At 33.8% G+C, this 60,252-nt stretch overlaps 4 protein-coding genes and 1 pseudogene across 4 annotated transcripts; 1 reads left to right on the top strand and 4 right to left on the bottom strand.

Moving 5' to 3' along the window:
* Positions 1 to 16,309: 16,309 nt before the first annotated feature.
* On the bottom strand, positions 16,310 to 17,816 carry LOC109175992 (annotated as a pseudogene).
* A 6,159-nt stretch (positions 17,817 to 23,975) lies between these two features.
* On the bottom strand, positions 23,976 to 28,435 carry LOC109175370 (probable ascorbate-specific transmembrane electron transporter 1). The gene is made up of 4 exons (XM_019324634.1): positions 28,142 to 28,435; positions 27,975 to 28,023; positions 25,509 to 25,720; positions 23,976 to 24,239 (listed from the first exon to the last, which is right to left on the bottom strand). The coding sequence occupies exons 1-4, from the start codon at positions 28,271 to 28,273 to the stop codon at positions 23,976 to 23,978; spliced, it is 657 nt and encodes a 218-aa protein (XP_019180179.1). The 5' UTR covers positions 28,274 to 28,435.
* Positions 28,436 to 30,387: 1,952 nt separating this feature from the next.
* On the bottom strand, positions 30,388 to 38,299 carry LOC109175991 (protein transport protein Sec23A-like). Its single transcript, XM_019325393.1, has 12 exons — positions 37,302 to 38,299; positions 37,026 to 37,199; positions 35,739 to 35,900; positions 34,915 to 35,057; positions 33,302 to 33,377; positions 33,024 to 33,196; positions 32,829 to 32,910; positions 32,400 to 32,477; positions 32,074 to 32,235; positions 31,646 to 31,909; positions 31,227 to 31,331; positions 30,388 to 31,020 (listed from the first exon to the last, which is right to left on the bottom strand). The coding sequence occupies exons 1-12, from the start codon at positions 38,052 to 38,054 to the stop codon at positions 30,871 to 30,873; spliced, it is 2,322 nt and encodes a 773-aa protein (XP_019180938.1). The 5' UTR covers positions 38,055 to 38,299; the 3' UTR covers positions 30,388 to 30,870.
* A 9,447-nt stretch (positions 38,300 to 47,746) lies between these two features.
* On the top strand, positions 47,747 to 53,925 carry LOC109176044 (70 kDa peptidyl-prolyl isomerase-like). Its single transcript, XM_019325457.1, has 13 exons — positions 47,747 to 48,122; positions 48,550 to 48,636; positions 50,793 to 51,053; positions 51,151 to 51,225; positions 51,305 to 51,385; positions 51,459 to 51,653; positions 51,739 to 51,825; positions 51,932 to 52,107; positions 52,231 to 52,356; positions 52,495 to 52,769; positions 53,099 to 53,213; positions 53,303 to 53,336; positions 53,654 to 53,925. The coding sequence occupies exons 1-13, from the start codon at positions 47,930 to 47,932 to the stop codon at positions 53,800 to 53,802; spliced, it is 1,854 nt and encodes a 617-aa protein (XP_019181002.1). The 5' UTR covers positions 47,747 to 47,929; the 3' UTR covers positions 53,803 to 53,925.
* A 1,982-nt stretch (positions 53,926 to 55,907) lies between these two features.
* Positions 55,908 to 60,217, bottom strand: LOC109176045 (FGGY carbohydrate kinase domain-containing protein-like; the record flags this gene model as incomplete). The annotated part of the gene is made up of 7 exons (XM_019325458.1): positions 55,908 to 56,300; positions 56,902 to 57,029; positions 57,506 to 57,578; positions 58,821 to 58,977; positions 59,054 to 59,174; positions 59,322 to 59,441; positions 60,082 to 60,217. Coding segments are annotated over 7 exons (858 nt in total), but the record flags the coding sequence as incomplete, so codon positions are not given.
* Positions 60,218 to 60,252: the final 35 nt, after the last annotated feature.

Raw genomic sequence — 60,252 nt, 5'->3', positions numbered from 1 at the left:
GAATGGGATGAATGGGAGATGTTTCTGGTTTTATAACTAATTGCTTGAATGCGTGTGAATTCCCGGAGGGGTTGAATGATACAAATATTGTGCTGATTCCAAAGAAAAGTGTGCCTCAAACAGTGGCTGATATGAGGCCAATTGCATTGAGCAATGTTATTTATAGAGTTATGGCCAAAATGATTGCAAATAGAATGAAACCGCTAATGGGGGACTTGATCTCGGAATCCCAGAGTGCTTTCATTCCAGGAAGGCTAATTACGGATAATATTATGGTAGCAGCGGAGGTGGGACACTTTTTAAATAGAAAACAATGCGGACAGGCTGGATGGGGTCCCTGAAATTGGATATGTCAAAAGCATATGATAGAATGGAGTGGCCATTCCTGGAAAGGATGCTGGGTGTTATGGGATTTGATCAACGATGGATAAAACTCATCATGCTGTGTGTAACGACTGTGAAGCACACGATCATGGTGAATGGCATTGCTGGAGGACAGGTGATACCCACATGGGGACTCAGGTAGGGAGATCCTTTATCGCCCTATTTGTTTATCATATGTGCGGAGGGGCTCTCTATGTTATTACAGAAGGCACAAAGAGAAGGGGCTATACATGGTTGTAGAGTGGCTAGAGGAGCACCCTCAGTATCACATCTGTTTTTTGCGGATAGTCTCTTGTTCTTCAAAGCAAATATTCAGGAAGCCAGTGTAATCAAACAGTGCCTGATTCGTTATGAGAAGTTGTCAGGACAGATGGTGAATTTTAACAAATCAAGTATTTGTTTTAGCAGGAATACTCAGGAGGTGATAAGGGGGGAAGTAGCGGTGTGCCTCGAGGTGGAGCAGGCACCGAATTTTGGGAAGTATCTTGGGCTACCATCGTTTGTAGGGAGAAATAAAAGGGATTTCTTTTCATATATGGAGGACAAGATTAGGCAGAGGATTGGTTCATGGAACAAAAAATTACTATCTTAGGCTGGTAAGGAAATACTTTTGAAAAGTGTAGCACAATCTATGCCTACATTCACCATGAGTGTTTTTTTGTTCCCCGAATATGTTTGTATGTCAATTGGGAGAATTATGAATAGATATTGGTGGGGGAGTGGCACAGAAAGGGGTATACACTGGAAAGTATGGGATAGATTATGTGTCCCCAAGAAATATGGAGGTTTGGGTTTTAAAGACATAAGGGCTTTTAATTTGGCCATGCTAGGGAAGCAGGCATGGCGATTGCTAACAAATCCCACTACTTTGGCTGCAAGAATTTATAAGGCTCGTTATTACCCTACTACTTCGTTTGTTGATGCAAAAGTGGGGAGCTGCCCAAGTTATTGTTGGAGGAGTATAATGGCAGCACATGGAATTGTATGCGCAGCCGTGCGTAGGAGGATTGGTAATGGCAGAACAACTTTAATATGGGGCCATCCCTGGCTACCAGATAACCCTAGTCCACTGGTCCAAACTGATATGCCTGAGGAGTTAAGAAATGCACATGTTTCTGGCCTAATTGATCAACACACCAAAACCTGGGATCCCCATATTTTAATAGATTTATTTGACCCGGAGGATGTGACACGTATTTCTATGATCCCAGTAAGCCCGGACTATGAGGACACATGGTTCTGGTTTAAGGAACCAACAGGAATCTACACCGTAAAGAATGCTTATAAGCAGATTATGGGTGATTATGAGCATAACCCAGGAACTTTTGATAAATGGGTTAAATTATGGAAGATGAAAGTACCCCCAAATGGAAGACTTTTTTGTGGCGAGCATGATGTGATATTCTCCCTACCAAAAATAATTTAATTATGAAAAGAGTTGAAGTAGAGCCTGCGTGTCCAATGTGTGGATTGTTTGATGAAAATGTTATGCATGCCTTAATTATGTGTGATTTTTCGAGAATGGTGTGGGGTATGTCGGGGTTACCTGCGATTAATGTTGTGACAGATTCTTTGGTGGTATGGCTTATGGGAATTTTTGATGCTTTAACAGACGAACAGTGTGGCCTAGCTATCTCCATTCTCTACAACATATGGAATACCCGGAACACCGTTGTTTGGGACCAATCCCTGCCACGCCCTGCGCAAGTTGCCCGGCGTGCGGCAGCTGCCGAACGGCTTTACCGCCAGGTTCACCACCGGCCTGGAACGCTGGAATCCGTACCAGCACCTGCGGCGATCGGAGATGGACGACCAAAATGTTACATAGATGCGGGATACAGACGCGACACCGAAGAAGCTACGTATGCGGCAGTTTTGTTCTCTCAACACGGTACGTTTGTGGCCGCAACAAGTGGAAGGTTATCCGGGGCCTTCTCACCAATGATGGCGGAGGCGTTGGCATGCAAAGAGGCCCTATCATGGCTCAAGGAACGGGATGTTCAGACAGTAGACCTGCTCACGGATTGTTCAGAGTTGCGGAGTGCACTATACTCAAGTTCTACGCTCATGCTATCCTATGTTGGGATAATTGTGGATCAGTGTAGGACAACTATATCTTTATTTAATTATTGTTCGTTAAATTATGTCTCTCGGACTTTAAATTTACATGCTCATACTCTAGCATCACTAGCTTTTGATCAGGAACAACCTATGTACTGGAATTCTATCCCTCCTGACACTATCATTCAATTCATTTAATACTATATCGCAGATATATTTTTCAAAAAAAAAAAGTCAAGATTTTTAATCAAATAATAATAGAAACGAATTATAATAATTATTTTTTTTTATAAAAAAAAGAGACAAATAATGAGTTAATACCCAAAATCGTCATCGAATATAGTGGTTTTTCTCAATTTCGTCCTAAACGACTTTGGTGACCTAATATCGTCCCAAACTTTTGTGTTTCGCTCAATTTAGTCCCAGACTTTTGTGTTTTTGTTCAATTTAGTCCTTCATTTGTTATTCTGTCCATTTGGTGTTAAATAAATAGACAATTTAGTAATTTTAATATTGGCATCTCTTTACTCATAGACATGTGAACTGCGAAATCTTTTTTTTTTTTTTTTACGAATTACTCCCAAAATTACTCATAAAACTGCGAATATAAAATTTGATTTGCAGGTCCGGGAGTAATTCGTACAAGAAAGAGGAATTTCGCACTTCACAAGTTGAAAGTAAAGAGAGATCAATATTGACATTACTGAATTGTCCCTTTATTTAACACCAATTTGATGGAATAACAAATGGAGGACTAAATTGAGCGAAACACAAAAGTCTGGAACGATATTAGGTCACCAAAGTCGTTTAGGACGAAATTGAGAAAAACCACTATAGTCGAGGACGATTTTGGGTATTAACTCGACAAATAATGTATGCTTGAGTATTTGCATCTCATATCTCTAGTAGGTAGCCACGAGGTACGAGAACAGTTAGGCCAACAGAAATACCAAACAGAAGTAACAAAAGTCCTATGAAATTGACAATCAATCCTTCTTGCTCCCTTTTGAGGTCCAGTGATATGAATTTCTCCAGCAAGCTAGCCTGTCACTGCACTTAGTATTCCCATGGAGAAGATAATGAGCTCAAACAGAGCATGCCACTAGTACAGAATTTGGAATTGACGCCACTTTCCACGACACCTACACAATAAAAGTGTTGTAGAAAAGAAATTGTAAAACTTTCCGCGTCACCAATCAGATAAAGTGCCTCAAAAATAATATTATTAAAATAATAATAAGGGAATCCGAGACACCAACCGAAAAGGGATGTCGCGGATATTAAATTATTAAAATAATAATATAGGTATCTGCGGGTGTCACGGATATTTTATTATTAAAATAATAAAAATGGAATCCGCGGCACTCTTCAAAGACGGTGCCGCGGTTTTTTTTTTTTTTTTTTTTTTTAATTTTATTTTTATCGACGACCCAAATCTGAAAATCCCAACACAGCTCCTCCGTCCGTCTGAAAATCGACGAACACAGCTCCGTCCGTCCTCTGTTCGCTCACGCCACGCCCTCCGTCCACAGCTACCGCCTCCGTTCATCGCGACTCCACCGTCCGCCGCCAGCCACCTCTCGTCGTCTCCTCGTTGCCAACCGCGCGCCTCCTCGCCGCCAACAGCCACTGCAACGCCGTCCGTCAGCCACACCACCGACGCAGCCACCATTGCCGGCGACTGAAGGTAATTTTGATTTAAAGTTAAAATAGCTTTCTGCACCTTTGGTAGTTCACTACTCTCCACCCCGTGATATCCAGCGAGGATGTTCTTAGCCTGATGCAGTTGGGAGAGGTGAACCGTGCTGTTGGCTGTACTGTCATGAACACCCGAAGCAGTCGCTCTCACAGGTTATTTTCTCACTGCAATTTAGCTAGCGAAGTAACTGAGTAGTACTAAAAGACCTGACATGTTTGACGAAATTCTCGCCTGTTTCTGTTTCTGCTTTCCATATCCAACTGCCTCCTCGAAGTCCCTTAGATTCTGCTCTCAAAAGTCAAGTTCCTCCTCGCAGCCCGACCAGTTCAGCTTCTAATATCCTTTTCGCTCCTCCTCGCAGTCCAACAACTACTGCATTGAAGAGCAGAGCAACCCAACTTCCCAAAACACCTGAACCAACAGTGGCGTCTAGAAATGATGCCTCCCGGGGGATCTTAAGCGAGCGCACTGTTTCTTCATCACTTCAAACGCCTGCCCTGACAGTCAGAAAGGCTTCTCAAATCAGAAAATCTCTCCGGACAACCATAGGAAATCTCATCAATGCATATCTTCAGTTTCTTAACAAACATAAGAGACAGAATAAATTAAAGAGAAGAATATAGAATGAAATGACGCAAATACCGGCATCTAACGGAAATGTAGAAGGAGGACCAAAATTGTCCTCGTCACAATAAGAGTGTCCACAAATTGTCTAATTTTTTTTTGATGCGGGACTAAAATTATCCGTGTCACTATAAGTCTAGGACCAAAAATGTCTTTTATTCAATAAAAACGAATCATTTGGTTTATCATTGTGACCACCATCATCTAAACAAACATCAACACCCTCTTATCATTTTCATCATCACAATGATATTTATCATTGTTCTGCACACTATCATTTAAATTTTTTCAGTCTCACAATCACCCTGATTTTCTTTATGAAGATTAACATGTAGCAAATTTTCATTGGCATCATCCTTTTGCTCATCTATTTGATATTCTTTTGTAATGAATTTTTCAAGAGCTCCCTTTTGAGATTGAGTTAGTTGGTCAATTCATCTTTTCTTTTTACAATTCACAACCCAGGTGAATATTGTCTAAAAAACATAATTACAAAATCCTAAGAAAAAAATTATTTAGAATCTATATCAATAAATAATTTATCAAGAAACAAACTCTTGAATATATTAATCAATATTTAAAATTATTCAGTCAATAACAAATGTCAATAAATAATAATCGTGAAATAAATCAAATAATATGTACAATTAAGTCAATAAGTTTTAATTAATAATTACCAGATGTCTGATGAAGAACTTGAGGAAAAGACTCGATGAGGGTAATGAACTATTGATCATGACCTATTGACCTAGAGATTAGGGAATAGGAAAAGACATTAAGGAAATAGAGATTAAGGAATACGAAAAAGGATTAAAGAAAATAGACATTAGAGATTGAATTACCAAAATATCAAAGTAATAGAAGATTATGTTGATGCTTTGTTTTTGTGTGAATATGCGGTTACTGCAATACTACTATAGCTTCATAATCTCAATAATATATGTATATAAATTTTTTATAATTGGCTCCCATATTTTGGGGGACACACACACACACACACACACACACACACACACATATATATATATATATATATATATATATATATATATATATATATATATATATATATATACTAGTTTTTTACGCGCTTTGCGCGAATGGGATAATACCCAAAAATATTTTTAAATAAATATTTCAAAGTATATCAATGCAATATTATATAGGAGATGTTCATGCATAGGTAAATAAGTGTTGAATTTGTTTATTTAAATCGGTAATTTAAAGTGTATAAATGCAAGATAATATATGAGAGATTGATTATAATTGTCACTAAAATAAATGTTTGCAACTTTGTAATAACGCTAGTTTAAATACTTAATCTAAAAGCGATAGTCTAAATAAAATAATAAATACTATTTTTTATTTAAATTTCTCTAATTCTTCTTAATTCTCTTTTAGGTAGCATTATCAATTTATCATTATCTTCATCTTTAAATCTCCAGGCCAGTTGTCTCACCCAAAAGAGATGCCTACAATTCAGCAAGGGGATTAGTCACTGTGTTCGACGGTGGAAACCCTGGGTATACCCAACCAAAAAAAAAAAATCATTATCTTCATCTTCAGTACATGTCATCTTTTTTGTTTTGTTTCTTTCTTTTATTTTTATTTTATTGGTAGTGTGTCATGTGCAATTGGGTTACTGGTGGTAGCATAGACAATCGTTATGTTGGGGAACCGTGTCCACATTGCAAGGTGGACACGGTTCTATGTTCATAATTACTGAACTATATATTCATAATTATAAAGTTATATATTCATAATTTTTGAACTTCATATTCGTAATTTTTGAACTCTATATTCATAATTATAGAACTCTATGTTCATAATTATAGAACTATATGTTCATAATTTTTGAAATATATATATATGTGTGTGTGTGTGTGTGTGTGTGTGTGTGTGTGTGTGTGTGTGTGTGTGTGTGTGTGTGTGTGTGTGTGTGTGTGTGTAGAAGGATACATCGTGCAATGAGATTATAGTAGTGTAGGAAGCTTTAGATTTGTCTTGCTATGTATATGACTGTGATCTTAGTTGTACTATGAACTCTTTATATTATTACAAGCACCTATTGATATTTGGTAATGATAGTTTTTCCCCTACATGTTTCATGTGTTGTGAGATGTGTATCGTAGGTTATCATATGAAAGAATTGAAAAAAATATTAATATTTATTATATTTGTATAAAATACTTGGTAAATAAATAAATATATATATATATATATAACATATTTTATATTATAACTTTGATATTTAATTACAAGATAATGTACACAGAAGACAATGGTCGATGTAGTGAATATAATAAATTAATAAAATTGAAGATAATTAATCTTTGAATTTTAGAAAATAAAAATAATATAACTAATGAAATTATATCTCTTTTTAAATTTTTTATAATGAATAATTTTTTAAAATAAAGGCATTATAGACATCTAATTCTAAATTAATATGTATTATTTTTTGTTGTAGCTACTAATTTATTTAATTTAATAAGAGTAATAAAGTGGCGTACATACTTTTCATCAACACTAATGAAATCATTGATTTTTTTTTTAATTTCCATTCGTTGTTGAGACAAATTATTTTGAGAGTCTGTCAATGACAATTGCTACAATTGCTGTCAATTGATAATAAATAATTCAAAATATATGGTCACAATAGATATTGTTATAATGATATAGTAAAAATTAAATTAACTTACAAATTTCTTTAGAAGTTTTCATACATGGATAATATTCTGATATGTAAACTTATTCAATTGGGGCCAGTGGGATGTCAATATTGTCAATTCTTTGAAAAATGGCCGTGTTATTTTAGAGTCCAAGTGTAATTGTATTTATGATCAACAACTTTGTAGTTAGGTCGCGCATGTCTGACAATGATGTAAGAATAATTTTGTCTGATAAAAAAATAATAGTATAATATTTGTAAAGTAATGTACAATTGTACCATTATAAAAATACATACAAAAAATATTAATACCATAATCACCTAAATCATTCCAATAATGCAAAAACCTAATTGAAATATTAAGTTTTGTTCAAAATAATCAAAAGAAGATTAATTAAACGAAAAAAAAAAAAAAAAAACTTAACCTAAATTTATTTTTTGTTTAAAAAAATACAAGAAAATCAAATGATTTTTAAAGTTCCTGATTTATAATCTTTGATGCTCAATTTTGAATGCTATGTATTTAGTCAGGTTAATTATTTGACCAAAGTTTATGTTAAATTATATATATATATATATATATATATATATATATATATATATATATATATATATATATATATATATATATATATATATATATATATATATATGTTTTAACATATCCGTAGTATATGTTTAACAATTATGCCAACTCTAATTGGGATTAGGTTCGAACCTAAGACCTTTTTTTATACAAATTAATGAGTAAGTTAAAGAATAATAAATAGTTAACGGAATATTCCGTTACTAAAGTTTATACTAACGGAATTTAAGATTATTTAAGGGAAGAAAATAATATAATAGAGAGTAAATAAGAAAAATCATTAAATAATACTAAAATCAAAATAATATGAACCATTCATTTTAAGAAACAGTTATACCGACATTTTTGTCTTCCAATTAAGGGCCTAACATTATTAGCTCTTATTAGATTTGTAGAAGATATGTATGTATATATACAAATTATATATTATGGGGCCCCAAAAATTGGGGGCCCTGTGAAATGGCCCTGTGCAACACTTATAACATGCGCATATTACAGGGTGTTTGGTTGGGATGAGGAAATTAGGGGAAAAAAAAAGAATTATAATTCGGTGAAAAAAAATAATGATGAAATAAAGTAGGAATTTGAATTACATTGTTTGATAGGGAGGAATTGAAATTATTAGAAATTTGAAGGGAAGAAGTGACATAAAGACTAAAATGTCATTTTAGAATAATAATAATAATAATAATAATAATAATAATAATAATAATAATAATAACTAAGGGTAAAAAGGTCATTTTCATACCTTTTTTCTTTCCATATGTTGAATTGGAATTCAGAGGGGAAGAAACATGAATTCCAATTCAACAAATGTAGGGAATTGCAATTCCGTAAAATTGTAATTCCTTACAACCAAACACAGTAATTTGGGGCTCAAAGAATTATGTTGTAATTGCATTTCAATTACACCTAACCAAACACCCCATTAAAGAATACTAAAAATTTGAGAGTTTTTTTTTCCCAAAATGGTCATTCGACTATTGCTCATTCTTAATTTTGTATTTTGACTTTCAATTACACCAAATGTGGTCCCTTGATTTTCAAAAACTCAACCAATTTAGTCATCTTTAGGTATTCCATTTACTTAGCATTAAAATGAAGGACATTTTATTCCATTCACCTATTTTAATTTGTGCCTAATACACTCAGTAATAGTCGATGGACTATTTTGTGAACAAACTATTTTATTTATTTCATTTTTTTTAAATTTCATTTTTGGCTTTAGACTCTATCAAATTAGAATTCGGTAGATATTTTTTTTTCTCACAAAAAAAAAATATGGACAATTTTGAAAAAAAAAACTTTTTTTTTATTTTATTTTTGTTTATTTTCAATTTTGTTTTTAGACTCTATCAAATTAGAATTTTTATAGATTTTTTTTTTTTTGCTCACAAATATATATAGTTAAAACTCCACAGTCCAACCCCAAAATTTTCACCTTTTCCTCTATGGCTCTATCTATCAAGTTTTACAATACATTTCGTAACTTTCATAAATACTCATATACTTTTTATTTTTATCTTTTATGTTCATATATATCTTTTAAAAAAATCATACTAAAAGTTTAATAGACAATCAATCACTATAATATCACAATAAATATTATTTTTATCATTAAAAATAACTTTTTTTTTACATACCTTGGTAAAAAAGTATTGTTTTCAAATTTAAGTTTATTAATATTCATATATAAAATACAAACAAACTTCAAAATGACAAGAACTTGTAATTATGGTAAAGGAGGAGGCTTTAGGTTTAGGATTATCTGTTTTTTGCTAATTATTTTAGCATTTGGTTTGTTTTACTTGTACGTTAACACATTTGAGATTGGTAGCCATAGTTGTAGACTCCCTTTAGCATGATGTATTACTTGGTAGCTAGGGATTTGAAAGTGGTAGCTATAGTTTGTACTAACTTTGGAATGAAACAAATGACCATGCGGGTTAAATTAAACCAACTTTTTAAAAATATTTTCCAAACAGTTTGCCATTGATCGAGAAGTGAAGTGCACTTCACGGTTTCGAGAAGTGCCAGAAGTACCTTTCTAACCGAGAAGTGTGCCCCTCAGTGGTATGACCGAGAAGTAAACTTACCTTCCGATCACAGAGAAAGTTTACTTTTTGACTCAACCAAGAAGTTTACTGGAAAAACTTACATTCTGGTCCAACATTTTTCCTACATTTTGCACACTTTAATTTGGGTGTCTAAACTTGAAAACAATAATAATGTTATTTGCAACAATAAAAATAATATTTATTGCGATACGTAGTGATTGATTATCTATTGAGTTTTTAGTATGATATATATATATATATATATATATATATATATATATATATATATATATATATATATATATATATATATATATATATATATAAAGATAAAAATAAAAAGTATATGAGCATTTATGAAAGTTATGTAGCGTATTGTAAATTTGATAGGATAGAGGAAAAGTTTGTATGTTTAGACAAAGGAAAAAATCTGTGGAGAAAGTTGAAAATTTTGGGGTTGGAGTGTGAGTTTTAACTATTTATATTTGTGTGAAAAAAATCTACAGAAATTCTAATTAATTTGATAGAGTCTAACAATAAAAATGGAAATAAACAAAAATAAAGTAAATAAAAGATTTTTTTTTTTCAAAATGGTCCCTATTTTTGGTGAGAAAAAAATTTTAAAAATTTATAATTTGATAGAGTCTAACAACAAAAATAAAATAAATAAAAAGTTTTTTTTTTCAAAATGGTCCCTATTTTTTGTGAGAAAAAAATCCATAGAAATTATAATTTGATAGAGTCTAAAAACAAAAATGAAAATAAATAAATAAAATAAATAAAATAATTTTTTAAAGTTTAGGGACTTAATTGACTTTTCAGGTAAAGTTTAGAGGGTTATTTGACCATTTTCTCTTTATTAAATAGAGTTTATTTTATCATTTCATTATATATCGGCTATGTTTGGCAAACCTAGCTGGAAAGGTAGCTGAAAGCTGAAAAGCTATTGACAGGATAATAGGGCTGGCACCCGACCCGGATCACAAATGGGCATTGACTCAGCATCACATGGGAACCCAACGGGCAGAATTCCAACGGTTAGGAATTCCAACAGGTGTCACCTTTATTGTCTTTGAAGCCACCATTGATGCCACCTTTGATGAGAGAGAGTTAAAGCCTCAACGCCTCATTCATGACTCTTCATATTCTTGCCGTTAGCTCAGCTCCCCAATGATGACTCTTCATGTTGTTACCGTTAGGACCTAGCATAAATAGAACTTCCCTCAGCTGAGCAGGGGACACATTGTACTTTCTATACTGAGACAAAAGCAATACAACTATCGTATTCTCTTATAGCATTGTTATATTATTATTTACCGGTAACGTTATTACCGTCATTGGTGCTTTCGTTGAGAGCCTGAGTCCAATACTCAAGCAGGCTACAACACTACTCTTTTTCTCTTTCAACAGCAAGCCTGAAAGAATGGCGTCCCGCAGCTCCCACGGTTCTCGCAACGTGAACAATGGCAATGCCTCAGGTGACCTCCGGGACCAACTCACCAACAATCGCGGAGGGGACCTCCAAGAACAGCTCAACAACGGGAGGCCCGGGGACCTTCGAGACCAACTCAACAATGGAGGGGTAAACCAAGCCGTGAACGGGAGGCCCGGGGACCTTCGAGACCAACTCAACAATGGGGGGGTGAACCAAGCCGTGAACCTCCAGGCGACCGCCGATATCATTCAGCAAGCAGTGACGGCGGCGCTAAATCAGGTGGCGGTGGGACTGCAAGGCCAAGTGCCCACGCCGCGGCCCCAGCAAATAGGGGTAGAGGCCCAAAGAAGTGGACCGGCCAGACGACAACCAGGCCCTTCGCAATCTGCGCCAGAACGATTGGAACAGAGGGCGCCCGTGCGGCAAAGATTAGGATCACGGGCCGAGGGGTTCTCTACCAGAGTCCCTCGCCAACACGAGAACAGACAAGCCGAGAGATCACCCACAAAGGAGGTGGGCGAGTCTTGGGAGCCGACCCCACGCCGACACGTTGATGACTCGGCCCTACGTCGACACTTGGAGGAGCGACGCGTCGATGAGCCGGCTCTGCGTCAGCACTCGGCGGAGAAGCGACGCGCTGATGAGCGGGTCCCACACCGACACTTGGATGGACGGAACGTCGAGGAACCCGCTCCGCGTCGACACTCAGATAGACAGCACGTCGATGAACTAGCTCCACGCCGACACATGGAGGAGCGGCAGCCGGCCCCGCGTCGGCACCCTGACGAGTCGGCCCTGGTCGAGAGGCTGCAGAGAAGAATCGAGGAGTTAGCAAGAAGGGTGGAGGCACGGGAGCAGTCGCCGGAACCTGAGGTACGGATGGCAGCACCATTCTCCCCTAGCATCATGGACGTACCTTTGCCGAGGGACTTTAGGTTGCCCGCCATCAAGGAGTACACGGGGGCCACTGACCCACGTGTCCACATGACGAGGTACAAGGCTGCTATGGTAATGATCGGGGCAGGGGACGCCATCATGTGCCGAGCGTTCTTGTCCACACTGGATGGAGCGGCCCAAGACTGGTTCAACACCATCCCAGATGGGTCGATCCAAAACTTTGGGGAGTTATCCAAGAGCTTCCTAACATACTTCTCCGGTAGCATACATCGCAAGAAACCCTTCTCTCACCTCTGTGTAGTGAAGCAAGATAGAGGCGAGAGCCTCAAAGACTTCCTGATCAAATGGAAAAAGGAAGTCAATAATGTCTACGACTTCGACTCCAAGGCGGCGATCCCGATATTTATCCATGCCTTAAGATCAGGGTATTTCCACAAGCAGCTGAACGCTCACCACCCCCGCTCTTACGAAGATCTGATGAGGACGGCTAGCCGCTATGCCGAAGCAGAGGACGTCGACAGGAAGAAGAAGGATGAAGAGGATGGTAGGAAAGATGGGAAGCCTGGGAAAGCTGGTCCGCCCAGCCAGGCACCACTCTCGAACCACCCGACCGCAGGGAAAGGCCGAGACCACGAACGGCCTCGCCTGGTCCCCTTGCGTAATTTGACTCCTCTTACCCATCCCGTCAGTGTCATTCTAAAGCAAGCTGAGGAGATGGGAATGGTAGAATTCCCCGAGGAGTGCATGAAGGTCTCCCCAAAGGCAGACCAAACAAAGTACTGCAGGTTTCATAGGCATGCCGGACACGATATGGATGAGTGTCACGTTTTGAAGAGACAAATAGAAGACCTCATCAAGCAGGGCTACTTCCGACATTTCGTCAAGCGATCCAAGCAGCAGCAACAGCCGCAACACAATCCACCAAAAAATGTCTGGAGGAATGAGGATGGCACCGAGCCATCCACCTCAAACGCCAAAAAAAAAGACCACGACCAAATATCTGAGCAGAGTGATAGCGAGAAAGAAACCGAGGTGGCGCCCAGACGACAAAAGAAGCACACCATACACTTTATCTATGGTGGACCTGCAGGGGGCGACATGCCCGCGGAAAGAAAGAAGTGGAGCCGGCGGCTATACGTGGGAGAAGTGGCGAGTCTTCCCAGAGAAAAGAAACAGAGACAGGAGGCCATCACCTTCTCTGATGATGACCTCCCAGAGGGCCCGTTACCCCATCGTGACGCCCTGGTAATTGAGATGGACGTCAATGATGTCATTATCCGCCGCATCTTAGTCGACACGGGAAGCTCAGTCAATGTGATGTATTACGATGCCTTCACCAAGTTAGGGATACTTAGGAACCGGCTCAAAGAAGTACGTACCCCACTCTCTGGATTTACTGGTGATTCAGTGGAGACGGAGGGGTCAGTGGTCTTACCAGTGGAGATAGGCACGAGCCCTAACATTCGCAAACTTGACTTGGAATTCATCGTGGTAAGACTCACTGGCGCGCACAACATCATATTGGGGAGACTGGCACTGGAGAACCTCAAGGCCATTGTGTCGGTGGAACACTTGTGTATGAAGTTCCCCACTCCGAGCGGGATAGGGGTCGTCAGAGGAGACCAGCGAGCGGCCCGCAGTTGTTACGTTAAAGCATGCAAAAAGATTGGCAGAAATGATCTATAAGTCCACACCATCTGTAAGGATAATCGATCGGGTATGGAGCTAGGAACATTTGATTAAGTATTTTCCTTAATATTCTAGTAGTCGTTTGGAACTGGTGTTTGGAAATCGCGGTCCGCCCGCTTTGCATTCTGAAATCTTTTGGAATAATATCTCGTGCTTGTGGTCCGCCCATGTTGTTTCAAAAAAAAAAAAAAAAAAAAAAAAAAAATTGGCTGAGGGCGCGCCTCGGCCCCGAAAAAAAAAAAAAAAAAAAAAAAAAAAAAAAAAAAAAAAAACGATCGGACGAGGCTACGCCTCGGCCGCGATCAGCCGAAGCGCACGCCTTGGCCACAATCGGTCGAGGCCACGCCTCGGCCACGATCGGTCGAGGCAACGCCTCAGCCATGGTCAGCCGAGGCGCACGCCTCGGCCACTGTCGGTCGAGGCGACGCCTCGGCCACGATCGGTCGAGGCGACGCCTTAGCCACGGTCGGTCGAGACGACGCCTCGGCCACGATTGGTCGAGGCGACGCCTCGGCCACGATCAGTCGAGGGGTTGGCCGAGGCGCCCGCTTGGCCAACGCCGAAGTCCATCTCGAAAAAAAAAAAAAAAAAAAAAAAAACGATCGGACGAGGCTACGCCTCGGCCGCGATCAGCCGAAGCGCACGCCTTGGCCACAATCGGTCGAGGCCACGCCTCGGCCACGATCGGTCGAGGCCACGCCTCAGCCACGATCGGTCGAGGCCACGCCTCAGCCATGGTCAGCCGAGGCGCACGCCTCGGCAACGGTCGGTCGAGGCGACGCCTCGGCCACGATCGGTCGAGGCGACGCCTCGGCCACGATCGGTCGAGGCGACGCCTCGGCCACGGTCGGTCGAGGCGACGCCTCGGCCACGGTCAGCCGAGGCGCACGCCTCGGCCACGATTGGTCTAGGCGACGCCTCGGCCACGATCAGTCGAGGGGTTGGCCGAGGCGCCCGCCTCGGCCAACGCCGAAGTCCGTCTCGGCAAAAAAAAAAAAAAAAAAAAAAAAAAAAAAAAAAAAAACATGATCGGTCGAGGCTACGCCTCGCCCCGATCAGCCGAAGCGCACGCCTCGGCCACGATTGGTCGAGGCGACGCCTCGGCCACGATAAGTCGAGGCGACGCCTCAGCCACGCTCGGTTGAGGCGACGCCTCGGCCAGAGGCACGCACCTCGGCCAGCCTAAGCCGTAGCCCGTCTCGGCGAGCATAAAAAAAAAAAAAAAATCATGTGTGATTTTGAAAATAAAATCACATACTCGGGATCAATCGGGATTCCGCACGATATCAAGCAAATTCGGCTTTACTCCCAAGTCAACTCAATCACATCCGTTGCCTCAGGAGTAGGGGGGACTGGTGACAGGATAATAGGGCTGGCACCCGACCCAGATCACAAATGGGCATTGACTCAGCATCACATGGGAACCCAACGGGCATAATTCCAACTGTTAGGAATTCCAACAGGTGTCACCTTTATTGTCTTTGAAGCCACCATTGATGCCACCTTTGATGAGAGAGAGTTAAAGCCTCAACGCCTCATTCATGACTCTTCATATTCTTGCCGTTAGCTCAGCTCCCCAATGATGACTCTTCATGTTGTTACCGTTAGGACCTAGCATAAATAGAACTTCCCTCAGCTGAGCAGGGGACACATTGTACTTTCTATACTGAGACAAAAGCAATACAACTATCGTATTCTCTTATAGCATTGTTATATTATTATTTACCGATAACGTTATTACCGTCAGCTATAAACTAGAAGCTGAAAATTAAAGAGTTGTTAAGCTAGCTGTTATGGTTAAAAGTGTTTGGTAAAATTAACTTTTTAATAAGTTGATAAATGTAAAAATACTAAAAAAGACATCTTTATAAAAAATAATAGTCGAATACTTGAATAGAAATATAAAATTTTAAAGAGAAGAAAAACAAAACCATTTCCATTTTGATGATCCAAACAAAACATTGTAAAATGTGGACAAAACTTTAGTGCTTTATGTGGATCAGTTTCATATCTGTAATAATATATATCAAAAAGGTCGACAAAACTATTTTTACTAAAAATGACAACACTATTCCTAACTAGGACAATTACGGTGAAAATTGCGGATAAAGGAAAAGAGAAAAGAATTTTAATTGAAATAAATAATAGATGTCATTTATTTTAAACTACAAGTTTATTTTGAAACTTAAAATAAGATGCTCCTAAATAAATTCAGTCAAATAGAACCACTACATTCTAAACATAAGATATTATTCTCACACAAGACCAAGAAGCACCTCCCCCACATATGCCTTGAGATTGACATTACATGAGCCATCTTCCCTCATTGCTTCCTTAGCCAAAGCCTTGAATTTTGTAGCATTATTTCTCAACCCTTGTGCTGTCTCCCCTTCTCCCATTATGCATTCTATACACCTCTTCAATTCATTAGCCTCAACGATGCCTTCCACATTGACATTCACTCTAATCCCACTCTTCCAAACATCTTGTATGAGTTTAGAGTTACACCCTTGATCGGTCCAAAGCGGGCACCCCACAATAGGAACCCCATATGTCAGAGCCTCTAGAGTTGAATTCCATCCACAATGACTCACGAAACACCCCACGCTGAAATGTTGTAAAACCTAACTTGTGAGCACCAACGCACTATTTTCCCTTGTTTTTCCACCTCCTCCTTGCAACTCAACTTCTCCTCCGGCTTTTCGCCATTCCCTCCCTCCCTCATTACCCACAAATATGGTCGTCCCGTTTGAACTAGTCCTCGTGCAATCTCTTCCATCATTTGATTTGGTACATCGGAGTAGCTACCAAACGCTACATAAATCACACTACCTTTAGCCTGGGAATCCAACCACTCGACATAACCATCACACTTTTCTCTCTTGTCACAAGGATCTACCCCGTCCAAGTAGGCCGCAGGAGGAGCCAATAAGGGGCCAATTCCTATCAATCCAACCTTCTCTATAACCCTCAAAGCATCAAACTCCAACGCATCAAAAGTGTTCACAAGAACCTTGGGGCGCTCTTCTTTCTTAATCAGCTCAACATGGTCTTTCATGATTTGTGCTATCATAAAACCCGTGGTGTTAGAACCTTCTTCGGCAAGCAAAAAGGAAGGGAACTCCCTTGCGCTGAGCGGCATCAACCCTGCAAGCTCAACCCCTCCATTATCATTCTTCCCAGTGCAACTTCTGAAACTTTCCTCGTACCCAGTGAAATAGTAGTAAAAAATGTCGAAAATGGTAGCGGCTTGAACCCAAAGAAGTGTGCTGGGAACTTGAAGAATGGCCGCCACTTCGCCGACCCACGGCATAACCGTGGTGTAGATAACTCGAGAGAATAGGGAACCTTCTTCCCGTTTAGCCGTGATGAGGTCTGCCACGGCTTTGGAGCCTCTAGCCTTTAAGGAAGCATAGAAGTGGGGATACTCATCTTCCATGGAGCCCTTAAACCCAGCATCGTATCCGTCGGAAAAGGAAGCGAAGTCTACCCCCTCTATGGACGGCGGTTCCGGCATGCGATTGATAGCGGAGACACTTGTCATGAAGGTGATCTTAACGCCCAATTTCACAAGGCGCTTTGCGAATTGTAGACAAGGATTAATTTGGCCTTGTGCCGGATACATCACTAAAAGGACATGGCAATCCTTCATTTTGTTCGCCATTTTTGTGGGCTTTTCTCTCTTTTCTTGTATTAGAGAAATTGTGCTGCAAGTGTATGTGAGTCTAATGCCCCGAGGATAGCAAATTATATAATGGACCATATGGTGTTATGTGGATCATAACAAAAAGTACATTTTTAATATATTAAATGTATATTATTTTTGTACTGTATGTATATTATACAATCATTATTTTTGTACTGTATGTCTGTATGTACATTATACAATATAATGTACACTCAGTACAAAAATAATGTGCATCCCCTGAATATAATGTACATTATTTTTGTATTGAATGTACATTATTTTTGTACTGGATGTACATTATTTTACAATATACAAAATATGGTCTACACAACTTGTGTGGACCATGGTCCACACAATAATAATTGCCACCATATTGTACATAAAAATAATATTGTGCGGACAAATCAAGTTCATTGGATGAGCTCAGCTCAACGGCAACAAACCTATGAAAATGGAAAAACGTGATGATATTTTTGTAATTTCTTGCACCAAGTATATTTCTGTATTGCGTTAAGTGCTAGTCCATGGTGCACTGATTAGTGGCCTGTGGTGCACAACAAAGTACTTGTCTATTGTACACATGAAAATATTTGACGATGGATGCATTTGAGCTCAAAGCACCATGCATCAAGCATATCTTAATGCAACAGCCATTACTAGAAATTACTGAAATGCACCACATTTTTTCCCTTTTTCATTAACTTTCGGTTGTTGATTTGAACCCATCTAAACAATGAGAAGACTCAGAACAAATCCCCGCTTTACATCTATAAAAATTTGATGATTCTAATAACATTTTTTAAAAATATAGTAACATTTTCGTTATTATCATAAACTTCACTATGCAAACTTGAACACTTAAATATGTAATCTTTAATTCCAATTTTTCTATATGTAAGGTTGAGATTGGTTCTTAGTTTTCTTCTAAAGACTTGTTCTCATATGATCCAATATATATATATATATATATATATATATATATATATATATATATATATATATATATATATTGATGGATGGCATATATTGATTATTATATTCCTTAATAAGTGTTAGTGATTATTATTCTTTAATAAGTATTATAATTTTCTAATTGACTGATTATTATTATTTCTTAATAAGTATTACTGATTATTATTTATTTTCTATTGAGTGATTATTATTATCTAAAAATATAATAAGTTCCAATCCAAGTTATACCCTTGATTTTTGTCCCTTTTTTTCTGTTAAATTTTTTTGTACCTTATGCTATAAAAGTTGTACTACATAATTTTTTGGACAAAAATATCCCTGCCGTTATAACTTCTGTTATCTTTCCACACTATTATTACTATGTACATGCATACACAATAATTTTTTCTTACATCCTTCAATGGTAAGTTTTAATTCATTTAGGTTTTAATTAAAATGCTACCATAGTTATATATAGTAATATAGTAATTTATCATTCTATAATTTTTACCTCAAAAATATTAATATGAATTATACAATTATATATATATATATATATATATATATATATATATATATATATATATATATATATATATATATATATACACACACACACACACACACACACATACACACACACACACTTATTTTTTTTAAAAAATAATATAACTAAGATTTTAATATTTAATTTTAATATTGGGCATATATTTTTTGCGCATCGCGCATATAAAATACTAGTTCCTTAATAAGTATTAATATTCAAAAAAAAAAAAAAGTATTGGTATTCCCTAAATGACTAATGATTATTATTCCAATTATTACTCCTTTTCTACTGAATGATTATTATTATTTCTTAATTAACTAATTATTATTAATTCTTTAATAAGTATTGCTGATTATTATACAAAAGAAAACGAAAATCAATTAATAAGTATTACTTATTTTTTTATATTGAATGATTATTATTATTCCTTAATAAGTATTATTATTCCCTAATTGACTTACTATTATTATTTCTTAATATGTATTACTGATTATTATTCTTTTTCTATTGAATGATTATTATTATTCCTTAATACGTATTATTATATATTTCCTAATTGAATGATTATTATTATTCCTTAATATGTATTACTGATTATTATTTCTTTTCTACTGAATGATTATTATTATTCATTAATATGTATTATTATTTTCTAATTGACTGATGATTATTATTCCTTAATAAGTATTACTGATTATGTTGTTTATTGAATGATTATTATTATTCTTTAATGAGTATTATTATTCCCTAATTGACTAACTATTATTATTCCTTAATAAGTAGTACTGATTATTATACAAAAGGAAACGAAAATTACTTAAAAAGCATTACTTATTATTATTATTTATTTTCTATTCTTTGGGCGGAAGTGTTTGAGCGGAATTGCAATAAATTAAAGGAGAATTTTATTTTTAATAATAGTATAGATTATACAACGGATAGGAAAACAGAAAATAATATATTTTATTAGAAAGAGTTATTTTTTAAGAATTGGACGGAAAGTTAAAGTTCATGATTTTGTTTTTTATATATAGTATAGATTAGAATAGAATTGTATTACACTATTTTATAATATTAGAATATGAATTTTAACCTAGAATTATAGTACAAATAGGAAAGTAGAAAACAATATATTTTTATCTAAAAAGAGATGTTTTAGGAATTGGGCGGGAAGTTAAAGATCAGGATTTTGTTTTTATATATAGTATAGATTAGAATAAGAATTATATCACCCTATTTTATAATATTAAAATATGAATTTTAACCTAGAATTATAGTATGAATAGGAAAGTATAAAACAATATATTTTTATCAGAAAGAGAGATTTTTTAGGAATTGGGCGGGAGTTAAAGTTCAGGATTTTGTTTTTATATATAGTATATATAGTATAGAAGTATAGATGTAACAACGCAAATTATGCAGTGGACTCGTGTCCACAATGCATTGTGGACACGAGTCCAAAACGACGTTGTTTTCAGGGAAAACGCGTCATTTCAGTTTAAAAAAAAAAAATTGCTTTTGTCTCGCTGTTAACGGCGTTATTCGTTTGTGCCATTATGAATGTACAGTTATGGGATTATGAATGTACAGTTATGGAATTATGAATGTAAGTTATAAAATTATGAACACAGAGCTCTGACATTATGAACATATAGTGATAAAATTATGAACATAGAGCTCTAAAATTGTGAACATCGAGCTTTGAAAATTATGATTTTACAGTTATTGAATTATGAATGTACAGTTACGGAATTATGAATGTACAGTTATGCAATTATGAATGTACAATTATGCAATTATGGATGTACAGTTATGAAATTATGAACACAGAGCTCTGACATTATGAACTTACAATATGAACATATAGTGATAAAATTATGAACATAGAGCTCTAAAATTGTGAACATAGAGCTCTAAAATTGTGAACATAGAGCTTCGAAAATTATGAAGTTACAGTTATTGAATTATGAATGTACAGTTACGGAATTATGAATGTACAGTTATGGAAGTATGAATGTACAGTTATGGAATTATGAACATAGAGCTCTGACATTATGAACTTACAATTATGAACATATAGTAATAAAATTATGAACATATACTCATATAACGAAGCGGTATGAAATTACAAAAAAAATAATAATAATAATAATAAATAAAATAAAGAAAGAAAGAAGATAATAGTGTCTAACGGCACTGTTACCCGTGTCCAGCATGCATGCTGGACACAGGTCCATAGCATAACGATTGATGTAACAAAGACTCACAATATGAGACAGTATAGGATTCTTATTCCGTGTAGGGCTCTAGGCCCAAAATATGGATAAATAGACCCATAGATGAGAAGGGTAGCAATTTTCACTATTCACAAGCAATATTCATCAATACAAAATACATATATTCTCTCCATATATTTTTCTCTATATTATTTTTCCTATATTCTTGTTATTTTAGCCGTAGTTTTGGTCTGCCGTTGGCTGCCCAAAAGTCACACACACACACACACATAATAAGAACAAATCCTTATGAGAAAATTGAGAACTTATCTCAGCATTCCATTTGGAAAAACCGAATGGATCAGCTCAATTTTTTTAAAAAAAACTACGATGGTATTTTCATAATTATCATCAACTTTATTGTGCAACTTTTAACACAGTGACCCGACAGAGCATTTGGGAGGATGTAAATCAGCTCAATTTTTTTAAAAAAAACTACGATGGTATTTTCATAATTATCATCATTTTTTTTAAAAAAACTACGATGGTATTTTCATAATTATCATCAACTTTTAACACAGTGAAATCACAGAGGCTAGACTTGATCCCTGGTCATTCTTCCAAAGTTTCACTTCTGTGACCAATTGAGCTGCCCATACAAGTACGCAATTTTTTTCCTAAATGCGTATTTAGTTGTTACAAAGTAAACTTTTAGTTGTTACAAAATGCACGAGTTTGCACGAAACTCCTCGTGTTGTTTGGAGCAGTAGTTGCGTGAAACTCGTGTTGGTCGGAGTAATAGAGGTTTGCAAAGCCTCTGTTTCTAACATACGGGAAATTGAGTTAATTTTAATAAGTTACTAAATTAATTATGATTAATTTTAATTTTAATTTTTAATATAAGAATTTACTTTATAACTTCATATTTAATATGATTATTTATCCAATTCTGGGATTTACACAATTAAATTTTTAATGCCAATATATAGTGCTAATGAATTGTACTTATCCTATAAAAATCTGTGGTTGGACAGAAAGATGGTACGAAATTAGGAATATTAATTGCTAATTCCGCAACAGGCCACGTCTCCTGCCTTGATCCATAGAAATATTTGACAGCCAAAAAAATGTGATTAAAATGGGAGAGATGGCTGCCGACAAAAATTGTGACTTCAGCATACAACACTTTGTTCAGTTAAAAAGATTGTTAGTAATTGTCTAATCAAAAGGATTGGCCGAGTTAGTAGAGATCAGTCATGAGTTCGACCTATTTTTGGAGGTGTCAACCACTAAGTGCATTTAACTATACTTATCAAACTTCCCATGCTTATGGATATTTTTAGATTGTATCGCTTGATATGGTACTCTTATTGATTATAGAAAGAAACAACTTATTATTAATCAATAATACATAGTAAATATTTTAAATTGTATCTCTTGATGTACAGTTTTAAAAACATTATTATCTCCAAGAACCTTATTTTTAAACAAAATATCAAAAGTACGACTATGTTTGGTCACAATCCACATGTGTATCCTTTGGGGATTATGTTATCTTACCAATTTCATATGTTCATCCAAATAGGGGTCAACTTCACCCGTATTTTGCAAGATGTATAAATATCCTTGCTCAACATGCATCTTCACGAAACACAGTAAGAACTTTGACCCCTCGGTACCCTTACCAGCAATTCTTTCATCGTGGTTGAACTTGAAAAGCCAATAGATTCCACTCATGTCAAGTATTCAGTACAGAATGCAATAACCTCTTCAGCAATAAATGTTTTTGGCATATATCAATTCCTCACCTACCCTTTGACTTTTATGTACCGAATGGGTACATCCACCTTAAGTAACCTGGACCACATTGTCTGATCTCCATCTCTCACTAAATTTACGAGTAAGTGAATAATGATATAAAAAAACAAAGGTGAAAAAGGCTATCTCTAGTTGGCACAATGTAACAATAATTCTATTTTCCAATTTGTCTAATTTGTCTATATCAATATAACCAGCTTGGTTGGCGTGAATAGCCATGCACTTTTGTCCCTTAAGAGATGTTAGGAGTTCGAAACTTTTATTGTATGGAAAAATCAATCTGGCCATAGTATGGACTTAAATGTGTTTCCTATATTTAGAATCTGTTCAAGACACTTTTTGGTTTAACTCAAAAGTAAAATAATATATTCATGTTTTTATATGTCATTATATATATATTACCAGCTAAAAGTAAATATCAAATTTACCAATCATTTTTTAACAAATGACTAATAATATCCACGGGTTAAAACACAATCCGCTTAACGCAAATCAAGCTAGCATTTCACACGTTCAAGTTAAACTAAAAAAATATATTGAATTTATAAAAAATTAAGTCAAACTAATCAAATAACAATAGAAACGAATTATAATTATTAAATTTGAAAAAAAAAAAAAAAAAAAAAAAAAAGTATGCTTGAGTATTTGCATCTCAGATTTCTAGTAGGTAGCCACGAGGTAGGAGAACAGTTAAGCCTACAGAAATACCAAAGAGAAGTAACAAAAGTCCTATGAAATTGACAATCAATCCTTCTTGGTCCCTTTTGAGGTCCAGTGATATGAATTTCTCCAGCAAGCCTGTCACTGCACTTAGTATTCCCATGGAGAAGATGATGAGCCCAAACAGAGCATGCCATGGAGCCTTACTTGATGATCTTGAACTTGGGAACAAGAAGGTGAAGAAGGAGAACACCCACTGCATGCATGCATTGCATGGATATTATTGTTTATTATTGTTATATATAGTGCTATATATATGGCAATCATTTATTGTTTAGTTCACACAAAAATAGTGAAAAGATAATTGGGTGTGGATCCCGAAATTTTCTTCGGTGGGGCGAAAGAAAAATAATATGAAACACTTAGAAATTGAGTCATAAATATTGTTGACTAGGGGTAAAAAAAAAATATACATTAGAACGCGATAAAAAAATATTCAAAACAAAAACATAGTTCAAATAGAAATTACATTATAAATCACTCATCTCACTATTAATATATTTAAAAGAAAACCCCAATAACGTTACATAAAGAATTCAATTATAGTTAGAAATTAATCTCATAAATCACAATTATAATCTCACTATTAATATTTAAAAAGACCAAAAAATAAAAATATAGAAAATCAATGCTATCAGTTTCAAACCACAATTCGCATACTACCATAAACCTAACCATCTAAACTAGCTAACTCATCTTCTATTTAAGTTTTTGTACATGTAATATCTATACATGTTTAGTCTGTATACATAAGGGACCTATACACACAATATATATAAAGGGGATGGGGGTGGGGGAGAGGGGGCAGCTGCCCCCATTGTGGATCCGTCCTTGATGAAAATATCGTGGTAGTTAACAAGAAGCTTTTTAGTTTTTATGCATTCATGCTAGTTATACAAATGGTGGCAAATTTTACTGTGGACCATGGTCCAAACGGTACCGTTTCTTTTAATGAAAAGAAACGGTACGCATTTCGCGTAATTAGCTCTGGTTGTTCTGCTTGTATAACATATTCAATTTCATTTTATATACATTGTAGTTTCATTTCAACACAATTATAGTTTTATTTTGTTTCAATTACACTTTCATTTGACATTACACATACAACAGTCTTATTACAGTGAGATATATTGAATTTCATTTTATACACATTGTAGTCTTATTACACAACACCACTAAATTATAATTCTAATTCAACTATGATTTCATTGGACAATATACACTCAAATATGTGAAACTGTTATTCAGTTTCATTTTTGTTAAAAGAAGGTTGTTAAGAATATAATTCTAAATGAAAAAAAAAAAAAAAAAAAAAAAAAAAAAAAAAAAAAACGTATGAGTTTATAGATGTTATTATAGGCCGGTAAGACTAGCTAATTGATCTACAGATTCAATATAATCTTTGGTCCATGTGCATTAAGTTCCAAGCATACATGTATACAAAGATGGAAAGCATTATTCATACCTGCAAAGCAAACAAAGCGACAGTGGAAATACCAATCCAGGAATGCAAGGAAACAAGATTTGAAGTTCCAGTGTCATGGTGGAACTTGAAAACTACATACAGTCCAACAATTGCAGCACCAAGGGCAATCAAGTGTAGACTTATGTGCAATGCTTTCAGTCTCTTACTCATCAAATAACCCAGCCTCATGGGTGTAGTATATACCAATATGGCTGCACATACACAAAAATAAACACCATTATAAAAAGTGTCATAAAGATGTGTCATTTTGGGAAGAATAAAGATGTGTATCATGACCAAGTGACTTGTGGTCCACTGGTATCTGATTTGGTCCCTTATGTGGGAGGTCAAGTGTTCGAGCCTCGGTGTAGGCAAATATTGTGTATATGTGGGTGTCCCTCTTTCCCCTCCCTTAAAAAAAAAAAAAAAAAAAAAAAAAAAGATGTGTATCATGGGAATAGTGTTAGTTGTTAGTTGTTAATTTAGAGGTTGGGGGTTCGACTCTTAAGCTTTAAAATAGATAAACGGGCTGACGGGTTAGCCCGTCAGCTTGTCCAGCAGAGGTTATGTTGGGAAAATCCCAACACATGTAAAAATGGGCTGGGCTAGTTCGTATGAGTTGGGTTGGCCCGTTTCTATAGCACTATGGGCTGGGCTGTTTTTTTTTTTAAATTAACCTGGGCTATTGATTTTGATTAGATCAAGGGTTGAGATTAAACCATATCTTTTTACGTAAATCCTATTACCGCACATGATCCTTCATATATATCTAATCTAAAAACATGATTTTCAAAAAAAAAAATCTAAAAACATAATAATTAAGTCTTAATCAAAGTTAAATCCCTAATTTATGTCTATGTTTTTAGTGCTAACAATTTTGTACATTGTGCTTTTAGAGTTGTACTATACAATTTTTTGGACAAAAATATCATTACCGTTATAACTTCCGTTATCTTTTTCATTACTTTTACCATGCACATGCATCCACCATATCTTTTCTTATATATATATATATATATATATATATATATATACATACACACACTAGTCTTTTCTATGCTGCGATGCGCAAAAACATATGCCCAATATTTATATTTTTTAAAATAACTAACAAATAATACTTACTAATTAAAATCTATAGGGATAAAGAACAAATAAGCCACTTAACTATTTGGGAAACAGCAATTAAGCCATCGAACTCAAATAACCATCAAATAAGCCATTGAACCCGGAAAAAAAAAGAGCAAATAAGCCATTGAACCCTGAAAAAAAAAGAGCAATTAACATTTTTTACAGGTTAACTTCATGTTTTTGCTGATTGGATTGCCAAATGTTTATTTTATTTGCATTTATTTTTTTTATTAATATTATCCACTTGGATAGTATTATATTTTAAAATAATTATAATCAAAATAGTTTTGTCTTGTCGAGATTTGATTTATTTTTTTATGTTTATTTTTTCACTGGATCTTTTGTTTAAAAAATAATAATAAATAAATAAATTAGATCTAGACAAGACAAAACTACTTTGATTATAATTACTTTAAAATATATTACTATGTGGGTGGATATAATAAAAAAAATGGTAAATAAAATAAACATTTGTTAATCCAGTCAGCAAAAACCTAGAGTTAACCTGTTCAAAATGTTAATTGCTCTTTTTTTACGGGTTCAGTGGCTTATTTGGGGGTTATTTGAGTTTGATGGCTTAATTGCTTTTTCCCAAATAGTTCAGTGGCTTATTTGTACTTTATCCCAAATCTATATGAAATCAAATTTATTTATTATAATTATAATAATCCAATATACACTAGTGGAAATTATGGTCGGAAATAGCTATAAAGATATTTCCGGACACCAAAAGTGGTCGAAACAAGGCTTTTGACTTGATTTAAAATTATTTTCAGGTGGTCGAAAATTCAATAATTTTCAGCAGTGATATAATGTCTACAAACATTATTATCATTAAAGAATATAAGAAAATATATGGTGGATGCATGTGCATAATAGCAATAATGGAAAAGATAACGGAAGTTATAACGGTAGGGGTATTTTTGTCCAAAAATTTATATAGTACAACTCTAAAAACACAATATACAAAATGATGAATTAGGGATATAACTTTGATTGAGACTTAATATGTTTTTAGATTTAGATATATATGCTCAAACATACAAAACATTTTCCTAACCTTACAAATCACTTCAAACTAGCGCATTTAATTTGTTTCATAAATGAGAAAAAATTATGATGACGACGATGAATTGAAGATGTTGTTATTACTCCGTATTATTTATTATTACTCCATCTATTCCATTTTAGTGGAGTTTTGAAATATATAATACAAATACTAAATTTAATATTATGAAAATTTTGATTAAAAATAACTTTAGTTACAGTCGCGAACTAGACACATAAAATGAGACGGAGGAAGTATTATTATGGTTGGTAAGCAAAGGGTGATACCTTCTCCGGAGATTAATACAAAGCCAACGACCATGAACAGTGGGTGAAGCTGCATAGCATTATTCAAATGGTGATGGCATATGAGCAAAGATAGATCATCACAAAACATTCATAAATATATATATATATAATATAATAACAAATTGGATGGGGCATCAGAGATTTACATTGAAAATCTTGAAATTGTTGGCTGAGTTGAAAGAAAGGCCTTCCCGGAATCTTAGAAGCCATATGAGAACAAGGGTTGTTATAGCAATGAATAGCAAATGCGCTAACACAGATGCAATACGCATACCCATCTCTCTGCTACTTTATGATCTCCTCACTTCACACACACCACTTGTTCGACGAATTGAGTGAGAGAAACTTTAATTTGAGCAGTAGAAATACCCAAAGTTGAAACTTTGTCAACATTGATGGCATCGTTAGCCCCCGGCCTTAATCAAATTAAATACTGTATGTATATTATAGAAAGAAAACAAAAAAAAAAAATGTTATTTTATAAATTGGTTAATTTCATCACTATAAATTAATCAAATAATTAAGGTGATAATTTTAAGAGTTAGTAGCATGGGCGTATACCGATCCAGCAAGCTATGTTGCATATGAACTGAGTAGTTAATAGTATCCACATTATAAATGTCTTCTTTTTATTTTTATCTGTGACGAGGAAAATTTATAATCACTGTCCAAATTTGTGAACTAGATAAACACCGTCTTGTTGTAACTTTAGCTAATAAAGAATCATAAATGGTAAAACCAGTTTTAGTTACACATACTTGATCGGCTCAAATTGAGAAGGTCAATAAAGTTTAAATTAGCTATTTGTTGGAGTTATTTTAGATGACGTATCCAAATATGTTAATTTTGTTTAATAAAAGTAAATAAATATATCAAAATTAAGAATATTATTCCCATATCAGTATGAATATTATATATGTAACTCTCTAAGTCTCTATACATGATGAAATTAACGACATAGTAGAAAAAATAATGTTAGCCGGCTAGCTATAGCTTGTTAACCCCCAAAAAAATTATGATGAAGAATTGGTCAAGTTTGAATTTAAGCTTTATATATTGGAAGAACACTGCCCTTACGGCTGATATAAATTCCTAGCTAGTTAATGTATACCAAAAAAATGTTTGCTTATTAGTTTTTTTTTTTTTAATCATTTAATATTAACAAAATACCCCATCATTCCCATTTTTGGTAGGAGGAATGATATTAGGGGAAAGGGGAAATCTTATATAATTGGTGATAGAATGATGGTCATTTACGAAAACACGTAACAAGTGTTTTCATGGGAAAAGGCTTTTTACCCTTTCTGAACTCACAATTAATTTTTAAAATAAAATTAGTAATCAATTAATTAATGATACATCATGAAGGATGAATTTGGAGAGAACAAATAAGAGTGGTATCTATTGAACTTGTAAAATTTTTTAATATATAGAATGGATATTAAAGGACAATATTTGAGTTTTTTTTACTTAAACGCATTATAATCACTAAATATAAACATCTTTGGATAAACATTTATATTACTATATATTACATTCATTCAATGAATACAAATTTCACTTTTAGTTCTTCGAATATTCGAATATATTAGTGTGTTTGGTTCATAATTTTGGTTTACACACTATGAATAGAAATTAAAATCATTGTTAGTGTTTAGTTGACAACTTAAAACATTATTCCTTAATTAAAAACGAATATCATTCCATCTTAATAGTGATTTAATTTTTAAGTTTGGATTAATACTTTTAGATTTTTATTTTTATTTTTTACTCATATTAGTGTTTTGAATGGATTTATATTATAATCAATTACCTTAATTTTTGTATTTTTTTATTTTTAAAACATGTATTCCCATTATAAAGTCATACATAACCAAATATTAATATAAATAATCATTCCAAAAACACCCTACTACCAAACATGCAAAATACTTTTACCAAAATTCATTATCATTACTAAGTATTTAATTCCCCGTATGATTCCGATTTCCTTGTGCGAACCAAACACTTCCGATTCCCTTGTGCGAACCAAACACACCCTTAGTTTTTCACTAGGGAATTATATGGGCTTGTGGAATTACTAATTTAACCTCAGGATGACCCCATGTATTTTGGCACTATCACAATTCACAACAGGCCATAGTTGGCTTTAAGCTTTGGACAATCAAAAGTGAAAAAAAAAAAAAAAAAAAAAAAAAAAAAAAAAAAACACACACACACACACACACACAGTACATTCATTAATTCATAGGACCAAGAATAGAACAAATTTCAAACAGTGCAGCAATGATATTTAGCTCAAACACAGGAAAACATGATGAAAAATTAAAAGAAATAACTTTCAGTTTAGATAGGCTGTAAAGAGAAGTCTACATGCTGATAAGCAATGGCATCAAAAAGTAAAAAAATTTCTCTCAAATAATATGGTAACTGTAAAGAGAAGAAATGTTTCAGGACTAGCCTTGACCTACAACAATCATTCTGGCTATTTAACTTGCATATCCTCGAAATATATCAATACAAAATGGGCACATGGTTTTTAACTGAAATCTGGCAACTTACAAAACAGAGGAAATCAAAGGAGCTACCCTCTAAATTCAACCCAAATTGTGGGAGCAAAATTGCTTTTTCCATACAACATAAAGGAATTCAGAGACAGCCCCCTTGTTTCAAAGCAAAATAACCTCCCAGGAAAAAGAAAAAAAAAAAAAAAAGTTTTTATATTGTCCTCAGCATCCAGATAAGTCTGTTTCTAGCCTCTCATTATATGGTGGGGAAAGAAGATTCTGTTGAGGCTAGAGGGGAGACAATGATAACTTACTAGGGTTTCACAAAATGATGCAACTATAAAACCCCGTCTTTTTTACTTCCCGGATCAAGAAGATTGTACTGCCAACCGCTGTAGATGCTCAAAGAATATCTGCAGACTTACATCATCAGTGAAGATGACATCTGATCCAGATCCCATCTCATTTGCATTATTGTATGTGGCTGATGGGTTCAATTTTGCCAACAGAAACCGTGCCTGTTAAAATTGGTAAAGATGTATTTACATCATAAACCCATTAAAGTGCAATAAAGAGAAAACGGTAAATTAAGGAGAAGTAACTTTTCCATCTTCCTGACTTGGGATAAATCGATTTTGGAACCAAGAAGTTGTAAGAGCGCAGACAAGATAACCAAAATTGAATTTTGAAACATTAGTAAGCTTAAGTTTCATGAAATCATTACCTGGGACCCATGCTGATCACACACCACTAATCTGGGAACAGGAAACCGGTCATGAATGATGGATTGGGCCTCATCATGTGGAGCTTGCAGTAATTGTGCAAATGCCTGGAAAGTAAAATAGAGTTTGACCAAATGAGCATTCTTTTTACTTATAGGCATATAAATATGCACTGGAAAACATTGATGCATTTGTCACAAGTCTGCTCCCAAAATTAATAGCAAAAATTGATAATACCACCAGAGGTGGGGACAGGGAACCTTTTGGGCAATGGAGGAAATCCAGTCAGGCATTTTAGATTCCGAAGGAAATAAGATTAGAAGACACAAAAACAAGTATCTACCCCAATGATAGCATCTCAAATTTTCACCAAAGAAAAAGAAAAATGAGGGAGAGAGAGAGCTAGAGTATGAATGCAAACCTCATGTTCTGGCTGCTTTTGGTAGCCCATGTTCCTCCATTGAGCTATTGTCATTCCATGGAATATAACTACACTAAAATAAGAATCTAACAAGAGGATACGGTCAGCTGCAATTGAGGCCACATCCAACAAAGCTGGTGAAGGTGGAGAATTGAATGAAAAGGACGTTAGTGTTGGCTGAATCATAACAGCAGCATTGCTTATGTTCTCTCGATTCAGCAACATGCGGAAGTAAGCTGTCTCATCTGGACTATTATTGAAAACCTATGGTGCAAACATTTATGAGAAATAGGACAATGTGTAACTACATATACAAAAATACATATACATATACATACATACATACATATATAGATATACACACACACACGGTGAATCACAAAATTTCAACAGATGAGGAATAAGGAGATCGTGTTGAGTAACATTACTTGCAAAAATTGAGATCGCCGCAAATTAAACATGAACTGAGGGAACAATGAAAAAAATGGATTTAATGTGAATGAGGCAGGGTCGTCCTTCCGATATTCGCCAAATTTAGAACAAAGACGAATTAGATTCCGATCTAGCCACCTAGTGGCATCAAAACCTTCCTGGAAAAACAATAATCAAGAAAATAAAAAATGTTAAGATGTTTAAGCAGGGCATAATAAAATAAAAATAACTTGCAAGCTATAAGGAGGAAAAGAAGTCAGGTATAATAGCTAGTTAACTACTTCTAGGGTAATTTACAAATGCAGAAAGACGAGGAAGATACCTCCATCTCCATTTTGTATGAAGCCAACCTAGCCATTACTACAGCAGCAGTTTCTTGATCAAAACTTTGAATCAACTCCTACAAAAACAAAAAATGCCACCACACCTCAGCATCAACCCATCCACATGTGCTTTCCACAAAAATTCACAAAGTGCAAAAAGATAATGTGCATACAAAGGCATATGCTCAGAAGAGTTTTAATTCTAGTTAGGTTATGGATACCAAAAAAATAAAAAATAAATCCTTTCACAGAACCTTCTTGAATTCTATTACTAAGAAATGCATATAAGGTGGAAACTGTTGCCACATATATCTAAAGCATTTATGAAAGGTGGTTGTGGGTCTATTCTTGATTAATCCAAAATGTATAGACAAGGAAATGGTATTCCGTATAATGAACAAATCACATCAAGGAATTTGGCTTCACACCTCAGAGTTGACAGCAGTATCAACCCATCTTCTACTAATTGTTGTAACTCGCAATTTTGTTTGGCCATCAGAGCCCTGGTAACTGCATTCAAATTCATGACAAAAAGAATTAGTCAATACAGTACCTATTCTTCAACCAAACCATTTTCAAGAGGGAAATTAGGTAACTGCATTCAAATTCATGACATTTTGTACCTTGTAAGGAACTGTATGTACAAATACGAATTTGCAGTGCCTGTAGGGTCTGACTTTTCACTGGATGAAACATCAAAGAAAACAGTCATGCATGTAGTTTTGTCAATACTGCACATCTTCCAAGCTGTAGTATTCCCCTCTCCAATAACTGTGTTGGCAATAGCAGGTCCTTTCTGCTAGTAACTCAGCCATCAGCAACAACCTTCTAAATGATCATAAAACAAAAGTACTGTCTTCTAGGAGAGGTCTTATATCCAATTAACAAAAAACAAACAAACCTTCTCTAGAGATGTGCAAGGCCCTATAACTCCTTGAATCTTAATATCCTTTGAGCATTTGATCTCAAGTGTACCACTGGAAGAAATATATGAATTAGAACTTGCAATAATTTGTACCCAAAAAGAAAGTGCCACTGATACATGGATGCATAAATGGCATCACCACAAAAAGCAAGAGCCAAGGTCATCATGTGCAAAGGATTGCATTCATTCATTCTATACAGAAGAACCATATGCATGGAATTGAGACCAGACAGGTTCAGTGAAGTATGGGCAGATAAATTCGCTCACTTTCCACCAATATTTTATATGGGTAAAAAGCAGCATTATATATTTCAAACTTTTACAATTTTGGTAACATTTTTACTGCTAAATTAACAAAACACTTTACTTTTTGAAAATAATAATAATAATAATAATAATAATAATCTGGATACTGCTAAACACTACCACAACCAATTCCAATCACTGCTCACCACAATCCAGTCAATGCTCACAGGAATCCAGCAAACTTCCAACACATCAAACTACCTACTTTAATTATTAGTTGCCTATAAAGATTTGAAAGCCATAGGAGCAAAACAAAACTATTTACTACATTATCCATAGATACAAATACAGAAAACAATGGAGCTCCTTGAGATCTTGTCAGTGCAGTTGAACATCTCAGTGGAAAATAAAGTTAGTTTTACTCGGAGAAGGAAAATGCTTTTTGTTTTTGGCCATCTCTCCATGTTCCAATGCCTATGTATGTAGAGAGAGACTGCAGGAGAGATCTTAATTGTAGGTACGCTAATGTTTTGATCCCTAGATCAATATGCAGTAACTTTCTAGTTTAGTACTCAGAATTGGGAAATCTAATTAAGATAGGGAAACTAGATTGAATTCAGACAACAGTATTTTATTTCTTCATGAAAGTAGGAATTAATGGGTAGATTTAAATCCACATATATAAACCCATCTGATACATAAGTATAATTTAGGCACCCAAATATTGTCCAGTTATCTTTTACTTTTGACAAACTCTGAATATCTGTGTAGAAAGGACAGGTATCTATAGTTTAATAGCCATTTTATGGGATACAGCAAGACCAGGGAAAAAGAACATCTCATGGTTTTCATCTACTATTTGTTTTATACCTATACTATAATCTCATTTACCCTATCATAGATTTCTATGTTTAGCAAGCCCAATGAAGTTAAAGTTGTTCACTTTTGTGGTACCTCATTCAAGTCACCAGTCCTTTAAAAGTAGTGTTCATTGTAATATACCCCAGTAACTAATATGCCAAATGCTGCAAATCTAAGAATTGAAAACAAATTGTATAACCTAGTTTTTCAAACATCATTGATTAGAATTTGTCAATTGGTGGACGTATCCCATTTTTTATAAATTTTATTTTATAGCATCAATCAATCTTGCTCCATAAAGCCGGGCCTTTCCTTCAATAATTACAAGCCTTGCCTTCCATTTGTAATAAAGCCCAAAGGATTGTTTATGCCCCTACAAATTACTCCTTTTTATCTTAAAGTAATCAAATTAGAGGACAAAACAAGACAAACTACTATGGGAGTCGGAAAAGCGAGAAAATAAAATATATCATGACACTCACTTGAAGGAAAGCCCAAGCGACTGTTCACCATCATCAAAAATGCGCTTGAAAGAATCCTTGAAAACAGAATGACCAAAGCTTTCTGCTAGAACTACAAGTCCTCCAGTTTTTTCAATTGCTACTTTCATCTCAGCAACCCCAACCTGTATATTTAAACCATATTAGGCAAAAGAACAGGATTAAAATATAAATGTACTTAACACAAGGAAAGAATAATTATTAAAATGCTTAGATATTCTAAAGGGGAGAATTTCTGAGGTGATGCCTAAGGTGAAAATTACATGATATTAGAAAACAGCAGAGCCTGGTAGACACTTCTTTGCCATGACAGACCATTTAACACTAAGCATCCATTTAGATTATGGTCTAAAACAATATAATAGATTGAACATCTGATGTGCATATGCATGTGAATAGATATTTATGTGACTTTACAAATGCATATCTGTATCTATTTTCCCTCAAATATGAGGCAAGATATGTTTCAGGAGAAGATTATGCACATGCATATGAATAAACATGTAGGAGACCTTTCATATACATATCTATATGTATATGAAAATAAACTTAGCACATCCTACTGTGGCTCTATCCATACACTGGAGACCTCATTCACTTTGGAGTTTCAAATAAAAATAAAAATAAAAATAAAAATAATAATAATAATAATAATAATAACAACAAAATAAATAACCTTAAGCAAACCCATGAAAATATTATATCAGATTATTGTGTATAGCATTCTAAAAAGCTACTGAAGACTCAATGGGAAATAATAAATAACCAAAATCTTTAATTCAGATCAAGAGCTGGCCAACACAAACCTGATCAAGCGCAGATGCAAAAACATCCAACACGTGACCTTGACTGACTAGTTGCTTTGCAAGTTCCTCATAAAAGTGGACTGCCTTTTTGAAAAAGGGTGCTGCATCCTTATCCAGATCCTTATGGGACCGAACAGGATCTGATAAATCTTTTGAAACAATCTGAACAGAAGTAAAAAGTAAGAAAAGTTAGTACCAGTCTCCATGGTGAGAAACTTGAATTTGCAGCCGAATGAATAAAATGCAGGAACATTCAGTAAAATCCAATTGAATATGATGATTTGATGCGGCAAACTAAGATAAGTACCAAATTAACCATTATTTAAACTATTGGGGAGAAAATAAAAGCTGAAAATCACAAGTCAAAATAGCATACACTGGTAATAACGAAGCCATGAAAATAATCATTGCAGATGAGGTAGAGATGTGAGATTTAAACATCAAATTGAGAAAAAACAATGCAACCACTCCTATTTATATAAGCAATACAGTTTGGCTAAGTGATGCCCATTAACCCTTCTAAACCATTTCTAAATTATTTCAAACTTTTTTTTGGATAAATAACAAGATGCCATACTGTTCAAACATTGAACAACCAATTCCAGTTCAATTTGGATCCAACCAGAAGTGTTTAAATTGGTTGCAGCTTCATCAGATGTTAACAGAATTATTCATTTTCATGATCTGATAGAGACAGGGAAGCATCAGGAAATAAATATGTACAAGCCTACAATACCCAAAAATACTAGACCTCATATTAGCTAGAGATCAATTTCATCATTTCATGTATATCTCCTTGCACATCCAAGAAACTATGTGATCAATTTCTTCATTTTATATGCATAATTTGATCCCTTCTTGCCCCATTTCTCAAATATATGTTACTAGGATTAGCCCAAACCCACTATTTAATATATTACAGGAAAAGGGTTTTAAAATTCATCAGTTTGAAGGATTTTGATTTTCTTCCTATTCACCACAAAACAAGCATAATAAGACCAATAAACACCATGTATGAAAGCTGCTTCAACAAAATGTATCTGTGCTGCTCTGCTATTTCATGAAACCATATGTTGAGAAAATTATCATTATTTTATTAATTTCATAAAAAAACAAAAATAAAATCATGTTTTTTCTGTGAAATTTAGGATTGGGCATGTAAGCATCTAACCAAGCACATAAGGAAACAAGTGCCAATGAGAATCAAATGTCAATGGAGGTGGAGGGGCCAAAAATTTTAATAGAAACTAAATAAGGAGCAAAAATATAGTAGATGAAAAGGCTTACAGCTCCAGGCCCTTCTGTGCATGGACCTCCCACCAAGGCTACAATTCGTGCACCAGCACCAGCCAAACAAGCACTTAGCAAACCCGAGGCTACACTCAAAGCCGCCCCCGTGCAGCGTAATGCCCTGTTTCCTGGAGGCACGGGCCATTGATCCGTAACCAATTCATCTAATAACTGCATAGAATACCAACAAAGAATTAATAAAATACAAGCATTCCAAGACTTGGTCTGAGCATAAGCACATTGGGGAAACACAGATTTTCAGCTGAAACTGACCGAATCCAGAGTGTATTCACATTCTGTAGCAGGCAACAAGAATCTGTTGATACCGAGATCAGGAAGCACCGCTGTGGGCCCACCAGCACCCTTCGGCATCCTTCCACCAACGCCACCAAGCCCCAATTGCTCCAAAACCTGATCTTTAGACAACTCCTTTGATCCCCGGAATACATACACCTTCGACATATCGGAAAACCCAAGCTCGTGCACCTGCACCTGAGTTCCGAAGGAGATAAACCCAACCATGGCATTCTCCGGGAGCATTCCGATAGCCCGTTTCAATGCGGATTTCGCGAAACCCAGCTCCTCCTCGAGCATGCACGTATCGAGGACGAACAAGTAAACCGGAGGCGGGCCGGCAGCGGAATTGGGGCCGATGTTAGGGTTATGAGGGAGAGTGTATTGTATGGTGGTGAATTGGGGGTAGAGCTCGGCCGGGACGTTGGTCTCGGAGACGGCGGAGTACTGGTGGGGGAAACTGTTGCGCTGGAAGCAAAAGGGGCAGATCCATATCAGCGCCTGGTAATCGACCCGCGCGAAGGGGTTGAGCACGGCGGTGCAGGTCTTGCAGCGCAGCGGCGCGTACGGAACCGTGACGAGCTCCGGCTGGGGACGGATCAGGTGGATCGAGGCCGCGATTGGGATCACGCACTTGCTGGACTCCACCTTGGTACGCGGCCACGCATTCCACGTCATGCGGACGCCGTCGATACCCTCCGTATCCGTCTGAGAGATCTCGCTGGACGCCATTAACGATGATCTCGCTATATAATATAAATAAATACAAACAAACACAAAACTATATAAACAAAATTTTTTTGGTTTTTAATTTAGGACAAAATACAAGAAAATTGGGCGACCCCAATGGTAATGGCGGGTGATGGGTAGAGGCCAAAGGGGTCACACGGCGGAAGAAGCGACTAAGAAAGAAGGGAAAACAAAGAGAGAGAAATTGGGAGGGAGATAGAGGAATGTGAGAAGGGTAGGCAGCAGAGTGGGGTAGATGAAGAGGAGAAGAGAGGTTGAAATTTTTTTTTTACATGGACCAATGATGTTTCTAAATATTCAACTTATTTCCTTAATTACTTTGTAAACTACACTAACACCCCACACTTTTTCTTTTCTTTTTTTTTTTTAATTCCTAACTATGAAAAATACATTGAATACCATACAAGTACAATGTCAATGCAATAACAAATTTTGGCCAATGAATCAAAAATGTATTTATATATTAACTACTAAATTCAACATTAGAAACATGGCTTTTAGAGTTAACTAGTAATTCACTGGCGCGATGCACGGAAAAAAATTATGTTATTATAAATATAAATAAAAAATAGAAAAAATAAAATATTTTAAATTATTTAATATAATAATATTTTTGAGCTTCCATTGGTCAAGTATTTATTATTTTTATAGAATACAAAATTACAATTAAAATTAAAATTAAAATTTTGTATGGTTAATATAATATCTAATTATGTGCATATTCAAATAAACGTATAGAGATAATTTACATAATTATATTGATTTATTCTTAATTGTATTTCATCTATATTATAATTTTCACAGTACAAATAATAACTAAGATAATTACATTTGGAAAGCAAATTTCAAATTTTGTATGTATAAATTTAAACTCTAATTGAACACATTTTTTATATGATTATATAATATATAGCTATTTTATTTTTCAAAAGTATATTTTTTATATGATTATAAAATATATATCTATTTTATTTTTTAAATGTTGTGTTTTTTTTTTATAATAAAGGATATTGTGGCATTAATTATAACATTAATTATTTCTCAAACCATATAGCTTTATTATATAAAGGATTTCTTCGTATGTCCATTGTCTTGATGTCAATTCCAAATTTAATTACAGACTATTATTTTTGTCGTTTAATATTCAGACTATTATTTTTTGAACACTTTTAGTCCTTCACGTGACTTTTCTTATTTTTAGTAATGGCATTTTTGTCTCTTCATATTTTTCTATTGTTATTTTTTAGATTTCAACCGGTTTAATTAGTTTAAGACTTTACTAAAAATCATTTGAAAAGTATGGTTACTAAAATAAGGGATTACTTAAAGTTATAAACCAATTAAACTGTTTGAAATCAAAAATAATAATAATAAAATAAAAATATGGTAGTAAAAAAATGTCCTTACTACAAATAAGAAAAGTCATGAAAAAGAACTAAAAGTGTTCAAAAAATAATAATTTAGGATATTAAATGACAAAAACGATAGTCGGGAACTAAAAGGAAAATCAACGATTTGGTCCTCAATTATTGGCGAACTGTCAATGTAGTCCCTCAATTCCATATTCATCAATTTAGTCCTCGAAGTCAATTAATTTTGGTCGAATAAGTCCTTCCAAGCGTATTCTGTCGTTCAGTCGGTGAGAGGTCCGATTTACTTTTTCCCAAGTCCAGTGAATGGTAATAAAGGGCGGCGGCGGTGAAGTCCTTCAATTGGGAAAACTTCGAGGATTAGCACGGATGGAAAATTGCTGTTAGAAACCCTTCGATTCACCATTTTCACTCACAACTTCAATCCAAACTCTATCAATTCTAGGTTTGGAGACATCAATTTTCATACCGTGTGTTTGTCACTTGTGTTCTTACTATAGCATATACGATACTCGCACAAGAATTTCTTTTACCACTATTAATTATTTGACACGATATGAAAATTTGTCTGGGCAAGTGGTGAATTACCACAAGTCTAGTATATGCTATAGTAAGAACACACGAGAGGAAGACAACGATGATGTGACACATATTCTGGGAGTTGCTATTATATTACAGAGTAATTATTTTGTAAGCATTATTTGTATTTTATTATTAATACTGCTATAATTATAAAGGAATACTCCATAGTTATTAATAATTCAATATTAAAAATATAATTTTAAATAAAAATAAGTTATTAATAATAATTCTATATAACGGTTAACACAATTATATATATATATATATATATATATATATATATATATATATATATAGGGATGCACTCAGGTGCGAATAATTGCACAGGAGGGAATATGCGAACGAATCAGCGCGTGACACATGTCTAGATCTAATAGATAAAAAAAAATGCGGTGGTATTTTCGTAAATAATTGAACATCGAAGTGCAAGTAAAATCACTTACAAGTGCACCTATTTTCACCTATAAGTGTATGTAATTTTGCCTTGTTAACATTCACTTCCCGCAACCATTCATTCACCTAGGTGCACCTACTTATAACTATAGGTGCAACTACTTATAACTATAGGTGCACCTACTTTCACCTATAAGTGCATGTAATTTTGTCTTGTTAACATGCATTCACTTCCCGCACCCATTCATTCACCTAGGTGCACCTACTTATAACTATTTGTCCAACTACTTATAACTATAGGTGCACCTACTTTCACTTATAAGTGCATGTAATTCTGTCTTGTTAACATTAACTTCCCGCAACGATTCATTCACTTGGGTGCACCTACTTATAACTATAGGTGCAACTACTTATATCTACAGGTGCAACTACTTATACCTACAGGCAATGTTGAAAAATCGCTAGGCGCCCTCTAGGCGCCTGGGGAACGCCTAGGCGGGCGCCTAGGCCGCCTAGGAGGCCGGGCGCCTAGCGCCTAGGCGCGATTTTTGCAACAGTGCCTACAGGTGCAACTACTTATAACTATAGGTGCACTTCGTATTGATACTCAGTGTAAATTTTACTTGCACCTATAATACATTTTACTTGCACTTCGATGTTCAATTATTTACGAAAATGCCACCATATTTTTTTTAATCCATTAGATCTGGACACGTATCGCGCGCTGATTGGTTCGCATATTCCTTACTGGGAGCTTCATTCGCACCTGAGTGCAATTATATATATATATATATATATATATATATATATATATATATATATATATATATATATATATATATATATATATATATATATATATATATACTTTATTTTTTATTTATTTATCTATTTATTTATAATTGTAGAATTCATATTAATATTAATGAAGTAAGAATTATATAAATGATAAATTACTAAATATAACTATGGTAACATTAATTAAAATTTAAATAAAATCAAACTTACCATTGAAGAATGTAAGAAAAAAATAGTGTGTATGCATGTACATAGTAATAATGTGAAAAGATAACAGATGTTATAACGGTAGAGATATTTCTGTTCAAAAAATTATGTAATACAATTTTTACGGCATAAGGTACGCCAAAAGTAAATAGAAAAAACGAACATAAACAAGATATATAACCTAGATTGAAACTTATTATGTTTTTAGATATGTGTATGTGTGTGTTTGAAAATTGAATAAATAAAAACACTAATACCCAAATTAAAACTATCAATGATAAATTAGACATTTAAAACAAAAAATGCAATAGTTGATATCAATAAGCTACTCATAATACATTTTTCATTTTTAGCTTATTAACATCAATAAAATAAACCAAACAACATGTACCAAACAATTATATTAATTGTTTGACAAGTCAAACAATTACAGCACGTTTGGTTCACGGAATGAATTTTGAGGTAATAGGAGTGCTATTCCATAAAGAATGGAATATGCAAGGAATAGCATAGGAATTGTATTATATTGGCGGTGGCGGTGGCGGTGGTGGTGGCGGCAGTGACAGTGTCGGTGGTGGGGTGGTGGTGGCGTCAACGGCGGTGGCGGTGGCGGTGGCGGTGGCGATGGTTGATACGGGTAATTCCCGTGTACGTAGGATGGGTATAGTATGAACAACGATGCATGTAGACAAGAGGAATTAGCTCCAAATACCCCTTTATTCATAATTGCGTTTTTCCCTATTTATAGAGAGAGTTGAGAGTGAACTGTGTGTAGAGAGAGAGAAAGATAGAGGGTAGTGGAGGAGAGGGAGGGAGCTAGTGGAAGTGAAGGGGAGCCCCTAAATGAAGGGTTAAAAACCCTTATATAGGCCAAACCAAGTCGGGTTTGACCTTGACCCGAACCATTTGACCCGACCCAAATAGGAGCACGGAGCGTACGAGGAGCCTGAACCCGGGGTATATTCCCCATCAACGGTGAAATAAGAAATCAATTTAATTGGGGGGTAAAATAAGAAATAACAACTTTAGGCTATTCCTGAAAACTCAGGAATAGCCTACTACTAGAAGGCCCTAGGAATCCCCATTCCCCTTGTAAAGGGAATAGGTCATTCTTAGGAAAATTGTTCCTGAGAATATATGTTTTTACCAAACAAAGGAATATGCATATTACTAGGAATGTTATTTCATTCCAGACATATTCCGCGAACCAAACGTGCCATTAAAGTTGATCAAACAAGTTTGACTTTGCCTAAGGCTATTCTTATTCCTGCAAATCCTCTCTCATTCTAAAAACAAAAAATGGGTCACACGTCCACATCCCCCAATTTGCAAATCATTTACTATTTACATTATACCCCTGCAAATCCAACATATTTTTAAAAATGGACCGCAATATCACATCACTTTAAAATATTATTAAATAAATTAAATAAATATAATAAAAAATAAAAGAAAACAAAATAAGTAAATAAACAAAATTAAAAAAAAGTACAAAAAGCTGCCGTAGTTGTTGTGGCAGCTTTGTACGAATTGCAAATTTACAATCCAACTCATCATTAAAAAAAAAAAATAGAAATGTTTATAACAATTGCCATGTCATCTTGTCAATGTTAAATTGGCAGGGATAATCTTAGCCTAATAAGTAATTTTTCAAACACCTTAATATGTAAATGGAATTTAAGATATGTATTTATTTTGATCGGTCCTAATTGAAATGTAGTTGAAATAGGGCATTTTTAACTCAAATATGGCATTTTTAAAAGTATTGGGACAAAAATGGGATATTTTCAATTTTGGAAACCTCTAGAAAAAATATTCATCGGGACTTTTGTTTTTGTTTTTGTTTTTTTGTTTTTTTGTTTTTGTTTTTGTAAAAAAAATGCAAGTCCCAATGAAATTTGTTACGGAGTTTTTTGTTTTTTTTTTTTTTGTTTTTTTTTATATATATATTTGCCAAGCACAAATAGGACTTGCGTTTGTGTTGTGTAATTTCATACGTCACAAACACAATTCCACTTACATTTATTAAAAAAAGATCTCACCGCGCAACTACTCTGTTGCATCTTGTTTCCTCCTCTCCAGTTTATGTATCTCATTCCATTCAAGATTAGACTGCTTCTCAATTTGGAACAAGTCCTCGCCCAAGTTCAGGACGTGGACCTGCGCAATTGCAATGGCGGAGTAAGGCTAGGCCAGGTGGTGGAATTGATGAATGACGACCAATCGTGTTGCAACAACAATTACGACGGCATGTGTCATTGAAGCTCATACGGAATGGTGTAATTTAGCAAAAACTAATGCGGAAGGAAACACGTAAATCTCACTTACATTTAACATATATATATATTTAACTAGTAATTCACCCGCGCGATGCACGAGAAAAAATTATGTTATTATAAATATAAATAAAAAATAGAAAAACTAAAATATTTTAAATTATTTAATATAATAATATTTTTGAGCTTCCATTGGTCAAGTATTTATTATTTTTATAGAATACAAAATTACAATTAAAATTAAAATTAAAATTTTGTATGGTTAATATAATATCTAATTATGTGCATATTCAAATAAACGTATAGAGATAATTTACATAATTATATTGATTTATTCTTAATTGTATTTCATCTATATTATAATTTTCACAATACAAATAATAACTAAGATAATTACATTTGGAAAGCAAATTTCAAATTTTGTATGTGTAAATTTAAACTCTAATTGAACACATTTTTTATATGATTATATAATATATAGCTATTTTATTTTTCAAAAGTATATTTTTTATATGATTATATAATATATAATTATTTTATTTCTTAAATGTTGTGCTTTTTTTTTTTTTTTAATAAAAGATATTGTGGCATTAATTGTAGCATTAATTATTTTCCAAACCATATAGCTTTATTATATAAAGGATGTGAAAAAATTTATTTCAAAAAAATAATAAACTACATTACCCAAGTTTTTACTTCATTAGGACTTGCGTTTTTATAAACACAAGTTCCAATGATTTTGTTTTATAAGGGAAATTCTATTTGCACCATCCATTTTGCTATTTACACTCCCTATTTAATAGGTGTAATAGCTTTATAGGTGGTGTAAATAAAAAAGTGCTATTTGCACCACTTCATTAAATGTAGTCAAACATTAATCTTTATTTATTTTTATTTAATAATCAATCTTTTTATTATTATTATTATTATTATTATTATTATTATTATTATTATTATTATTATTATTATTATTATTATTATTATTATTATTATTATTATTATGTTTTAATGCCTAATTATTTTGTGCAATATTTTTTTAAGTTTTTATTTTCAATACATATTTTTTTAAGTTTCTTTTTTCAATACATTTTTTTTTTGTTCAATACATGTTTTTTTAAGTTTATATTTTCAATACGTATTTTTGTTTATTTTTATAACTCAAATTTGTTGTATACATTATTTTAAATTGATTTAACTATAAATTGAAATATAAAATGATTACTAGTGATATTTGAAATGAATAAATATAAATTGATTTTCTACCTATCTTTTTATACTATAAATACCGTAACAATTTTATAAAGATATATGTGGGTTATAGTTCTAACAATTTTGATGTAGTTAAAATTCTATAAAGATATGTGGGTTAGAGTTCTATTGAGACTTTGAAATATAAATTGATTTTCTACTTATCTTTTTATACTGTAAATACTGTAACAATTTATAAAGATATGTGGATTAGAGTTCTAACAATTTTGAGGTAGTATATATTGCTCTATGTATACTTTGTAGTATATATTGCTCTATGTACTCAATCTTACTCAATAAATTGATTTTTTACCTATCTTTTTATACTGTAAATACAATAAATTGATTAATTTACAACTATATTCACAACAAATTAAATTAATTAAGTATATAGATAGACTCACCAGTCACCCAATAAATAAAATCCCAAATTCATTACTTTTTATACTATAATTTTCTCTCTTGAAATGTATCAAAGAGATTGTTATTTAGTCAATTGAGAAATTATATCTAATTTAAATGAATCCTAATTACCTAGCAAGCAAGAACAAAGTGGCTTAAAATACAAATAGCAACACCCATAGAAATAAATAACAATTCATTAACAATTCAATTCTGCCTATTTGTTTATACTGTAAATACAATAAATTGCTTAATTTACAACTATATTCACAACAAATTAAATTAATTTACAACTATATTCACTAAATTGATTAATAGTATAATTTTCTCTCTTGACATGGAACAAAGAGATTGTTATTTAGTCAATTGAGAAATTATATCTAATTTAAATGAATCCTAATTACCTAGCAAACAAGAACAAACTGGCTTAAAATACAAATAGCAACACCCATAGAAATAAATAACAATCCATTAACAATTCAAATTCAAATAACAACTTAAAATACCTCATAATGTCATTGACTTTGATTTTGATCATTGTAACTAAGTAACTGGTTTTGATTATGATTATTGTAACTAAAAAAATCTTCTATCCAATCATCCATGGCTTATAGATTGTGTGATACATATACATAACACACACCCCACATATATATAGAGTCATATGAGTCCAATTTGTATTATCTACCGCCCAAATTATCAGTAATTTCATCTCACAAACATCAATATTGACTAATTGTTTAAAAAAACATGTATTGAAATTATAAACTTAAAAATATGTATTGAAATTAGAAACTTAAAAAAAATGTATTAAAATTAGTAACTTAAAAAAAATATGTATTGAACAAAAAATATATATATTGAACAAAAAAAAAGATGTATTGAAAATAGAAACTTAAAAAAATATTTATTGAAACTTAAAAAAATATTGCATAAATAATTAGGCATTAAAACAAACAAAAAAAAAAAAAACAAAAACAAAAACAAAAAACAAAAACAAAAAACAAAAACAAAAAACAAAAGCAAAACAATGACTGGGTTCATCTCTTTTTTTTTTTTTTAATAAAAATTAATGTTTTAATTAATTAGGTTTTGAATTAAAATATTATTAATTATATCTCATAAATAAGGTTTGGTCAAGGTAGTGCAAATAGCAAAATAAATTCTTATTTGGCTATTTACACCACCTATGCAATTATTAAAAATTTTCACATTTTTACAATTTCAAGATACTTTATATTCACTTTTGGTCAAAGGGTGGTGCAAATAGCAACACCCTTTTATAATCACCCAAAATAAAAAAGTATTTCATTTTTGTCTAGTGCCTTCAAAAATGGGGAAAAAGATTGTAATATGACAAAAATTGCATGCATTTACAAAAATAGGATCAATTTAAAAACTGGACAAAAGTGAGAAAAAGACGTTTGAGACATGCGTTTTTGACGCTAAAGGCATGTCCCAAACGTCTTTTTCTCTCTTTTACCCAACTTTTTAAATTGGTCTTATTTTTATCAATCTATTCAATTTTTGTCATATTACAGTCTTTTCCCCTAAAATGGCCTATTTCCATCCATGCCCCTCAGTCAATAACCCTGACACTAACTTGGGTCCATTTAGAAAGCAATAAAATAACTTCTAGAAAATGCTTTTTGAAAAATAACTCATTTTTCAGAAAACATTTTTCTTTCATGTGTTTGGCTGCACAATAGAAAACTCTCTTTATGTGTTTGGTTCATTTTCCAAAAAATAACAAAAAAATGAGCAAAATTATATACTTTAATATTTTAATTGTTATAATGCGAAGAAAATTTTATCTTTTCAAATCTTTAACATACAATAGATGTGACTTCATGTATAACTCCAAACAATAAATTTATTTAAAAAAAAATTAAATAACATTGGACTGGTTTCCTTGCCGGAAACCAGATTGGTCAAGGAAACCAATTTGATTTCCGATTCTCCAATTCAGAAACCCAGATTTTTGATTTCTATGTCGGAAACCAATTTGGTTTTCGACTTGGAAACCATATTCTGGATTTCCAAATTGGAAACAGACTTGGAAATCCAGAATCTGCGTTTCCAAGTTAGAAACCAACGACTTGGAAATTCAGATTTGGGTGTTTCTAAGTCAGAAATCATTTTTCGTAGTCGAGAAGCGAAGAAGAAGGCCTGAAAAAACGAAAAATGACTTTCCAAAAACAAGGAGCAGCCATTTTCTGAAAGAATAGAATTATTTTTTATTAATCAAAATTGATTTTTCTTTCACTTTTCATTTTTCTACCTAGCCAAACCCAAAAAACATTTCTAAAAATTATTTTTTCTGGGGACACTTTCGCCCTAGGCCTACTTGTCCGAACCAATTAGCAAATAGCATCCCACAAAATGAACGTTTCTTTCTCAATTCTCATCCTTAGAACTTTCTAGGCCATTTTCCACTCTCAGTTTCTGACTTTCTGTCACTCTATGCTCATGGAACACTCTAGACAGTTGACCCATTGACCCATTTCGCTTCCTCTCTCTCCGGTATATGAATGCTTATCTCCATCTCCTCTCGTGATTCTACTGCGTTCAGAGATCGGTCATGGATGACGATTTCGACTTCCCGATGTCCAGCGACGACGTTGCCGATGACATGGCCGCGGATGATGTTCCGGACGACAACCCAATTCTCAAGGTTGGGGAGGAGAAGCCGCTTGGGAAGACTGGGATCAAGAAGAAGCTTCTCAGGGAAGGTGAAGGTTGGGAGAATCCTAACGTTGGAGACGAAGTAGAAGGTATTACCTTCGCAATTTCATGCTCTTATGAATTCTAGTGCGTCTTGTGTTGCCTTTTGGTTCGAATTTGTCGCTGGTATAAGAAATTACGTAGTGCATTGTTCGTTGGATCATTAAGAGTTCGATGGTCAGCCATTTATCAAGTTTTGCCGTGTTGATTCGGTAGATTGCCGGTTTTTATCCTCATTCTGTCTCTGAGGCTAAGATTACGGGTGATGATTATTTGATTTCTTCACTGAATAGTTGTATTGTTAACAATTCGGTAGAAAAAGATACAATGTACAACCATCTGGTTTGCTGTATTTTAGTGTTGGCATTCGTACCAAATTTAACTGCTTCAATAGTTACATCTGTTTTGCTGTTTCTACACTTAATGTTACAATGTCAATTGTGTGTAATTGTTGATGAATTATTGCTTGGGTTGCAGTTCATTATGTGGGAAGGTTGCTTGATGGAACACAGTTCGATTCGAGCCTTGACAGGGGCACCCCATTCAAGTTTAAACTTGGTGAAGGTAGTGCTTCATTACATTCAGGCTTGCTTGTTTAATAGAGACTTTTCTCTTCTGGAAAATGAATGGATCTATTTGTTAGGTGTTGTTGCTTTTGGGTCTTTTGGAGATTATGGTTGAAGTAGGGTTAATATTATTAGATTCTTTTTTATTGACTTTAGATGTTCCTTTTTCTGAAAATTCTGTTTTTAAAAATGGATTATTGTAAATACTTGTTTATGGTGATTTGGTGCTTTTCTTATGGCTTTTCAAACTTATAGTTGAATAGTTGTTAGCAACAATTTCTCTCCTTTGACATATGATTACAACATTTAGATTATTTTAAGCTGGAACTAAAACAAATCGTCCAGATGGGAAGTAATAATTGCATATGATTGAGATCCTTCTCATCAAATCTCTACCTGATACTTTTGGTTCACAATTTGATAATTTTGTTGTGCCACTGTTGATAATTTATTCCATTTTGGTTGAATGGGGTGTGGTTTCTGAACTTCAGTTTTAACAATCCTCTAATTATGACCTAAGAAGCCATATTCAGCTTTAGTTTTTCAACCTAATTGGTCATGCAATTTGGTTATGGAAAATCCCCTCAGTTGGTATTTTCTAAGTGACATAAGTTTGAATAATAGATTCCTTATGTACTAACATACTGTCATAATTATGACCTAAGAAGACATATTCAGCTTTAGTTTTTCAACCTAATTGGTAGTGCAATTTGGTTGTGGAAAATCCCCTCATTGGATATTTTCTAAGTGACATTAGTTTGAATAATGGATTCCTTATGTACTAACATACTGTCATAATTCTCATGTGAGAAACATGTAATAGAGTCCTCTACTAGACTGCTAGTCTACTGTAACATTGTCCAAAACATTTATACACCAAGTGGCTTTATTAACTATAGAAGAAAGAATATGATACTTTAAAGCAGTTACATCGCAAATGCTTAATTGTGGTGACTGTAATGTTAATTTTGGCTCCTATTCACTAACATCTAGTGCATTTGGGGCTAATTCATTTTGCTAGTGACTTGATACACTGTAGGAATTCTGTTGGTAGGTTCTTTAACCATCACGATTAATTGCAATGCATTTGTGTCTTTTGTTCCAGTTGGTGTCAGTGATGTAAATAAAACTTGGGCCCGTAATAACTTACAGAAAACTCATTTTGTTTTGCCCTTTCTCATTTCTTTCTGTTTCGTATTTTTCTTTCTTTTCCAAAGGGAGAGAGGTGGTTAATGGTACTGGAGATCTTGCTATGATAATACACTATAGAATTATCAAAAAATATAAATGGTTTGGTTCTGATAAATCAATAATTTTTAGAAAGCTAGTCTTATCATGGTACTTTGGATCCCGGGATTCATTGAACACGGGGTTACATGTGAAAGCAGTTTTGCACTTTTGCCTCAACAAATACTACAGTTCTAATCCAGAATAATATCTTTAAAGGTGTATTCTCTAACATTTGTTGCTATAAACCATCCTTGGTGTTTGTTTTCTGGTAAAGGGTACTTTGAATTAGGTGCTTTCTGAAGTCCTGAAACTCTGAAAGTGATGACTGTGATATAGAGTTTAGTCGTTTTTACTAAACATCTAGAGCATTTGGATATTGGGGTATAAAAAGAGCATGATCAAAGCCAGGCCTTTTTATTCATTTTACTATTGCCTTGACATCTCTTAAGAATTTTGTTGGTAGATTCTTTAACCATCATAATTTATACTTCACAACCTTGTATCTTTGGTTCCAGTTAATTGCTGCAGTGTCGAATAAAACTTGGGCACTTAATCATGTATAGTTGAGTAATTCCTTTTTGACTTTTTTTTTTCTTCTTCTATTTCTATGTTCTTCCTCTTTTCTATTGTTTTCTATTTCCTTCCTTTTTAGAGGGGACACAGGTTATGAATGGTCGAGATCTTACAGTTGACAAAAACACTATGAAATTCATAAAAATGGGGGAAAAAAAATAATGTGATTCTGGTAAAGTGAAAATATCTAGAAATCTAGATGTTTGGCCTTCATCAAAATATCAAATGCGCAGTTCTACACTAGAGTTAGCCGTTAGGTTTTTATAGGTGCTACTATCTTTAACTTAGATATTTGTTGAAAGAGTAAAGATTTTTGGTTTAGTAATATCACTATTGATTTACCTGTTACAGGCCATGTAATTAAAGGATGGGATGAAGGCATCAAGACAATGAAGAAAGTAGAGAAAGCTCTCTTGACCATACCCCCAGAGCTTGCCTATGGTGAGTCCGGGTCGCCTCCAGATATACCTCCCAATGCCACTCTGCAGTTTGAAGTGGAGTTGCTCTCTTGGATTAGTGTTAAGGACATATGCAAGGATGGTGGGATATTTAAAAAGATCCTTACTAAAGGAGAGGGGTGGCAAAATCCCAAAGATATTGATGAAGTGTTTGGTGTGTATATCATCTATTGTCTAACTTCTGTTACGCTTGATTTATTTTGGGAGCTAAATCTATTAATCTTCTGTCATATGCATTTATTTATTTGTAGTCAAATATGAGGCACTGCTTGAAGATGGGGCATTTGTCTCAAAATCTGATGGAGTAGAATTCACTGTTAAAGATGGTATGCACATCTTTCCTCTTTTGAATTACGATCATTAACATTTTTTAAAGTTATGCATAACATGCAAACTATTGTGCAGGCTATTTTTGCCCTGCTTTGGCAAAAGCTGTTAAAACAATGAAGAAGGGAGAAAAAGTCCTGTTGACTGTAAAGCCTCAATGTAACTCAGTTTCTCATCACTCTACATATTTATAATTGCTTCCACTTTGTTGCTCACCATTTTATTTTGGTAGATGCATTTAGAGAAATGGGCAGGCAAGCCACTGCTGAGGAGAATGGTGTGCCACCAAATGCTTCCCTTAAAATAAATCTAGAATTGATCTCTTGGAAAATTGTTTCTGAAGTGACAAAAGACAAGAAAGTAATAAAAAAAATTCTGAAGGAAGGAGAACGGTATGAACATCCTAATGATTGTGCAGTCGTAAAAGGTAAACTGTTCATGGTAAACAACAGATATGGCAAGCAAGCTAATTGGTCAGCTATTTAAATGAACTTGTCTTACAATTGTGCTAGTGAAACTGACGGGGAAGTTGCAAGATGGAACTATTTTTGTTAAAAAGGGGAGCGATGAGGAACCATTTGAATTCAAAGTTGATGAAGGTAATGATTGACATATCACTGAAGAGTGCAACATAGTGAGAAGCCATTTCTATTCTTTTGTTTGTTTGTTTGGAGAAAGTTGTGACTTGGTTTCATATTTGTCTAGACCAAGTTATTGATGGACTTGACAAAGCTGTAAAAACAATGAAGAATGGAGAAATTGCACTTATAACCATTCAACCAGAATATGCATTTGGTCAGTCTGATTCTCCACAAGAGTTGGCCACAGTTCCTGGTAATTCAATAGTGTACTATGAGATTGAGATGGTGTCATTTGTAAAGGTTAGTGAAAATAATTTCCTTCTATTTAGGTCATTTAAAGATAAATTTCAGTATGTCACTGGACCTATACTTGCATTAAAATTTGTCGTCTTTTATTTATTTATTTATTTTTTCTTGCTGCAGGATAAGGATTCTTGGGACATGAGCAATACTCAGGAGAAAATTGAAGCTGCTAGAATGAAAAAGGAACAAGGAAATTCATGGTTTAAGGCTGGAAAATATGAGAGAGCATCCAAAAGATATGAGAAGGTATGATTAAGATTGGAAGCATCTTTAAACTCTAGTTATGCCATAATTTCTTAAGGTTAATTTTAGCATGGTTGCCATGTCATTTATCATCATAATGACATTATCATGTAATGCCATTGCTCAATATTTTCTGCTCAGGCTGCAAGTTTCATTGAATATGATTCTTCATTCAATGATGAAGAGAAACAACAAACTAAGGTGCTGAAAGTCGCTTGTAAACTGAACAATGCCGCATGTAAGCTAAAGCTAAAAGACTATGAAAATGCTATGACACTTTGTACTGAAGTCTTAGAGATCGACCCTAGAAATGTGAAAGCCCTGTACAGAAGGGCCCAAGCATACATGCACCTTGTTGAATTGGATTTGGCAGAACTTGATATTAAGAAGGCACTAGAAATTGATCCAGATAACAGGTATGTAACTCTTATCATATTCTTGCTACTATGTTGCAAATTTAGAACCTTAACCTTTCAGGAGAAATATTTTTCCTCAGACTTGTGTGGTATGGATCACCTTAACATGGATTTAAATAAGTAGCCTGAAATGGAATATGTTATTTTTAGTCTGGGTGCATATCTGTTTTTCTTCTTCAAATCGTGCATATTTCTTGATCTATGAATATTTTTTTTGGTAAAACTTGATCTATGAATATGAAGTATAGACCACAGGTGCAAATTTCTGGGTTGTCAGTATTGCAATGCATACACTGACTTTCATACTGGCAATATATGGATGATACCAGGGATGTCAAATTAGAGTATAAAGTCTTGAAAGATAAAATTAAGGAATATGACAAGAAGGATGCACAGTTCTATGGCAACATTATTGCAAAGATGAGCAAATTGGAGGAAGGAGAAGTAAGTTGACCAAGTCATGAGTTTTCAGTTGTGTTCTAGTTAGACAATGCTCTGGAATGAGATTCTGATTAGTTTGTGTTGAATTACAGAGTGCAACTGGAAATGCAGATGGATCTCCAAAAGGTACACTTCACTCCTTAATTTTCCTGCCTCTACATCTTTTGTGTCCATAAATTTTGCAATCCGTTCGTCTTCTTTTAGTCTTTATGAGTGTGCCATTACTGGTAATATTTGTAAATAAGAAAAGCATCTGTAGCGAGTGTGAAGTTTAAAAAGTTCTCCAAAATTTGCATTTTGTATGACAACATGATTGTACATAGTTTTTCGGGAAGAAAAAGAATACAGTTAGGGAGAAATAGACAAGTCAAACTGATTATATAGCAACATCATTGTGTTATTCTCCATGTCATTAACTAATTTGAAATGGTTCTATCTTAAAGGAACCTTCAAATCTAGAGCATTATCCAGTGTTCAGGGGAAGGCAAGGTCTTGCTGGGATGGCTTAGTATCGGCCATTAGGGCGGGCCTCAGGCGCTTTTCTACCCAAGCAGCTGCAACTGGGGTATCTGAATCTCGCAAGAACAAATAGAATTGCGTGCAGAACTGACTAGAAGTGTAAGTTCCATGGATTTTTAAGATCAACCCTTACTGAGTTTGGTGTAAAGATTGCCAGACTTTGATGATAATAAAAATTCCTTGTTTTTGGTGTAAAGATAAATAGAGCAGTGAATACGAAACAGTACAATGTTAATTGTCCAAAATTTGCAACTGAGTGCAAGATTAACAAACGAGTGCTGATAAATGAAAACAGTTATTTCCTTGGGAATTAAACAAGCTATGAAATAGTGTGAATTCTGCAGTTTTCTGCTCAAGTGGAAATCTCAACAACAATATTTTCCTATTCTAGTAGAGTTGTTAAAATTGAATGTTTAGTAGTGAGAGAGAAAAAGAGAATGTGCAGGTCAAATTGAAGGATGTGTCTCAACTAAAAATTTAAGTAGTTGGATTGAATATTTATTATCTACTAAATTATAAATAAATTATTTATTTTGAACTCTGATCCTAAACGATGTAGTTTTGAATTTTAATTTTGACGGTTTGTTGTTCAATTTACGTTATAGGCTTTTTTTTTTTTTTTTTTTTTTTTTTTTTTTTTTTTTTTTTTAACTATAAAGCATGTGTATGTGTCTTGTGTTATACATTTTGGTGTCTCATGTTATGCAATTTTGTACCTTAAGCGCTTGGATTCTGTACATAAAATAAAGTAAATATAACATGCGTTTTTTGTGTCTTTGTGCTGTGTTTTTGTGTCTTGTGTAATGCATTTTTGTGTCTTATGTTATGGAATTCTGGACCTTAAGAATAGATTATATACCTGAACTAAAATAAATATAAAACATGTGTATTTTGTGTTTTGCGTTTCTGTGTCTCTTAAGAGTATGAATTCTGTATTTGAAATAGATTAGTAGTTGTGTAACTCACAACATATTGTGTCTTATTTTACGAATTTGTCTTGTATTATGAAATTATTATGTGCTTATAGGACATGTATTATCTACATAAATCAAATTTGAGAATAAGCAAATACTCACTCCGTCCCATTTTATGTGTAACCGAGACTTGACTGAAATTATTTTTAATCTAAATTTTCATAATATTAAGTTTTGTATTAATATATAAAATTCATATATTTAGAAATTACACTAAAATTACTATTAAATACAAAAAATAAAATTCAAAAATAAGTAAAAAAAATACTAAAGAAAATAAATAAAGAAGAAAGAGTTGGTTTGACTAATAAATAGTAAGTAAAACAGATAAAATTAGACGGAGGGAGTATATAACATGTGTATGTGTATTGTGTTGTGAGTTTTTGTGTCTTATTATTATTAATATTAATAATAATAATAATAATAATAATAATAATAATAATAATAATAATAATATTATTATTATTATTATTATTATTATTATTATTATATAAGAATTAGTTAATTAGTTAACAAGAGCAAAGTTGAAATAATTCAAGGTAATATAATATGTATAAGATTACCTAAGAAAATGAGGGTAATCACATTACAGTCACATCAGCTTTATGATAATTTAACATTACTAGGTAATCTCATTATTTAAACCAAACAAGGTAATATAACATTATCAAATTCAGATTATCTAGGCAATCTAAGATTACTTGAACAAAACACCCCCTAAGAGCATTGATTATGTTCTTAGAATAAATTAAAATGTGTTGAAACATGAGAAACGAAAAACTACAAAATTGGTTAAAACTTAAAATATCATCGTGTTTGATCTAAGGTCCACAATGCCATGTGATCCTAGTCAACAATATAAATTGCCATCTTTATTTTCTTGTACCTTTACACTTCGATGGTTTGTACTTTATTATTAGCTATAAATATCCAACTCTTAAATATTGTAAGAGACATTTAACTAACCAATATATTGAGATCAAAATTTCCCTCAAATAAATTAGCAATCAAGGCAAGTCCCCACTGAAAAGATGGATACCTTTGTTTGATTTTCTTGTGTATGGCTTCATTATCTTGTTCAATTTGCCTGGAATGACTGGTCGAGGACCAAATTGAAACTAAAAGTAATAATTAACGACTATTAAAAGCTTTTATGTCAAAAAATAAAACAATAACTCTTAGTACCGCAGCTGAAACTGAAATATACTGTAAATGTGCAGTTCTAACATTTTAGTAGGTTGTGAAGTTAACATTCATCAAAGACTTTAGTTGTAAACTGAAACAAGTAAACCAAAAATTGATTGGTATCTATATAGTATGCCAGACTGATTGATTGCATTATGTACACCACTAGCATTAAAAAAAAAAAATGATAAATGCACATGTTCTCTGGCAGCTATAATGGACACATCACTTGTTCATTTCCAATGCCATGAACACATTTTTCTACAATGGCATAACAAGCATCTTAAGTTCATGCCAAAGCCTCCCTCATAATTGAACGATGGCCAAGCCGCTGCTCATAAAGTTGCCGGAAGATGCGATATTTGGCGTCATGGTATTTCTTCACTTTGGGGTCTTTTGATGGGTAAAAAACCTGCTACCACAAAAATAGAAAACCATCCACGAAAATGAAGTAGACAAGGGATATAGAAAGCACAAAAGGGCAGCAAAAGCAGATCCTAACTAGGCTCAGATTACATAATAATAATAATAATAATAATAATAATAATAATAATAATAATAATAACTTTATTATTATTTCATAAAATACTTAAAATAGCAGGGATCATATCTTGTTTATCCTTAAAATCATCCACTCCTCAGAAATGCACCATAATAAAAGTGGTAGTAGTCATCAACAAAAATCATTCCAGTTCATAGCTTGCTTTACCAATCATATCAAAAGCCAAAATCATACCAACTTTTTTTAACCCACAAAAAACAATCACCACCGTGGAATAAGGACACCGTACTGAATTTTATTATTAAAAAATAAGACTACAATGTTAGAGATTATCTGAAGGGGAAAAAAAAAATTATCCAAGTTTTGATTGCAATTTTTTGGGGTTGCCTTGAAGACAAATATATAAATGAAAGTTGGCAAAATTAAATGAAAAATAAATCAGAAGAGCAGGTGTGGAAGATTTTATAGCCATAGCTAGCTGAACAACAAGTTACTCTATGGCTGTACATACCTCACCAGCTGCATTCAAAGCCTTCATGGCCTCTCGAACAGTAGCATATTTCTTTGATGCAACAGCACCAAGAATAGCAGCTCCCAACAGCACCGACTCATTCTCACGTGGAAGGATTATAGGGTAACCTATTCAAATCAGCAAGTGGAAGTTGTTCTACCAAAATCTGACAATTTTTTAATTGAAATTTTATGCCACCCCCTTACCCTTACATGGTTCAACTTGAATGAAAATTATATGCAAGTGATGCAACCATATCCAAAATCATTTAAAACTAACTACAATACATTCCTAGGAGGTTTCTAGACCACTTCCATGCATGGCCAATAAGAAAAATGCCGGAAGTGCATAGCATACTAAGTCAAGAATTAAATGCAGGTAGGAACTAGGACATAATGTTTCAGTTCTATATATGGAATATCGATGTACTGAAATGACGAACCATCTAAAGATATACACAAGCATCTAAATGTCAAGCATAACTTTCAATACAGCATGCAGTAGAATAACCACCCTTCAAAATTCATAGTTTCTATACCAGTTAATTCATTTGGCTTACAAAGTAACAAAAAAGAGAGACAAAGACAGAGTAAGAGAAAGAGACCAATGATATCTGAATGCTCTTGAATGAACAAGGGATTCTTAGCAAGACCACCGCAAGCAAGTAGCATGTCAATCTGGGAATAGAAGTGGAAAAAGATCAATGACTAACTGGTTAAAAATTTAATTGAAGTGTTAGTTGGGTAAAAAAAATCATAATCCATAAATATGCAAACAATTGAAGTGAAAGTGGGCATTAGCACCAAACAATGTTATATTCATACACGCCTACATGGCCTATTGCAAAACTCCCCACAGCCACCCAGAAAAATCCTCTTAAACCAAAACAAGATCAGAGGTCTTTCATGTGGTAAACTAATGATTTAATAGAGACACCTTCGGCAACATATTGATACACTACTAGCCATAGAAAATACTTCCTATCAAGAATAATGAGATCATGACTCATGAGGAAGAAGAGGAAATAGAAGATGTGTGGTTAGGCTTTACTTAGAAGGTCACTACTATTTGTGCAACTCTTTACCAAATTGTATTTGTTTCTTTCATTTTTTTTTTATTTGGGTACAACTGAAGTGGACTATTTTTTTTAATGCTTTTCTCAACAAAAAGGTGAGGAAGAAGAAGAGAGCACTTTGAAGCACCAAAAGATCAGACCCCTACTTCCAATTGCGTTGCAGTATTGATTTGATGCTCTCAACATCCAAAAAGCGAAATTCTGACCATCTCAAAGTTCTCTCAACACAATTGATCATTACATGGAAGTGAACCATGTTGCCAGCAATGTAAGGCTGGTTAATGTCACCCACACATACGTACTAAAGTTTCAATTCCATTTTCCAATAGCTTCCAAGTTAAGATATTACTTCTATCTATCCCATTTTATGTCTTGTTCAGATAACAAAACTTAACTCAAAGCTATTTATAATTTTATTTTTTCTAATATTTAATTCATATATTTAAAACTACATTAAAAGTTTTATAAAACACAAAAGGACAAATTTGAAAATTAAAAAAAATTGTTAAAAGAAAATAAATGAAGAAAAAAGAGTTGTTTTGACAAATGAATGAATAGTAAATATGACAGATAAAATGAGATAAAGGAAGTATGCTCTACATACAAAAGACACTGAAATAAGGTCCAAGTTAGAATGCATTATTCCCAACAATCTCATATTATAAATTCATTAAGAAAAACAAGATAATAATTTGAAAAACAATAACTGATGTACTCAAAGTGATAATTGCATCATATTTTACATCAAATTTGCAGTTTTGCACCTATAAAAAAATATTATGATAATTTACACAGTGATTCTACCGAATCTACCAACAAAAAGATAGAAATAAAGTATCCTTACTTTATGGCCATTGGCATTGCAGTGCTCTACAATATGACGGGTACCATATGCAATACCCTGTACTGTGGCAAGGTAGAGAAGAGCCAGCTGTTTTTCACTAGTGTCGAGAGTCAGCCCAGAAACTATACCTTTTGACTTAGGGTCTGCAATGGGAGACCTGAACTATGAAGTTAGCACAGATTTCAGATACATGATAAAGGCATTTTTTGAGATCATTCAAGCTTTTGTATTACCTGTTGCCATGGAAATCCGGGAGAACATGTATATCATCGGTCAATGCAGCAATATATGGGGATCTCAGATCATTTTTCATAGATTCTAGCATGTTATTCATCAATTCAAACACTGAAATTCCTGTGAATGGATCAATAAATGACACAAGGCTAGCATATCAAACATTATGTAGAACATGGTTGTCCAAAAGGAAGTATAATTAAAGAAAATGACATTGAATGGAATAGATGTTGATCATGAAAGTTAAATATACTTCGAAATATTTACTTTGAGATGCAGCAAGGTTAGCGAGATGCGGAGATGCCAAATGATTTTCAATCACATGATCCAGTAATGCGCCAGTGGCACTTTGACCACCCTCTGTGAGCCAGTACTCAGGGACCATTGCTAAAAAATCAGGAAGAGGTTAAAAGTGGAACTTAGCAGAGAACAGGCAAATGGCATAAAATCTCAAAGATATAAAAGGCCTATTTTCTATTTTAAACTCATTAACTTATAAAGGATTGTCACAACTGAAATTGTAATACTAAGAAAAAAGGTATCAAAAGAAAAGGAGGTTAGCAGTAAACTTTGATACAAATTAGAAATTATGGAAAAGCTATAACCAAATCCAATTATCCTAGGCAAGTTAAAAGATAGGAAAAAAGTTGATATACATCATTTACAATGTATTTTTTATTTAGAAGCCTTCCAAGGCTACAGTTCCAAAATAGAGATGAGAGGGTGAAGATCAATGTGGACTAAGTTGTTAGTGAATATTACCATTAATTGTGTCAAGAATTAGAAAGCCATGATTAAAAGATAAATGAGAAAAAGAATGTGGAAAAATCACCTTTAATAACAACAGCAACAACAATAATAACAATAAATCTACTTTATTTAATAATCCCTCTTAATGATAGAAGGTAAGCACCAAACTCCAGAAAATCCAACCTATACAAAGAGCTCTTTTTAGCCCCTGCTTCTAATAATAATCATAATAAACAAATGAAGTAGCACTAACTTTCCTTACAAGATGGAATCATACCTGACCAGTAAGGACCCCATACCCCAGGTATGAACAACTTTGTTTGAGACACAGCCATGTGGCAAGTGGAAGTGCCACATACTAGAACCATACGATGGCATATAGCTTCAGCATCAACTTCTAAACAAACATTAAACTCCTAGTAATTAAATTTAATTAATATGAGGCTAT

Source organism: Ipomoea nil, unplaced genomic scaffold (assembly GCF_001879475.1).
Source record: "Ipomoea nil cultivar Tokyo-kokei standard unplaced genomic scaffold, Asagao_1.1 scaffold0688, whole genome shotgun sequence".
NCBI classification, from domain to species: domain Eukaryota; kingdom Viridiplantae; phylum Streptophyta; class Magnoliopsida; order Solanales; family Convolvulaceae; genus Ipomoea; species Ipomoea nil.
The sequence above is the reverse complement of the archived record's forward strand: the minus strand, read 5'-3'. Positions and strand labels throughout refer to the sequence as shown.

What these genes read in the sequence shown, in the direction of transcription:
- LOC109175370 (XM_019324634.1), bottom strand. Translation starts at nt 28,273, where the DNA reads ATGGGTATGCGTATTGCATCTGTGTTAGCGCATTTGCTATTCATTGCT. An exon ending in ACAATTTCAAGATTTTCAAT is followed by an intron (nt 28,024 to 28,141) that starts GTAAATCTCTGA and finishes AATGCTATGCAG; the next exon opens with CTTCACCCACTGTTCATGGT. An exon ending in TCGCTTTGTTTGCTTTGCAG is followed by an intron (nt 24,240 to 25,508) that starts GTATGAATAATG and finishes GCATGCATGCAG; the next exon opens with TGGGTGTTCTCCTTCTTCAC.
- LOC109175991 (XM_019325393.1), bottom strand. Translation starts at nt 38,054, where the DNA reads ATGGCGTCCAGCGAGATCTCTCAGACGGATACGGAGGGTATCGACGGC. An exon ending in GGCGATCTCAATTTTTGCAA is followed by an intron (nt 31,910 to 32,073) that starts GTAATGTTACTC and finishes TTTGCACCATAG; the next exon opens with GTTTTCAATAATAGTCCAGA. An exon ending in AAAAGCAGCCAGAACATGAG is followed by an intron (nt 31,332 to 31,645) that starts GTTTGCATTCAT and finishes TTTACTTTCCAG; the next exon opens with GCATTTGCACAATTACTGCA.
- LOC109176044 (XM_019325457.1), top strand. Translation starts at nt 47,930, where the DNA reads ATGGATGACGATTTCGACTTCCCGATGTCCAGCGACGACGTTGCCGAT. An exon ending in CAAGTTTAAACTTGGTGAAG is followed by an intron (nt 48,637 to 50,792) that starts GTAGTGCTTCAT and finishes TACCTGTTACAG; the next exon opens with GCCATGTAATTAAAGGATGG. An exon ending in TGATTGTGCAGTCGTAAAAG is followed by an intron (nt 51,654 to 51,738) that starts GTAAACTGTTCA and finishes CAATTGTGCTAG; the next exon opens with TGAAACTGACGGGGAAGTTG.